Source organism: Botryllus schlosseri, chromosome 3 (genome assembly GCF_051294905.1).
Source record: "Botryllus schlosseri isolate E-star chromosome 3, Bs_hap1, whole genome shotgun sequence".
NCBI classification, from domain to species: Eukaryota; Metazoa; Chordata; class Ascidiacea; order Stolidobranchia; family Styelidae; genus Botryllus; species Botryllus schlosseri.
In genome coordinates, this window is record NC_137238.1 from 18,127,081 (window position 1) to 18,199,169 (window position 72,089).

At 41.3% G+C, this 72,089-nt stretch overlaps 2 protein-coding genes across 5 annotated transcripts; both read right to left on the reverse strand.

The window, feature by feature from the left end:
* Positions 1 to 4,204: 4,204 nt before the first annotated feature.
* LOC145435002 (uncharacterized) lies at positions 4,205 to 11,541 on the reverse strand. Of its 4 annotated transcripts, none has more exons than XM_080312257.1 (7): positions 11,186 to 11,541; positions 9,554 to 9,589; positions 9,355 to 9,468; positions 9,218 to 9,292; positions 8,900 to 9,162; positions 7,401 to 7,489; positions 4,205 to 4,620 (listed from the first exon to the last, which is right to left on the reverse strand). In XM_080312257.1, exons 3-7 carry the CDS (start codon positions 9,455 to 9,457, stop codon positions 4,590 to 4,592), a joined length of 561 nt encoding a protein of 186 aa, XP_080168383.1. In that variant the 5' UTR covers positions 9,458 to 9,468; positions 9,554 to 9,589; positions 11,186 to 11,541; the 3' UTR covers positions 4,205 to 4,589. The 4 variants fall into 4 exon arrangements, with proteins under 4 accessions (XP_080168383.1, XP_080168384.1, XP_080168382.1 ...); XM_080312258.1 differs by lacking the exon at positions 11,186 to 11,541 and adding an exon at positions 9,670 to 10,259; XM_080312256.1 differs by lacking the exon at positions 11,186 to 11,541 and adding an exon at positions 9,670 to 10,261 and having other exon boundaries at positions 8,900 to 9,292.
* A 2,779-nt stretch (positions 11,542 to 14,320) lies between these two features.
* Positions 14,321 to 51,364, reverse strand: LOC145434982 (uncharacterized). Its single transcript, XM_080312222.1, has 2 exons — positions 51,360 to 51,364; positions 14,321 to 17,054 (listed from the first exon to the last, which is right to left on the reverse strand). The coding sequence occupies exon 2, from the start codon at positions 17,030 to 17,032 to the stop codon at positions 14,822 to 14,824; it is 2,211 nt and encodes a 736-aa protein (XP_080168348.1). The 5' UTR covers positions 17,033 to 17,054; positions 51,360 to 51,364; the 3' UTR covers positions 14,321 to 14,821.
* Positions 51,365 to 72,089: the final 20,725 nt, after the last annotated feature.

Below are 72,089 nucleotides of genomic sequence, written 5' to 3' on the forward strand. Positions count from 1 at the left end.
GGGAGTTGCCATGGCGCATGGACGACGAATACTCATATGATATTTGATACTGGGAACTTAAAACTGCGGAGAGCCCTTGTGGTGTTGTGTGCCTTCACTTATTTCTTGAGATATGCAATGCGCAATATTTCTTATTGTAGAAGCAAAACATCCCAGAAGGATTACAATATATAATATATGTACCAAAATCGCGAGTATATAAATGTCAAGAAAAGACACTAGAACTACGTGTGTAGTCGCGCAGAGCGCGAATATTTTGCCCCTTGAATGGATTTCATCAAAATTGTTGGTAGTTTCATGTGTTATTGTCAAAAATTTATTCGTTCTCAGCTCACGTGATCAGATTAGCCCGTATAGAGCTGATGGAGGGTGTCTTCGAAAATATTGGGTACAGTATTAATGATGATGCATCTCCCGGTTCTTATTATTAACATAGTTGCATGTTGTTATTTGTTGGCCTCCCACCAGGATTGTTTGTATTGGTATTAATAATATTTTTATTACACATCAATGACAGTGGCGATAATCGCCTGTTTAGAATTTGTGCGCCACGACAGTGCATTTCTTGAAGTTTAGTGTCTTTGCTTTGGATAATGAGGTCGACTTTCGCTTGTGCGCGCACTTCCATTCTTAATTCTCTCTCGCTACCGTGCGTCCACTTTCAGGACTCTGCTGCTGACTTTGGAGCTCAACTCACTTTTCTTCTAGGCTTTTCAAGACGCTACGTTAACAGGGGTTTGGCGACGAGGAGCCTAGATAAACCTCCGACACATAGAAACCAGCAACAATTGGTTACATAATGACGACCGCCAACAGACGCTAATTTAGATATGTGTAGAAGGTCGCAAAATGGACGTACGTCCGCAGTTTGAGGCCGTACGTCCGCAGGTTGAGCACCCCTGGCCTAGCCGAAATAAGGATGAACATTTGAGCAAGGCTGCAGCGTATAGGAAATGCTAAATACGAATCAGGGCTCGAGGTTACTGGACCACCATCTAACTCAGTGGTTCGCAAACTCGACCACCTGGTTGCGCAAGCATGTATGCGCTATTCATAAGCTGGCTGCAGGAAGCACAAATTCAAAATGTCCGAGCTGTAGCGGTGGTTTCGTCGAGAATCATCAGACAGATATTGCAAGCTGAACAGGAACACAGTGAACTCCAACCTACTCTACTCGAAAAGGAAGTAATAAGTCCATTACCAAAGCTTAAATGATTAGAAACATTTTCTTATGACATCACATTGTACGATTTCACACATCCAGTCAATCTGTTTTGAAACATAAACTTGCGTTGTGATAGCTATAGTCATAGTGTCATCGGTTCATCTGAATGTGGATCTGGTACACCCCTGTAGACTCGGGCTCTTCAAAAATGACTTTATTTCTCAAATCGTACTGGCTACTTGATGAAATTGTTAGGTTATCTAATTTAAGCCTACACGCAAAATTTGGTTCACTTCCAGCCAGTAACCGATTTGCTACAGGAGAAGAAAGTTTCTATTTATTATATAAAAATAAATGATGGAAAATTTGAAAATTTTCTGTTCACCCCATGAAAGTGTTAGGCTGTCTATGGAAACGATGCTCACCAAATTTGGTTCAATTCCAACCAGTGGAAGCGGAGTTATTGCCGTCGAAAAATGGGGATTTTAATAAAATAGTATTTACGGTGACCGATTCTTTCTTTATTTATTATAGTTGTGTCCTTATGTTTTTTATTGTTGACAAATAAAATTTAAAGCAAAGTCAGGTTTCGCCTACGGTAAATTGGGGTTTCACAGGCAATTAAGGACGATTAATAGAAAAGCATATAGGTATCGAGCTTCTTTTCATGATCCAACGTCGTAAGGCAGTGCCAAGACTTTAGTCAGTATGACAATTAGGAGAGGATGTAGTGTAGCCCAACTCTGGAGGAGAAATGGTGTATTCGCCCCTGGGTGAAATATACGTGATAGTGAAGGTCAGTGGCGTAGCAGCGACTTTGTGGTGGCAAAATGAGGCTGTACAGTGCACACAACAGCCGGCTAAAAGCAGCGTATAAATGGTAGTCCTTTAGTTTGCGACCAGAGAGCTCAAATTTATTCAACTGGTGTTAATCAGAAGTTAGCATCGCACTGATTCCGAAAACACAAATTAAAATGTGAGCTTGACAATGGAACCACTCCGAACTAGCTGTCAAGACCGATTGTTCCGAACAACTCAAAATTCAAACTCAAAAAATAATTTCGTGGGGTGACGAAGTCCGACATATTTTTATTAATAGATCGCGACGACGAAACTTCATCAGATAACGTAGAGCAAAATTTTATCTGCTCAAGGTTGAAAAGCATTGCGACCAAATGTACGAACTGTTTCATAATGAGTTCTACCATATTATGAGGATAGAAATGTTTCGTAAATTAACACGATAAGAACTGGTGTGCTCTAATTTGTATTTGGCTGAATTTGTAAATGCACGTCGTAATTATAGAGGTAGCCTATTCGTTTACAGCAGTGATTCCCAACCGCGGCCCTGCGGGCCGCATGCGGCCCTCAACTAGCCTTCTTGCGGCCCCCACAAAAATATTGAGAAATCGATTTATGAAAAAAAATATATTTATAAAATACTCTTGCTTGGCTTGGAGTCTACAGTTTTCAATTAGGATTGCAGGAAAGTTGTGAGTAAACTGCTAAGATTACGTCACTGCTGTTTCAATGCAATGTGCCCTAACTTTCCAGTTGAACGGGCAGTACCTATAGATATATGTATTGACAGGACCGTAACTGCCGCATCCCAAGCCCCCTAATTGGGCAGAGCGAGCTCGAAGGGGGCCCAAAATTATTTAGTGAATTAGCATAAATTATAGAGTATTTTATGAAATTTTATGCCACTTTTCCAAAGGTTTTTCGCGCTGCGCGCGATTTCAAGTTTCAAAGTACCCTAATTATTCGGTACTCTTCGACAAGGATAAAATACGCAAAGATTTATAGAAGTAGGCGTCGGCTATTACCGCACCACGACGCACGAAGACACCCTAAAGTTTTAGGCCAAGAAGCGTGTCAGAATGATCGGCAGCGAGAAAAGCTTGGCCGAAAAGGACTGCTTTTACGCTGACCGAAAACTTCGTTATGTATATTCAAAAAAAATATAGGTATAATTGACCATAGGCGCCTAAATGACTGGCGCTGGCAATCTGAACGTCACGAGACAAATAGGCTACCATCCCGCAGTTAAAAATTATATGCCAGTGAAGAACTACCAATTTGAAATCGTGTGCATCTTTTAGTTTAGTATGTTTGGGCGATTCTATATTTCTTGATATAGCAATATGCAATTGCCATATGGCATATGCAATTGCCGATATTATTCACCTATTTTATTTTGAATTATCGAAAATTTTCGCGCTCCACGCGGGCTCACTAAACGGGGATCCTGATTCCGTGGCAGAAGCAAACAGCGGCACGGGGGGAGGTTTATCACCCTATGGGAGCTCAAGACCTAATTGTTTTTGGGGCCTGACGAAGTGCTGTTTCGTTCCTGCCAACAGGTATACCCCCGAAGATGTTTAATTATTATTGAGTGGTCCTACCTTTTCAAACACAACTTACTCGGCTCAACCAGTCAATCTGATTACGTGAGCGGAGAGAGAATAAAAATTGATACCAATATATATGCAATTCCCGGTTATATTGACCGATTCAAGCATGAATTTTATAAATTTTTCGCGCGTGGCGCGATTAGTCGAGAAAATCTGCCTAAAACGGACACCCGATTAGAATATAGATAGCGGTAAACAGCCATCTAGCCGGAGGAGGTCTGGGGGCTTCGAAGTTCTGTTTATCACCCTATGGGGGGCCCAAGAGTGACGTTTTTTTGGGAGGGAGCTGACGAAGTTCTGTTACGGTGCTTCCCAGCAAACACAAAACTTATTAAAGATATTTTTTAAACATCTTCTATGAGTTCAAAAGATGTCCTTCCATTATGTGCAAAATATATACATTTGTCGACAGAAATGGATATATATAAGATGTCCTGTAGGACATCCTCAAAGACATTCTGATGGACATCCTCATAGATATCCTGATAAACATCCTCAACGATATCCTATAAGATCTTTTTTGAACAACTCGACCCTGTGTGACCTTGAACCCTGGTTGGCTAAACCTGCTATATGCTGCACTTCACATATGAACGGATACGAATCGTCAGTTTTACAAATCATGTATGGCTTTCTGTTCTATATTGTACCAGTTCAAGATACAAAAAATGCACTGGACTAGACCTCGACGGAAAATTGCAATAAAAATGGATGAAGAATGAAGGTAAAATAACAGTCCGTGACAACACACAGCATACGTTAACAAGAAGTAGACAGCAAGATGATTCAGAATGAAAACTAATCGCCAATTTTTAAAATCCTTTATATGGCTTTCTGTTCTGTATGAAATCAGTACAAAATACGCCCAAATAAAAAACTTGGATGAAGAAAATACGTTAGCAAGAATTGTGCCTTGTTTACAGAGCTGTGCAATCACTTCAGCAAATATTTCTGCATTAGCATTAGTCCATGTTATCGGTATCGGAATCTTCAGCCTCCTCGATAACAGTCTAGCTCCCGTCTTCCCAATTTATCGTCGTCCTATAACATAAATTAATTGATTACTTTGATTGATTATAGCAGTAGAGAAAAAGTAATTATGTGTTTGGGTTAAGTACCGTGGGACGGTCATGTCAAGTCACATTCATCCAAGGCGTCCGAATCGTCTTTTGTAAATCTTGACAACCTTGGTGGTGTGTGACAGCCAAGTCAAACTTTACCATCTACTTCGACTAAATTATCGATAAAACTCTGCGCGTCAAATTTGGCTCAATTCCAACATCTAGAAGCTAAGCCAGGGGTTCTCAGCCATCTTTTGGCCGTGGCCCATTGTCGGGTTTGAAAGCGTTATGAGGCCCGCCTCTTAGCACAGAGTAGAGTCGTAGTCCTTTTCAATGTATGGTAATCGCCACCGCCGATTTGTATATTTCTCTAACATAAGCACCTTTTTATCTTACTAATCATATTTAAATGTAGACCTACAGCGACAAGAAATCGCGCAAAGCACGACAAAAATTTTCAATTTGATTACATCTACTTCAACAAACGACCAACAAAGTAATTTTGGGTTCAGCCGAGCTCCCCCTAATTGGGTGTTTGGAGTGTGACAGTTACGGCCCTGGAAGATAGTATAACTCATCGGTACTTCCGCTGTTCCACTCGCGTCGCGGAACCCTATGATCCAATCCCCGCATCCGCACTGTGTGATTGGGGTTTTAGTTCCAACGATTCTGGGCCAGCTTCAAAAATTTCTTTGGTGAACGCAGGGTTGTAATGACTCGAGTCATGACTCGACTCGAGTCACGATTTTCTGATGACTCGACTTGACTCGAGTCATTTTCTCAAAATGCGGAAATGACTCGACTCGAGTCAATTTGTGTATTGACTCGACTTGGACTCGAGTCATTGCGCATGACTCGAACCAAGTCATATGACTCGACACTCAGACGGCCAAGACCAACATTCCATTGTAATTTCGAAGAATAGTAAATTAACCACCCTATTTCGGCTTCGTCAATTGGTACTGGCACTTGAAAATGCGACCAGAAACTATTAAAAGTGAGAAAGATTAGTATATTATAAATGCGAACCGATCGATATCACCACACAGCGTTATAAAAAGTGGGTTTAACAAGATTTTAACTGAGAACTGAGCAGTCAACACAATGACTTGGACTCGGACTCGAGTCATTATCCCATGACTCGGACTCGAACCTCTGCTCGACGACTTGGACTCGGACTTGACTCGGTGGCGAATTGAAAATGACTCGACTTGACTCGAGTCAAAACTATAAAAGTGAGATTGACTTGTGACTCGGAGTCTTGTGACTTGGTTACAACCCTGGGTGAACGGGATAGTATAGCTAGCTGTACAATGTACATATAGTTGGTTGTATACCTATTAACGATGCGATGTCAAAACATTAAAACCAACAATACAATCAATTGATGTTGCTCTTACATTATGTACAATGACTTTAAGGTCGGACATTTTTCGCCAACTCTAAAAGATTATTGTACTGCGCTAAATCCTAAATCCATTACGATTTGTTGCACTTCTTCCTGTGGATGCCGTGTACTTCCACAGGAAGTTGATAATTGATAATAAATTGCAATTGTGGCTATTTTTATGTTACACCCTGTCAAAGTAACGTAAACCTACATCAAATGCACTTTAGTCCGAGTCTAATGCACACCGTTACAAGGACATGTGACTTATGACACTGCCGAAATACTTGGTTACTTCAGCATCAACTTGCAGTTATTAAATAATCGAAATCATTTTCGTTGCTGTTGGCCGTTTGTTGTCATTGTAGGGGAACAAAAGCCACCGTTTCCACTCCCATTTTCGCATTGTACATTGCGACTCCATACGTGCCACTACATCTCATCACAGTCGGATGAAAGCTACCTGTGGCCTGCCCCTGAGCCAAGTTATTAGAGTTACAAAATTTTCAATTTATTAAAAAAATTGAATTATTTTTTTAATTTTGCTGCCATCCCTATGAAATTGTCAAGTTGTCGAAAAAAAACAATGCATAACAAATTTGGCGCAATTCCAACCAGTAGATGCGAAGTTTCAAACCCCTAATTTTGTATCTCAATAATTTCACTTCTACACGTTGGAATTGAGCCAGATTTGCCATGCCTCTTGTTCGCCACCGAAACACCCGGCCCAGAATAGTCAGGCCCAATGTTCCCTCTGATTTTTGACGAGTCTGCACACAATCATCAACTCACTGCGTGGTCCCTTGGACAGCAGTGCGTAACGACTAAAAACAATGACATCACTTAGGATTTTTTGTGTGCAGCTTGAATTTTCTGTGCGCAGAGACCGTGTCAGCACTGCGCAATTGCGCACGTGTGCAGCTTAGAGGGAACATGGGTCAGGCCATTGCAATTTGAGCCCCCCATGCAGTAAAAATGCAACCAGTTGAGGATGAACTTGCTTCCCGTGTTAAAATGTGAATTGAAAGGAGTTTAAAATGAGTGATTAATTATTTGCCCAAAAGTTTTGGTGACATTGGTTACACCGCTAAATCTGAGCAAGTGCAACGAGAGGATCAAAAATTTATGCAAGACCGACAATATTGACAAAATTCAATAATTACAATAAATTTTTTTTAAATTACATTATGTCAAAGTTGCATTACGCGATTACAAAATAACTGATCATATCTTGAAAAGTTTAGGAACCACTGGTATAGTGTTCTGAAGAAGAATGGTAGCAGCCCTGGAGGTAGAAATGATTCACTTACTGTCAAATAATATGATAAAGAGCACAGCTGTCACACAGACATCAACTTCATAAATAAAATTACCTTGCAAGCTCCAATAACAGTTGGAAAGCCGCCCACTTTAGCAGTAGTTGTTTGATTCTCGACCGTAGGATGAGCCACTTTACATGCTCCTTCAAAGAGAATGTAAGTAGATCAGGGGCAGCACAAAACAATGCAGCAAATCGGAATCTCCACCAGCGGTAGCAATATCTCTCGAATGCGATTACCGCAGTGTCAAAATTGGGATTTCAAAACATTCGAGACGCAACACAGAGTTCCCAATCAACGCACTTGTTTCTGATTTTACCATGTTGGATCTCAGTAAAAGATGACTTGTACGAGGGTTTAGCCTATAAATCTGTGTGGTCGGTAACAATTTGCAATTTAGCTGCGATGATCTTCCACGAAAAGGGAAATCAAAATACCCTACCTTGGTAAAAATGCTCTAGCCGTTATTGAGGGTTTTGTAATTGTGATTGTAATATTAGTAACAACTTACGTTTAGTAGTCTTGTAAAGAGTCAAATTTTGAAAATTTATTTTCTGTTCATTTTTGCTACACAGCTTATTGTCTTGATCGCTGACTTCCGAATAGTTGCTGCTTGGTGAAATCGACATATATATATATATATCGGTTTCGGCCAACATGAGGCGGTACTTTTGGTCAAGGTTTCAGGGATGTGCAGATATCCCTGCAAGGTTTCCTTGCCATCGAGCTTTTTGGCAGCACACTTCACAGAGTCACATGTCATCCGAAATGTCGTTGTCAACTTCTCGGTGTGTCGTGACGCAACGCCGAAATGCTGATCTTTGTAAATTAAGCGTTTCTTAGAGGGGGGGGGGGGAAGGTTACTCATATTAATACCAAGACATCTGGCCACAATAAATCGCACGAAGCGCTAAGCAAATTTAAATAAAGTTTCCGAAATTATTCCATTCAGCTCAATTTTCAAAATCACTTTGGGCCACACTTCCAGCCTTCTCCAATGGGGGGTTTAGGATGCGGCCCTGTGTTTAGCTTTCCTTACCGTCTTTGCATTTCAGCTTTCGGCGGTCTTTTTTGACATGCCCGTTTATCGTTCATGGATGATGATGTCTCATAGTAAAAACGAGCACTGATTGACTTGTTTTGCGAAATAGGCATTTCGAAACATACCCTATCACGAAACAATTTGAAGCACAGACCGTGTAATGCGTAATGTGACAATGGCACAAAGAAGGTTTGAACTAAACTATATGGAAAGAGTGACTTATTGTGATTTCAATTGTTACGACATACTTTGCTACATTGGCATTATGTTGAATATGGATTACGCAAGCAAGCTTGCGAGGGACGTAGGCTGCGTAATATGCACGGCATATTTCCGTTCCGGCCCAGTTTATAAGCTTATGGTTTAATTTCACGCAGCAATATTCAGAAGTAGGTTTTGTGTTTTGAATTTCAAGAAATGGACACGCGGGCTGCTCAGAATGGCTTCGCGGGCCAGCCTAGGTCTGAGTTACATAGTCCGGCAAAGTTTGCTCGAATCAACAAAATCATACCAGTTCAGACTTCTTGCAATCGTAGTTAATCAATTTCTTTTCCAGTTGTTCCAGATGAGATACGGTTTGACAGGGGTCTTCAATAAGATCTTCCAGCAAAATTGGTGTTGTGGTACTGTGTTTTTTCGAGTAGGCGATGATGTGACCATTACTGAGATCCACCATCTTCATCTCTAACTTCAATTCTTTAATGTCTTTACGCATCAAAGAAACAGAGTGGTCACTGTATGCAGATGTTTGAGTTGATGGTGTGCACGGAGCAGCTAAAAAATTATTTAAATATAAGAAAGCTGGATTAGTCATATGTGATAATCTTACCATTACTTTGTGACAGGCCCCGTTGTTGACAGTCAGAATTTTGCAGTTCAACATTGCTTGCAAATGAAGGAACGTCTGGAAAACAGAGCGACGCTATAACTCAAATTCAAGAATGAATGAAATTGTTAGGAGCTTACTGCATGGGTTAGTTCCCTGCAACTGGCCGCTACATTCAATGTTGGGATCATGCTGTTCTTGAACACTTTCCGCATGATGGCAAACTTGCATTGCAAGCATCATTCAAAACAGCACTCTTGCTCGTCACACTTTTATTGCCAGAATCAGGAGATGGCCGCAGTCTTAGAATAGGTATAGGCATGCCTTGTGTCTGAATACTTGGATTACGTTGCTGCTTTGAAGGAAACGCATCATCTAGAAAGCATGAAAGTTTTACATATGAATATTCTGTGTACAATATATTGGGCAGAATAACAGATTACGGTATATTATACCTTGATCATCAGTTGAAATAGAATTATCCAAAAATTTTTGGCACTTCTTCGTTATTCCCCACACATCCAGAAGTGATCACCATGAAACCAATAAATGATTCCCATGAACATGTTAAAATTTATAAATGTCAAAATGAATTGTTTTTCGCGTTGGGATTAGGGCCAGGGGAATATTAGGGTCGGGGAAGGGAATATTAGGGTGGGTTTGGGTCAAGGTTGGGACATCCTAAGATTAGGGTCGGGGTGGGAGATATTAGGGTCGTGGGAAGGGTTTTTTGGGGTTGGGTTGGAGATATTAGGGTTGAGGGTATTACGATGGGTTAGGGTCAAGTTGGGATATCCTAGGATTAGGGCTGCGGAAGGGGTTATTAGGGTGGGTTAGGATATCCTAAGATTAGGGTTTCGGGTGAGGGTGCTGGGGTAGGTTAGGGTCAAGGTTGAGTATCCCGAGATTAGGGTTAAATTTGGGATCAGGGTATCCCGAAATTAGGGTTTGAAATATTGTTATCTTCCCTGCCAACCCTGATCTTAGGATATCCTAACCCCATCATTGACCCTAACCCAACCTAATATCCCCCATCCCTAATATTCCCAACCCTAATCTTAGGATATCCTAACCCACCCTAATATCCCCATCCCTAATCTTAGGATATCTTAAGCCACCCCAATATCCCCCTCCCCATCCCTAACATCTCTCGACCATAATATCCCCAAACCTAATCTTAGGATATCCTAACCTAACCCTATCTAACCCACCCTAATATCTCCCTCCCCATTCATAATATCTCCCGACCCTAATCTTAGGATATCTTAAGCCACCCCAATATCCCCCTCCCCATCCCTAACATCTCCCGACCCTAATATCCCCAAATCTAATCTTAGGATATCCTAACCTAACCCACCCTAATATCTCCCTCCCCATTCATAATATCTCCCGACCCTAATATCCCCAACCCTAATCATAGGAGATCCTAACCCATCCTAATATCCCCCTCCCCCATCCCTAATATCCGTCTATCCCACCCCAACGCGAAAAACAATTCATTTTGACGTTTATAAATTTTTCTGTTTATGTTCATGGGGAAACATTTATTGGTGTCATGGGGATCATTTTTTCGATGTGTGGGGAATAACGAAGAAGTGCCAAATTTTTTGGGCGGCTGACGTCTTTGTTCAGACTGTTTAGACTGCTACTATTGTCCGCAACTTCCTTCATATCAATCATTATAAGCCTTCTCCCATACATCTAAAACAGATGGATATTGGATAATATAGATGGCAAGCTACCAGATTTTTAAAAAGCGCAACTAGAATTACTCAAATTTGAAAACTCGCAACTATATAACGACAGGCGTCCTTTAGTTGTTTGGAAACTACGGTAATATTTTTTTCAAATGTGCATCTAGTACTACAGAACTACTAGTTGTCCATCAACTAATTAAGTATAGTCAGTACAAGTCTGCAATACTGCAGTGATACTTGGTGGTTGGTAGGCAAATTACGAGTTTATACTTACTGGAACTGGATGAGCATTTGATCTGGATTTTCTACAGAGACCTATTGCCCTTGTCATGTTTTCGTGGCTTCTTGTTTTTCGCCTCATCAGTGGCATTCTTCGCTTCCGTCTGTGCTTCCACTGTCTTATTTTATATCTCTGGGAATTTGTACCACGTCTTTGGCTGAGCCCACAAGCGCCACACTACACTATTATAGACAGAATTACAAAAACATTCAATCAGAGCGCATGATTTGAGCGACCACCACGTCATGATAATCCAGTACTGTCACTAGCTCATGATATTCGCAGAAGTGCAAACCAAACCAAGGTCTATACTTTATGACATTATACCATACACCGTAACTATGTTCAAAAGATATATGGTGTTTGCTGGGTTGGTATTGATAACTAATTTACGGATAGATGTGCAACAAGTGACTCACGATTGAATACGCCGAGATGCATACTGCTTAGCCGGCAAAAAGCAGCATAATTTGTAGCCCTATAGCTCGCGACCTCAGCGTCCGAATAATTTGATATGCCGGTGTTTATCGAAAGCAAGTGTCGCACTGATTCCAAAAATACAAATTGAAATCTCGCCAGGGCAATAAAACTACTCCGAAATAGCCAGCAAAGGTTGATTGTTCTGAACAACGGCAGCGCGGCAAGACAATGGCCAATGGCCAATGGCGTCATGATCGGAACAATGCCAATTTTCATATTTTGGTGATTATTTTGGGTTCCTTTCATTGCCTTGGTATTCGTGCGGCCCCGGCCGTACTCTGAAATTCTAAATTTGGCCCTGCCACCGAAAAAGGTTGGGAACCACTGGTTTACAGTGATTGATACGACGCAAAATGGCCTGTTATATTATGCATTACCAGTAAATGTAAAGTTGATATGCGTAGTCTTCAGTGCAATCATTTAAATTTATCGAAATCAAAATCGCGTTACAGCGATTGATACGACGTCAAATACTACGAGAGTCACGGGGAGCACGGTTCGACTTCGCCGAGACGCTCAATGGCGTCACAATGAGTACGAGGCGTTAATCGACCATTCAGCTCAGGCGCCCCTATTGTTCAGAACAATGGAAATTTAGAACTTTGAGGTCGATTTTTTTTTTTTGGGGGGGGGGGTTCCAGTGCCCTGACCAGATTTTAATTTATATTTTCGGAATCAGTGTGAAAATATCTTTCGATCAAGACCAGTTTGAATAAATTTTGCGCTCTGGTCGCCAGCTATAAGATTACCTTCAGACGAAACTGATGTACCAGTGTGCCTACGTGATTTTTTGTTTGTGTTGGGGTATTCATGGTGTTTGTCGACTACTATGGTCATTTACACCAGGCCGATATTCTTTGTATTTTCCGTAACTGCCGACTTATAGCACGGTCCATCTCTAGGCTTTTTGTAACACACCGCTGACGCGGATGAGGTGCCTACGTGATGAACATTGTGATCGGAGGTGGTCTAGCAGTAGGAGATGACGGTGCATACTTCATAGTACGAGGTAGAGTTGGGATAAAGTCACTGTCTTCGAGTCATTGCAAATTTTTAATCAAGTCAAGAAGTCATTTCTAAATTTTTCAAGTCAATTCAGGCAATTTTTAAAACTTACCCTGAAGTCAGGCCTTCTGAAGTTGTTAAAGTAGGCAAATCCTGCTTGAGGACTTCGCAAAAAGCATGAGCAGGTTTTTGAAGTAATATAGGACATTATTCATTGTTACGGAGATTCATCTTGTGATTTGAATGCTCCTATATACAATTGAATGAAACAAAATATTTTCGATTGATACTCGTCAGGAGTAATCATCATCAGCAGCAGCTTGCACATACAGTATACAATTGACTAACAAATGTATACAAATTCTGATCTAACGTATTTATTCATACTACTTGAGTACTTTTCAGACCGTTCATTTTCTGCTTCAACAAGTAGATTTCAATATCCAATTAACTAACAAACGTCTGCAAAATCTGGTTTTAACCTAATTTTTCAAACTACTTCATGAGTACAATTTACGATCATGTGATGGTATATCTTATAAGTGTATGTGTGCGCAGGAGCGACCCATAATAGATGGAAAGTTCCTGCCACTGTCCATTCCAGGTTTGATAGACTTGTGCACGCTGCACAGCTAATGATATATCAATGATTGTTCACATCACAGCATATACTTTGCATAGTCATTTAAAAACATTACGTTGGTACAATGCCCTGCTAACTAAAATGGTTGATGCTACCACAAAAAAGTAAAATTTTATTAAAGAAATGCAAATACAATAAATATTATGATTATAAGCTTAATAGGACCTACTTCATTGAACTATGAGCTGCACACGATACCAGACCACGTTTTTCAACGACTAATGAATCGATATTGGGGCTAGCCAGGCATGTTACTAGCCGAATGACTATCTCATCCTAAAGATTGATCTTGTATAGGAAAATCCCAGGCCGTTTTCTAAGCGCCTCGGTCTTGGCAGTGTCTGGGCCATTGTACGTCAAGACAGCTCGTATCCCCTGACTCTCCATCGATGGAATGCTGTTGCCATCGCCGAAGCCGTTTCAGCTGGTGAGGAATAGTGTTTTTGGGCACAAGAGAATAGCTTGTTTTCAAACAACTACAATGCTTTGAAACTGAAATCAATTTCGGCATTTTCAAAATCTTTGCTTCACGTTCTTCCAAAATCAAAACGTATAGCTCGCGTGTTGGTGGCCTCTGGTATAGTGTCAAACGAGCAGAGCTTGGTGTAAAGACGATACCCATTCTCATACTTATCGGATTGCACCGTGATTTGATACGAACTGAACTTGATTTTGGCTGTATTTATTTCTTATTCACAATTTCATTCAATTTATAACTTTTTGCGAATTCCGTAATTTTGTAATTTCAATTTAATTTGGGAAAAAAATCTAATTCTAATCTAATTTGGGAAATACTGTGCAGCTCTAATTCTAGTTCTAATCTAATTTGGAAAAGCTGAAAATTGTCCAGTTGTCCAAGTCTGGATTGCTGACACTAATATCTCGTAGGTGATTCTGAAGTGACCATGGCGGCGCTTGTCCGCCTCTAAAGCTAATGAGACAGTGGGGTCTGCTAGATATGACAGGTATAACCTCTAAAGATGGTCAAACGAATGAAACGGTGACACTAGATACAAATATTTATATACAAATATGTAAATTGTTGTAGCGATAGTGATGCGAGTATATTTGTACAGGTAATCTACAGTCTACATTCTGCAATAGATTTATTTCATAGTTTCATACACGACAGCGTTGCATTGCGTATCAGCGTTCGCGCCAGCCGTCGAAATTCGAAATCAATGCGACAGGATAATAGCGTTCGTTTCAGGCCGGTTTTGATAGCTTTTGCGCTCGGATCGTCCGCTATAACATTACTATCGTCGTTGAATTGTAGATTTTTCATTCGCACCTGTTATTGGCTTCGACCATCGTTACATGATCTCTAACTATAGATGCATCTATTGAAGGTACGCTTGATTGATGGCGAATAGGGGTACATACACATATTGTTCGAACTCGGTAAGTAGATGCCCATTGTGCAAACGGTTCGGAAATGATGATTGATGTGATAGAACTAAGTTTACCGACCACGTGGAAGCCCGTTGGATTGAAAATGGTCGTTAGATAGTTGCTGCTTGATGCTTGCTCAATTCTTGAAAACTCCAGTTCTGCAAAAAGGGAATTAGGGGTTCTTTTTCCATGTCAATAGCACAACTTTCTTCCGGAGTCGTGGTGGATTGACCAGAGCTTATGCTACTTATAGCATTGTCAGTCGTTGCTACGGGCAAATCCAGAGTGTTTTCGTCAGACTTATGTGCATCGTTCGGCGTCGCGTTATTGCAGCTTTTATCAATAAATTGCAGCAATTCCCCCCTGTCCGCGTCTTCCAGATCTCCTCGTCCTTTTATCTCTTTGTGCGCTTTGACTCTTTCGCCTGTCGTTAAGCAGGTCAAAATGTATTTAGCCGCGGTTGAAACGAATGGCTTCGGTAGTGGAGAAGATATGAAGCTGCGCCAGAGCATGTAACTGTCAGTACCCTCGTAATGTAGTGGAACTACTACTTCTTCGGCGTTTTCAGGGATTATGTAACAATTCAATATCGTGAAAAAAGTTGACCACAATATTGGATTGCTGTGGGCTACTTTGGCAAAATTCTTGATATCGTCATCGAACTCGCGGAATTTGATGAGAGACAGTCTTCTATTTAATTCTTCAATTGCGGATGCGTTCGGGGGATCGGAAATGTCACGAAAATCATTGTAGTACCTTTTCATTTTCATTTGACCACTCGGAGGCGAGAGATTGGTTGTTCCTTCGGGTAGGTGTGTTATGCCTGCTATGTCTGCTTTTATTTTTTCCACTAAGGAACTTTTCCCCAGCGAATGCGCGTACAATCTGAAACCCATATCTTCATATTGTTTGGCTATCATCCACGCTATTTTTTCCAAGCGCGGTCCATCGAGGAAGTAATGCATAATCGAGCATCCATCGTCGTCCAAAATATCATACTCTACATCAAGATCGGTTAACAGTAGGTATCCTGCATCCAATCCATGGGGCTCGAAGCTCAATTTGAAGATGTACGTATCGAGGATTTCTGCGAACAATTTCCATCTTCTGTCGGCCGAAGCCTTCTTCAATATTTGCTTGTACTCGTCTGTGGTATTGATCACGACGTGCTTGTCAATTGATGCTACGATTGCGTTTTCAATTTTCCTAAATTCTTCCTTGTTGTTCGGGAATTTACCTTCAAGTTTCGATTTATAGAGCTCTGAAATCTTAGTCATGATGGTCTCTACCGGAGGTGAAAAATCACGATACTCAGTCAGCTTGAGGAAACCACTAATTAGTTCGTGGTCCTCGATCATTATTGCCTCACATAGTTTCTCACCTATTTCCGAAATCGCGGACGCCCCGCATACGTGGTCAATGAAACATGAAAACGTTTCGGACCGCGATGGTCGTCCGTACGTCCAGAAATCTGTCATAAGGGCCACGTTCTCGAAGCTGGGCAGATAATATACAGTATCTCTCGATTTCCGCATACCTAGCAATATTGGGACAATTTGAGAAAACACTAATATCAGAAATACGATGTTGCAAATAATCAAGCGGTAAACCATTGATGTTACGCAGATGAATGACTCAGGAAATGTCTGAATGTCGTTCATGAACCCGGCCTCATCACTTGCAATATTGCATCGGAATCGATCACCATGTGAAATCATCCTGTGGGCTGTAAAACTAAACAAGGACCCAGATATAACGGAGAGAACGATGAGGATGTAGTTTCGTATGCGGTATACATATGCCAGTTCAATAGAAAGTTCACCTTCCCACAACGCAACGCACACTTTTCGCAATTTCGACTGCTTGTCAGTTTTAGCGTGATTTTCCACTGGTTCACAATAAATTTTTTTCATCTCTTCCAGCGTCATATCGGAATCGGATATTATCTTTTCTATGTCGTAGAAAGTTAGGAATGAATCGATCACCGCTGGTATATGTAGCCAATATGATGATGCGACAAGAAGAAATAATGCGGCCGCCAAGAACATGGGGCCGAGGCAATTGAAATACCACGGCATATTGTTGCTGCAGTAAGTATTGACCCAAGCTCCTTGTACTGTGTTGAAATTGACGCTCATATTACCATTCTGCGCAGGTAGGCAGTTCACGGGAACGCCATTTAGTGTTAAGTAGGTCGCCGACAAAGCGAATGCCATGCTCGAGGCAAGCAAGTATCCTCGTACTTTTTCCCACCACGGCTTCATGTTGGTCTCCGTCAAAAGGTCTCCGAAGAATAAATCGCTCAAAGCTACGACAGACATATTTCTAGTTGTATAAGCGAACCTGAGTTACGTAAACGCTAAACGATCAGTTTTCTAGCTATACCTGGGTTCACCAACTCGAAACGGGTCGCGGGCCACAATTCAAAATTCGTAGAAGCCGCGGGCGACGGGCATGGTTACCACAAAGAAATAATATTTTTTAGAACTACAAATACAACAACAAAAATCATAATCGTCACTTTTATTCTATTTTGAACTATGAGCTGCGCACGATACCAGACAACACTCTTCAGCAACTGAAGCAAGTGTGGCCAACCTTTTTGCAATTTACGGTCGCATTTCGATTACTTATGTTGGCTACGACCGCATTCCAGTGCACAGAGGTGGTCAAAGTAGTCAAAAAAGCTACTCAAGTAGAAGTAGCGACGAAAAAATCTACTCAAGTATGAGTAGAAGTACTTTTTCCATAAGCAACCTAAAACCACTTGAAGTAGAATTGACCGACTTCAAATCTACTCAATTAAGTAAGTAGTTGTGAAAACGATCGTAATTCGTTCGCATGGACTGTCAAAAGGTGCAAATTGAGCTATGCGAAAGGTGCCGAGCTTGATTCATATTGATGTATACCAGGAGGTATCCAATTTTCGACAGCATAAGCATTCGTGCGCATCATGGGAGAAAAATGCTAGTATTGATATGGAAATGCGATACTAATCCTCTGTGTACTCGAACAGCACGTTGTAGAAAATATCATGGAATCACGCCCTCTACCATATTATAAAGCCCGCAGTTTAGTCAAAGAGCAATACGAAGAAGTTGTACAGGATACAGTGTAAACACCTTGCGCAATTAGTAAACGTTAATAAAAAAAATATGGCGGATCGTAAAAATGCCATAATATGTAGCTTTATTTCCGGAAATTAAAGCCATTACTACACTTGCTTCTATACTTCAACATGTATGTTATCCAGGCAAAAGAACTGATATCAATTAGAACTTGAAGTATGTGAAACTGGGAATAGAAAGTGAAATACAAATAATACTACTACTGAAAGCGGAAAATGTATGTCATCTATTTAGTCCAGAAAGTTTCAAAGGTGGTATGCTAAAACAGCTCTAGAACTAAAATATGTCAGAGTCCACTTTTCCAAAGTAGGACACGCCATGGACTGCTAGATTACGATATGATAAGTAAATGCTGGATTGTGAAACATCAGTTTTAAACGTTATGATGAGCCATATAAACTGTGATGAAATATTTCATATGGGCGACAATGCGGTGTGAACAGAACCACGCCAACCCGCTACCTAAATTATATTCATCGATGGCCTATTTTCGTGAAATCATACTGCATCGTTACTCCGTATACCCTGAGCGCATAGCGCGACGAAAATTCTGGGCTTTACTCAAGTTTTATGAAAATTAAATGTTGACGCTCCTTGAAAACAGCCCCGAAATTCCTCAGACTATCTTCCTGATTGGAGGATTAAACTACTTCTACTTGACAAATTGAAAATAGCGAAAGGTAAGTAAGTAGATCACAAAATATTACGAAGTAAAATTAGCGAAAATCAGATCTACTTGAATAAGTACCAGAAGTAGAAGAAAACTACTTGAGTACTTCGAAAAAGTAGAAGTACTTCGTTACTGGCCACCTCTGCCAGTGCATAGTCATAATGAACTAACCGGAGGCCGAATACCCACGTTATATTGTGCAGTGTCAATCTCCATTGTCGGTGAACTCGGGACTAATCTATTTACTCATACGGGGGCCCAGTGATGAGCGGACTGTAATATTTTTCGGTCCAAGTCCGATCCTGGAAATTTTCTAATTCAGTCCTGTAATTGAAGATGTATTCATTCAAAAGCAGAAAACAACGATGACAACTGACACAGCACGTGCACACTCCCCCACAGATCTCCCGCTTCTCCACGACCAAAGGCCGCCGCCATACACTACTTTGTGCAATGGTTCACATGATGCACATCACAATACCACATTCCCCCCTGATCTAAAGATCATAATAAGCGTACAGTTACAATGGTGACCCAATGACAGCAAAATAACCAAGCAAGCAAATATACAACCCCCCCAGCTAAGGTAAAACAGACAATCATAAATCAACACAGTAGTCAGCCAACCATCTAGGCGGGGCCCTATCTCGAACAGAACATTCAGCTTCTTGATCGGCATCCGATGTTTGATTACTCTCATCAGGAGGTTCAGGGTTGTAATACTCCCTGCCCCCCTCGTTTAAGACCATTTCTCTTTGACTGATGTCATCAGGCAGTTCAGGTTCATGCAGCAGTTCAAATTCTTCATACCTCCAGTCATCCTCCAAATTTTCCTCATCGAACACCAGTTCCACAGTTCTTGAAGGAACATTACTACTACCAGCAACCTTCTGTCGCTTCCCCACCATGTGCTTGACATCAGCAACATGCTCGTTTCTTCCATCCACTTCTACCGCAGCGTCAGCAACTATTTCTGTCACGGTCACGGTCTTCGGGACCCTTGTCAAGTAGTCAGCAATGTTTTTGGTTGATGGAACCAAACGGATTGTCACTTTGAGACTATTCTCTTCGATGAGCTGCGACATTATTCCCAACTGTCAACGTTTTGTTATCATCTCGCTTAGCCCACCCACTTTTGGTCTGCGGCTGTTTTCCAGTATCGACTTTACCCAATTGTACACACAACACGCTAGCCGAGTCCGTAACCACTTCAATGTTCTTCATGTTCCACTTCAGCACCATGCTTAGACCTTTCACTACAGCTTCCAACTCCACAACATTGATATGCATAAAATCATCCTGCTTCTGCATCCACGCCGCGTCTTCTACAACTGCACCATTTACTCTCACGCAGCATCCTACCGCCAGATTGCTCGCGTCACACCACACTTCCACCTGACCACCCGGAGACATTCGCCAACTCCCACTGACTGGATCTTGTCTCCGCACCTTGGCCATAATCTCTTCGGCCAGAGTCTTCACTTGTCCTGAAACAACTGCATCCCATTCAACTTCGTCGGTCAGTCTCTCCACTAACTGCATGCCACTCTCAACCATCCAGCCACTGGGTTACCACAGGCAGTTCTCCATCTCTCTTCCATTTCCACACCTCGCCATCGTTCACAGTCCACTTCACCCCTTCAAACATAGCTTGGTAGTAGCAGTCAACTATTTCCACTGGCTGACTTTCTGAAACCACCTTCGTCACAGCACATGTCCTGATCGCTTGAAGTCCAAACTTCGCGTTGAGCTCAGCATCACCTGCAACGCCACCAAGCGCTTTCACCATATCGTCCCCCAGAACTATTTTTGCATCATACGCCAAATCGGAAGCCGCTAAAAACTCAGTCTCTACAACAACACCATCAATCGTCACCTTGGCCCGAACCTCCCCTGGGCAATTAGTGAGTGCCCCATTCAAAATTTCTACAACTCTATACGTATACAGTCCTTTAAGTGTAAAACCCAATTGCTTACACAGGTCTTCACGAATGACTGACTGTTCACAACCAGTGTCAACAAAACCATTTGTCACAATGCCACAAATCTTCACAGGCACAAATGGTAGCACCTTTCTTCCCCTAGTGCAGGGGTCGGCAACCTTTTGCTAGTCGCGGGCCAAATTTCAGGTGCACAACATGTTGGCGGGCCGGACCGGAAATTTTCTTAATACTATATTTACCGTTCACGTCGGTACATTACCCTACAATGCTGCAATCTCAATCATACAAATCACAAAAAGAGCAAAACACATGTATTTACCGTACACTTCAAAAACGCAGGATAAATGTGACACAGGGCGCAGCTTGCTTTGTGAAAGGTTTTCAACTTCTGGTAACAAGTCAGATGAAGCTAGAATCAGGCCATATTCTGAATGTGCGTTGGGATACGTGATCTTAGCTTGCTCTTCGTGAATTTCATTGTTGAAAACTATTGTTGACATGCGCACGTGCTACCAAAAGTCGATGCTATTTCTTTTGCATTGTTGGTCAAGCTGGGATGAAGACCCATTTCAAGAACTTATTCTTTGTCAAAGTCAATCAGCGATATGCTCTTAGTATGAAATTTGTCATTCAATTCAACTGCATGGCATTTCAAATGGGCCAATTTGAAATTTTCTGGCAATGGTATTGGCGCCCACATTAACCGGAGTACTGGGTACTCAGAATTTATTTTGTACAGAACGAATGTCGGAAAAGCGGATGGAAATTCATTAATTATATTTGGTATATCACAGTTACAAATATATAGTGCTGGTACTAGGTTTACGCTCCTCCAGTATAGGAAAGTGAGGTTATTTAGTTGTTTCCCCCTGAAGTTGCAAATTCAATTTGTTTAGATGTGACGTTAAATATTCTACGAAAGCAAGATTAGATACCCATTTTCGATGACAAGATTATGAGTCGGCGATGTTTGTATTTTCAAGGAAAGTTGCTATTTCATTTCTCAGTTCATACACTCGTGCAAGCATCTCGACGTAACAAAGCATGTAGCCGTTTTGCCAGTGACACTTGCAACCGACGGGTTTGCCCAAGACACAGAAAACTTCAGAAGAACGCATATTGCTTGGAATGCCGAACAGCGTCTTGTAGTTGAAGTGCTCTATGTTTCGTTGTTCTTGTGTTTGAAATATACGTGACAAAGCAATGCTTATTTGGGGTAGTCCTATCTTTACTATTGCTTTTGGGTCTGCATTCATTACAGTGGAACATATTGACTCAAAGGCTTTTCGTGTGCGCCTTGTCAGGAGTTAGCGACGCAAGAAGAGCTTACTGAAATATGGTCATACGAAAACCAAATTGGCAAAATATGACGTAACAATTCAATAATAAAAAGGATCGCTAACAGCTGTACCGGTACTCCGGTAGTCATAACAAAGTGACAAGAGAAAATCAAATCTACAAAACACAGACAATTAGCGGTATTTTATTTAATATTTTAGGATTGCATAAATAGGCCTACTCTTTGTGCTTGTTATTGTGCCGTTAACTCTTTGATGGGGGCACACGGGGGATCTTTGAGGTGATGGATTCTGCTGTGGTGAATGTGGTTCTGAGAGCAATATTCAAGTTCAGTACCGCCAGTAACATTTGAGGTATCTCTGCGTTTCTCTGAGAGCCATTAAGGTGATTAACATTTAAAAAGTGGTATTCTGCGACTCACGCAGCAGCCTGATTTTAAAATCGGAATATGACGAACCCGGACCAGTACGGGGCTCGTTCACTTTCGGACCAAAAACCCTTTATCTCCGTAACGCTGTACTGAGTTTGGTCCGAAAGTGAACGAGCCCCGTAGGTGCGTGAATTACATGTTCCGGAATCATCATCCGCAAGTGGAAGAAAACATTAAAAATTTTGACATTTTTCGAAGCAGTGCTGCACTGCAGATTGGAACTCATTACGAAACGGCGGGCCGTATTCTTATGGTAACTAATTATTTCGTCGCGGGCCGGACGATTTCGCTTGGCGGGCCGGATCCGGCCCGCGGGCCGTAGGTTGCCGACCCTTGCCCTAGTGCAATGCGGAGGGGACGTCCGATGCCAACGTCCCTCCTAGGTCTTTTCCCGCAGCTGGCAATCCTCTACATTGCCACTGCCAGGCCACATGTCCCCATTGTCCACATGCAAAGCACTGCCGCTGGACACTGTCATAAAATCCTTGAGCTCGCACAGCACCAGTATTATTTCCATTCGGGCAGTCTCTGGCGATGTGACCTACATTATGAAACCTGTAACAGGGGCCGTCCAATCTACGTCGAGCCCCAGCCGCACTGAACACACTTTCACCATCTCTTGTGGATAATAATATACGTGCCCTTTTTGCAATAGCACTCAACTCCAATTTCTCCACCTCGGCGACAGACTTAAGCTGTATCTTGACATCCGCATGCAGACCAGCAAAATGCAGAATGCACACTTGATTATTGGCTCTGCCGCATCCCCGCTCAACCCTATCAACGTTCCCAGCCTCTTCAAATCAGACAAGAATACATCAACTGATTCCCCCGCTTGAAGTACCCTGTTACGGAACTGTTCATATGCCACATAGCAATCCACTCCAAAAGCTGCCAACGTTTCTCATTTAAGCAGTTCGTAGTCTTTTCTGGTATCCTCGGACAATTGTTTATACACCGCAAATGCCATCCCTTCGAGCAGTAACGGTAATGAAGTCACAAGAGACTCCTTCATCTTTTTCAGTTCGGCAACCAATTCCAATTTCTCTGTCCATTCAGCAAAGTCGCCTGACGTCTCCCAATTCACATAATTCTTAACGATGTCCGTCAACTTTACGTTTGTCATCTTGGCCGCGATAGCTTGTAATCGAAGATGTATTTATTCAAAAGCAGAAAACAACGATGACAACTGACACAGCACGTGCACACTCCCCCATAGCTCTCCCGCTTCTCCACGACCAAAGGCCGCCGCCATACACTACTTTGTGCAATGGTTCACATGATGCACATCACAATACCACAAGTCCTAGTCCATCCTGATCCAAAAACATTTTCAAAATTTGCTGTCCAAGTCCGGTCCTGAAAATTTTCAATTCGGTCCTACTCCATCCTGATCCAAAAATATTTGCCAGATTTTCAGTCCAACTCCATCCTGATCCAAAAAAATTTCAAAATCTAAAGTCCTATTCTACAACTGAAAAAACAGAAGGACATGTTAAGGCGGTTATAAGCACTGCAGGCTATATATCCAACTCGATTCAATTCCAACTGGTAGAAGCAAAGTTATTACAACACGAGAATTTTCAATATACCAAAAAGTATACACATTTTTGATAGTGGCTGCCCGTCCCTATGAAGTTTTGTAAGAAATTGGTGCATTACAGGTTTGATTCAATTCCAACCAATGGAAGCGTGGGAATCGTTGTATTTACTGTAGAAAATTCTTTCGTTAATAATTATAGCTAGCTACAACCCTATTTTGAACAGCTTCTTGGAGGTACAGAACTTGCATATACAATTGACTAATATATTCATATTGAGATTTACCCAAACATTTTCGGCAGGCACTCATCAGGGATAATCGTCAGCAACTAGTAGAGAATTGGAAAGAACCTTGTATATCAACAACTGTATCACAAAATATGACAGGCGAAAATATGTCATCCGAAAATATCCAGGTTCATTCCAATATGAATATACTATTCAACACTACACCTACACCGATTGGAATCCAACCAATAGCATCTTCAGCCAGTAAATTTGAAAAAAGAAGTTATTTCTATCCAACACTAATGTACTTATACAAAACAAATGACTAACATATTCACTTTCAGGGGTCACTATACAACAAACTTGCCATAGTAGTTTGTTCCATGAGCACACGAAATATTAGAGACGAAAAAACCAGCCGAATCACAATATATAGGTTAGCAACTACTACTGCGCCGGACATTAACGATCAACATGAATGAAACGTGTAAGAATGATGACATGAAAAAGCAGAAGGTAGCACTTCATCAAACATATTTATTTCCCAACATGCTCCCCAATACAATGACCGAATTTAGTGTCTTGGGAGAGAGTCGCGTTCTTTTCTTTGTGACTGTTTCCACAGGCACTGAAGACTCGCTCACTTGAAGCATTCGACGCCGGAATGCTCATAATGCCCATAGCCAGTTTGCTAAGAGTAGGAAACTCGTATACCACAGGGGGGTGGCTCCAGAACCCCAACACGTTAATATTTGCGCCCTCACACATGTTCTTGACGTCCAGTCGACTGAAGTTTGTCTGAATGAATTTTGCCACCTTATCAGTATCTAGGTTATATTGTCCTGTAACTGCCTCTTGCCAGTGAACAAAACGCTCATCTACTCAGACTACCATCAATCTTCATCCTTTTGGAAGCAGTGTATGAATGATCTTCCTCTGGTTTACTGTGGCTTGTCGAATTTCCAGAAAAAAAAGAGGACAGCAAGTTTCTAGCATGTTCATGAACCTCGGTTTTTTCATTTGGATTTAGTGGCACTAGGCCTTTGTATTTTGGATTTTAAGAAAAAACGAAGCCGGTGCATGTCCGCTATTTCAAATTTTTCACTTAAACATCTCAACCCCCTTTCTTTTAGAAATTGCAGTAACAAAGTATCCGTTGGCGATGGCGCAAAAGGAAATCTGCTCCGAGAATGGGACGAGAAACGTCTGCGAGGACAAACCAGCACTCGTACGTCTTGGTGCCGATATGCAGAATTTCCGTTCTGTATCCGCAAATCTGAGCCATTTGCTGCTACCAGAAGGGGACCGATATTGCGAGAGAGGCGATCAAAGCGTGGAGCCGGAAGGATGCTAACCTGGGCTCCTGTGTCTACAGGAACCCGTGGGCAGATTTAGCGTCGTTAATGATCAAGAGGCAGCTACGAATTCCACCAACCGCGTCGGCCTCTAACCGCGATCGGCGTCGTTGTTTCCCTGACGGGTCTTTCTGCGACGGGCGTAGCACACCGGGTTCGGTGTCGAAGTTTCAGTTTTCTGCTTAGACACCAACTGGGCAAATGCGCACCCTTGATTGCAGTTTGTAGCCTGCATACTGAAAGTTTTGTGGTAGTAACAGATGAAAAGTCCGGTTGCGCTGTCCACCTCTGCCTGTGAGGCAATATTGTGTGTGTCAGGGTGTAGGGCATTGACGTTGGCTGTCTGAGCTGCGAAACATACACGATCCGCTACCTCGGCCAGCTTTTCAACATTGTTTCTGCGGATGTGGCCAGCGCCGTTCGGACTGTAGCAGGTAGCTGGGCCAACCAGAACGCTCGCAGTAATGTCTCTTGACTGCCACCTAGCGCACACATATGTCTCAACAAAGCAGACGACTTCCTGTCCCCTAAGCCGGCTATGTTAAGAAGTTCAAAGTCTTTAACTTCTTGTGGCTTGCCATATACTTTGATCAGCGCCCTTTTGATAGCAGGGTATTTATCAGTTGCTGGCGGTTCAGTAAGAAGAGAGGAAATTTCGGTCACAGTGGCGTAATCTAAGGTTGCCGGTGAACTCAGCACTTGGTGAATTCGGCCGCACAAACTCGGCACTTGGTGAATTCGGCCCTTGGGAAATTATGGGCCCCGTGGATATAAAGCTGTATCAGCTGTACCAGCTGTATCACCCTGTGGATATAAAGCTGTAGCCTATCAGCTGTATCATCCTGTGGATATAAAGCTGTATCACCCTGTGGATATAAAGCTGTATCAGCTGAGCTGTATCACCCTGTGGATATAAAGCTGTATCAGCTGTATCACCCTGTGGATATAAAGCTGTATCAGCTATCAGCTGTAACACGGTTCTATGAGCTCTATCACTCTACCTGTATGGAATCGGTGTCTTGTGTTCAAACAATTCTTGATTTTTTTATTATTATTTTTTCAATTACTTTAACTTTGAGAATCATCGCTGCTCCCATATTATAGACAAACCGTATCGAGATTCACCCCTGGAGGTATCACTCTGCAATTAGTATCAGGTCTATACTATGTCCGGGATGCGTGAAATAGTCTAGTAGGCTGTCACACATTTAGTGAGTCAGCTCTTCTCGCCTGCACACGCGCGAAGAAAGAGAAATTTCTAGATTTCATGATTGAGTCGGTCAATATATGCTTGGGAATTACATATAGATTGCTATCAATTTTTTTAACGTCTCTCTGCTCACGTAATCTAATGTGAGTGAGATGTGTTCGAAAAGGTAGGACCCCACGAGTAATAATTAATTGAACATCTCCGGGTGTGTATACCCTAGGGTTGTCCAAAATTTGGAAAATCTTAAAAATACTCCGTGATTGTGTCTCATTCCATAGATTATTGATAAAAAATAACAATGAGCCCAAAAGAAGCTCACAGGAAAGCCGTTAAGATTTCAGCCAAAGTGTTTTAAAGTAGCTGCCCAAGAATGGGCGTGCCACTGACCATAGAACGGCGAGAAGACTAGTAATCAAATAACCACGGCTCCTGATTGGCTAATTGGCTATGCTTCAATGATCACCACAGCAAGAACTTGCTGATTATGTGCTCAAGGAGTCTGCTACCGGTGGGGATTCTGAAATCGCGTTGTTGGTAGGTTGGCAGATGTTGATTTAAGATTAATTCAGGACATGTTAACGTACGAAATACATGATGAACAATCAACAGCTGCTTCACAAAAACTTCTACAGCATGACTGCTTTATTGTGAAGGAAACGGCTGTAGCCTACATGCCGTGTTTTCATCGAGGGAAAGCAAAGACGCTTATGCAAGTAGTGAACGAATTCCCCGTTTCAGAAGGGATCCATCATCAGTGAATACAAATATAAAGCTTGACCATGACACTATACTTTGTGTGAGCTTATTGGACTCAAGTTGTAGTATATAGTTGATATTTTGAATGCTCTAGGGATTGACTGAATCAGCTGGTTGTGCTTGGCAGTTATACTTACAGCAAATTGAATTCACATGTAAGTGTTGTCAAAGTCCTTAATGATGCTGCAGAAAAGAGGTGTAAAGTAAGCACAATGCTGGATATCATGTCCAAACTATGCTGGATACTATGCAGTATAGTCTGTGATTATCTTTACACCTATTTTCTGCGGGATCAATAGGGACTTTGACATACCACATTGGGCATAGCCTGTGCGAGTGTGCGTTATCATTAGGGACTTTAGCAACACTTACAAGTGAATTCAATTTACTGTAAGCATCTGATGAGTCCCAAGCATAACCCGCTGATTCAGCCGATTCCAATATCATTCAAAACGTCACCTATATATTTCAGCTTGAGCCTAATAAGATTACACAAATTACGGTATCGTGTCATTGTTAAGCTTTATATTTGTGTTCACTGATTATGGATCCTTTCCAAACGGGGAATTCGTTTACCGCTTGCATAAGCGCCTTTGCTTTCCCTCGATGAAAACACGGCATGTAGGCTACAGCCGTTTCCTTCCAATAAAGCAGTCATGCTGTAGAAGTTTTTGTGAAGCAGCTGTTGATTGTTCATCATGTATTTCGTACCTTAACATGTCCTGAATTAATCTTAAATCATCATCTGCCAACCTACCAACAACGCGATTTCAGAATCCCCACCGGTAGCAGACCCTTGAGCACATAATCAGCAAGTTGTTGCTGTGGTGATCATTGAAGCATAGCCAATTAGCCAATCAGGAGCCGTGGTTATTTGATTACTAGTCTTCTCGCCGTTCTATGGTCAGTGGCACGCCCATTCTTGGACAGCTATTTTAAAACGCTTTGGCTGAAATCTTAACGGCTTTCCTGTGAGCTTCTTTTGGGCTCATTGTTATTTTTTATCAATAATCTATGGAATGAGACACAATCACGGAGCATTTTTAAGATTTTCCAAATTTTGGACAACCCTACACTATACCCGTTGGCAGGAACAAAATAGCACTTCGTCAGGCTCCCCAAAAAACCTTGAATCTTGGGCTCCTACATGGTGATAAACCGTCCCCCATCACCTTGTTCGCCTTTGCCACGAAATTATTGTTGTACTGTTTAGTGAGCCAGCGTTAAGCGCAAAAATTTTCAATAATTCATGATAAAATCGGCCTATAAGATCGGGATACAGCTGATAAAGCTGTGATACAGCTTTATATCCACAGGGTGATACAGCTTTATATGATATAAATTATATCCACAGGGTGATACAGCTGATGCAGCTTTATATCCACAGGGTGATACAGCTTTATATCCACAGAGTGATACAGCTTTATATCCACAGGGCCGAAATGTTGCAATGAAGTGTATTAACAGCTATTAATAATAGTATTATCAAGTGATTCGTCAATCTTGTAAGGAGGTAAGGGCATCCGTAGATCACGCAGTCACGGCGTGATAAGATCACGGTTTGCGTAGCCGCGGGAAATAACGCAGCGCTCATATACCGACCACGCGCGGTCTGCTTGGAATCGATGGCGTGTGTCGTGTAAGTTTTGAGAAGATGGATCTTGGAGTTGTATGTGAGATCGGAGCTGTGGAAGATCAAGCGGCGCTTCTTCGTTTATCGATTACGACAAGCCAGTGTTCCTCATCAACAGATGTTTAGCATGATCACGTCAAAATAAATTATTTTTTGCCTTTGGAGAGACGATTTCACTCTGGGGTTAGGGTGTCTCGATAACAGGGTGTAAGGATCCCAAGATTATGAGATCTACCGGTACCGCGAGCCACGACACGTTTAAATTTCCTTTTTGATACTGTTCATTCATATTAAATGCATTTCTAATGTGAAGGTGTTCTATTGCCAAATGCCAATTCCTCCCAAGGGCCGAGTTCACCAAGTTATTTCCCGCGGTTAGGCCTACGCAATCTGTGATCTAATCACGCCGTGACTGTGTGATGTGATCTACACATGCCCTGACCCCCGTACAACATTGACAACCACTCAAAGTGCCAAATTCACCGGCAAACATTCCAGTAACCAATCATGATGACCGGTACCACTACGAGATCTACCACGGCCGAATTCACGAAGTGCCGAGTTCACTGGTAATCTTATCTAATACTGAAACCACATGGTTAAATTTCGTTTCATCTTGCGCGATTCTTGCAGCATCGAACTGGGCTTCAGCTCTAGCGAACCACAAAGCAGCTGTCGAAGGGTTGACGAGATTCTACAGTGCGTCGATCAATCCCTGTATAGCGGCGTTATCCATGTTGGAAAGCGTCAGTATAATCCTGGGCTATTCACAATACTTGCGGTCTTCTGGAGTCTTCCAGATAGTTCGGGGTCACCAATGAAGGAACTCGTATCCTACTGCGTAGTCTACTAAAGTACAGCTATACTCAATCTTTAATCACAACAACAACAAGAATCAACATGCTCTCTGACTGGCACCTTTTGAGCGTGCAAGTCAGAGCGGTACGTATGCATCGCTATGCTGATATTCGAGTGGCACCGCGCCAGAAATAAACATAACCCACTTGCGGGTCGCAATCGCTTGGATATAGTTTGTGGGTGTATTATGTGCAGCTACAATACCATCAATTTTTGCTGTTGAGGAGATGTCTACAAGTTCCCTAAGAATGTTTCTACTGAACAGTGAAGACACAGTTAAGGAATACCAACATTGACGTATTATTCGATTCGACCGAATGATGCCTTTCAAGGGCAACGAGACATAGCTAAGCCCAGGGATATCTAAAACTCTAAAACTAGTACTAGATGTCCGCGGTTAAACCGTGACGCTTAACACACGAATCCAAATTCACTCGCGTCTCACGCCAACTTAGCGTAAAACTTCTGTAAAATTCCATTGCCAATATCTAATGTGGGGATATCCGAAATCAACAATAGGGTCAGCTCGGCTCATGCAGCTTTCCAAACCTATAAATACCTGCTTCGAAACTTCAGAATTTGCATTGGTACAAGAATAAAATTTTTGAATGCCTTTGTGCGAAGTCGACTTCGACTCACATATATGGCTGCTATGGCTGCAGTGTATGGTCTCTTTAGGAAAATCAAAGAAGCGTCCTGGATGTCTGCTACAGACAATTTTTGCGAAAAATGGTACCCGGAGGCTACACTCGAAGGGGAACCGATCACGCATTCAAAATTAGCAATCAGAATCTTCATAGAATCTGTCGCACTGAAGACCTTTCAGCATTCATTGATCACCAACAAGCTAAATTTTTTGCACACATAATTCGAAAACCTAATGACAGTATCGTGAAGTCAATAACGTTCGAAGATGAGAGCAGAACGAAAAAAGGAAGACCCTCCGCAACGCTGATGAACAAAGTCCTAAATCGGAGCGACACCGATGTCAGGACATTCCCAAAAGCAGCACTTTCAAGGGAAATTTAATTTATAACTTAAATCTTTGATGCTCTCTTTTTTGATGGATACTTCCATCACCTCGGTGATGGCGATCTAAGTCTGAACGCAGACAGAGCTATATAGACCTATATATATTTATATATATATATATATATATAAATTTCCAGCTTCATTAATAGCTTATGTTGGGACAATTATCGGTATAAGTTGATTGTCCAGTTAACATCTTGGTGGCATTACCTGCTTTTAATCCGGATCAACCACAGACTCGTTTGAACTTCGTTGGAATCGCATGTCATTGGGCTCGAAAGTCACGTGACTTTTTTCATAACAACCGCCGTTTGGGGCCAAGCGCTTGTTTTGGTATTCTGTGAATGCATTTTCAATTCGCTATCTGTGCCACTGTTCGGAGTTTCTCATCAATTCTGGTGTCCGTGTAATGAAAGTGAGCTGCAAGAGAAATTAATTTACTTACAAAGGGAGGGTAACGTATAGAGAGACGGTAGTTCGTTAGGATTAGACATTATAGTAACAGCAACACTGACTACCGTATATAGCAGTGGTCGGGAACCTATGGCTCGCGAGCCATATATGGATCTTTTGGGTGTAAGATATGGCTCTTTGCCAAATATTTATTTTTGTACTGAATTGATCAATATTGCAGCGACTTGTTGGTAAATTTTCATCACGGCTAAAATAACTATGCTCGTGGCAGTATAAACATGTCTTTGAGAGGTAAAGACAATGCCGTCTTCACGTTTAGCGGCTCGGACCCCCTCTTTTCAAAATCATAAAATTTAAGTTACTGTCATCGCCGGCGACCAATATCACTCGCGAATTCAATGTATTCGACTCGAAAAATTGAATTGTGCGAGACGTTGATTAATAAAAGAGCATAGTAGACATGGCGACGACCATTTCGAAACGAAGTTTTCAAATACCCATTCTGTTCCTGATCTACGGTGCGAAATGAACTGTTGTGGATGTGACATTCACAATTATAAACTGAACGACAAACAACGCCATAGTTATCCACGAACGTGATTGGTAAGTATAGCTCTGTGTAGTACCGGCGATAAAATGCATGCGTGTCGCGCAGCGTTATGTTACCGCCGAATACTTTGAGAATTGAGAAGTCGATAAGTATTTAGATTTTCGGAATCAGTGTGACAGTCACATTCGATTAATAACAGTTATAACGAATTCTAAAGCTACTTACGATGAATTGCGCTATCAATGCTGAGGCTTGGCCCGTCTGTGCCTTACCTCTCGCTTCGAGCTTTATTTTCGAACAATAAATTCCAGTTTTTACAGAGAAAATATGGCGCACACGAGGAATCCCATGTAGTGAGTTTGAATTAGTGCTACTATGACGTCACAAATTTTCAATTGTGACGTAACAGTTGATTGGCATGTATGGCTCTTTGGAAGTTGAGATGGAAAAAATAGGGCCAATATGGCTCTTCGGATATAAAAGGTTCCCGACCACTGGTATATATCAGTATAAGTGATACAATGTATTTCCTTTCAGATGCATTTGGTTACTACTTTAACGATTTGTGATTTTTTTTAAATTGACCCTAATCTGGTTAGAAGAGGCCAAAATTCTTTAGAAAGCGATCATTTAGTATCAGCGAAGTATGGTGGTGACGGTAGCCTATATGCGGTGGGCCGTATTCAGTGGGTAACCCTAAAAGGAGGGAACACGGAAACTGCGGAACTCGCGGAAATGGCCCCTAAAACGCGGAAAAAGCGGGAAACCTCGATTCCTAAAGCGCTGAAACAAAGGAAAACGCGGAACATTCGGTCATTGACCTTTATAGATCACAAAGTCGGCACTAAAACGAGGAAACAGCGGAAAAGGCGGAACGCGGGACAGTCGGTCATTGACATTTGCCGGTATGGAATCGGTGTCCGTGGCACGCGAAATCACGCGGACTTCGTCGACAATTGCACGCGGTCACGCGAAAATATCGACCCAACCAATTGCACGCGGTCACGCGAAAATATCGGCCCAACACCAACAGAATGGTTGCGGCACGCCTACCTTCATGCTGAGCTTAATTTCCAAAACATTTGGTTGTAGGTGCACAAGCTCGTATATTTTCAGAACTGATAATTAATCGGTCATTGATTACGTTCTTTTTGTTACCACTTTCTCGAACTCCCTATAGTATACTGCTCTGTCTATTGTGTTCGCTCGGTGATGCCAGCTAGTATGTGTACCTGTCAGAGATGAGCGGATTTGAAATTTCTATGTCCTAATCCAATCCAAATCCGAACCTTCAAATCCAAATCCCAATCCATAACTTTTTCATATTCAAGTCCATGTCCAATCCTAATCCGATTCCAACTGGAATTTTAGAAAAATTACTAATTTAAGCAATGGAAGGATTCGAAAATTTTCTTTCACAACCAACGATACACTTGATTAAAGATAACTTAGTAACCATAAGTACATTAATAACTGATCTGAAAAAAGTTTGTCGCCATTCGCCACACGACATTTCAATCTCCCAGAAAATAGATAAATCCAATCCAAATCCTAATCCGTTCTGAAAAAATGTCTAGTCCGAATCCAATCCAAATCCGACATAATTTCACAAATCCTGTTTTTTCAAAACCTAATCCTAATCCATGCTCATCTCTGGTACCTGTCCTGTACCCTCGAAAGCGTTCATTTCAGATATTTTACTTTTCGCAAGGAGACACTAGAGAGCTTACGGGCGAGTACTTCGAGTCGCTTACGTCCAAGTTGATTACTGTATGAAAGTGTCCATTTGTTCGGTAAACCTGTCGGCCACACCTATATATATTTATATATACATGTACCTGACTCCGATATCAAAAGAGTTACCAATATGCAGTACGACTTCGGACGCGATGGATTTCATGCACAACGGGCGCTGCTTCTATCTCGCAGTCGGCAGGCAAATGTGTTCGTAACGCGGGTAACAACTAACAACATTCATGCCAATTACTAGGGATGGTGTGAACCTCTGAAAGGTTCAGGTTCGCGTTCACGCGAACCATTTTGAAAGGTTCTGTGTGAACGCGAACGTGAACCTCATGACGTCACGTGACGTCATATTGCTAATTTCAACCCTATATATTAATGAAGTGATAGGTACTGTACACGATACCTAGCAATGCCACAATGCTGAAGTACATATTGGCGTTTTAAGCGTCGCCAAATGCAGTCGAATGATATAATAATCCCATAAAGTCAATATATTCCATCGCTTTGCCAACAATTTCGACGAGGACTTGCCAGGGAAAATAAGCTCTACGCCAGGCCAGACCGGACAATGTATTATGCGTCTGAGTATTGCTACACGGATATTGAGGAGAGTGTAAAACGGGTTTCTATTATTTGCACCGATACTAGCCCATTAACAAGTTATTCAGCAGTAGCCAACTCCCCAATCGCACGGATTTGGTTTTTATAATACAGTATAAATATGAAGTCAAGATTGACCCCGTATACGCCAGCTAGATAGAAAACGATATCAACCTAATTCATTGGTGTAATAAGCATCATTCGCTGACTCCATGTAGTGTATTTTAGGGTTGGGACTTCGGGATCAAATCTGAAATCCCGGGATCGGGATTTCCCGGGATTTTCGCTTCTCAATCCCGGGATTTCCCGGGATTAGCAATGTAGTAAAATACACATATAAGCTACACAAACAACATATATTTCTTGTATTATTGACGCAAAAACTTGCTCGGACCGTGAGTACGAAAGAAACCCAGTGATCGAAAGTCAATCGGACGATGAGCGTGTAAATTAATGTACCGCCTGTTTAATGTAGAAGTTGATTCGTCCAGCGTGATCGAAAAACGTACATTATTCCGTTACATTGTCATGAGCTCTTCTTCCACACACTTGCGGATTTTTTAGCTGTGCTCGATCACGATCACCAAGATCCGAACCCGCTTGTGACATCTTGGCAAGTCAGAGCCGTCAGTCTTGAAGGTCCGACGAATTCGCGCACTATGGGTGATTTGATTCAACGTTAGCCAGTTAAGGGGCTATGAAGTTCATCGAGGAAAGGCTTATCCTTATACGATTTTAAAAGGAATGGATCTTCATTTTTGACTGATCTTTGTTTTACGTGTCCGATTGAGCCATGCATGATTTAATTACTATCATGTGCACGGACCCTAAATGCGTTATCAGTCCCTTTGTGTTAGACCAGGGGTCACCAACACGCGGCCCGCGACCTGATTTGAGATTTCGGGAGAACGCTTCGTAAAGTATTTTGAAATGCTAAAGTTTATTCCAGTTTAAAAGAATTATGGTTGTTCAAAATAAACTATTCTCCTGTGCCCGACATCACTATTCCTCAATAGCTGATACGTCTTCGCGATGGCAATAGCATTCTATAGAGCAGGGCTGGCCAACCTTTTCAGCCAAAGGGCCACATTCGATTGACGAACTGATGCGCGGGCCACTAGCCGCGCGAAGCGCGAAAAACGTTTGAACTTCACTGGTCCATAATATTGTCACCTGCCTATATTGCGGGCCTGCCGTATATCGCTGGACTCAGTTTGCAAGGACTGGGCTATCGGCGTCTGGACATATCGATATCGAAAGTTTCGACCAACATGCGTCAATCATTTTATGCCTTGGTTTCATAGTCGACGGTCTTTCTGCGAGTGCAAACGCAAAGTCGCATATGCTGAACGATCCTCTGTCTCGTGTACGCGAATATATAGTTAGATTCAATCTGATACATTAGGCGTTCTTTTATTTTCACAAAGGGGCAACAATATTAATAGCAAGACATCGTGTGACAGCATGTTGCGCGAATCGTGTAGAAAATTTTTACTTTTGATAAATCATGGCTCATGGATCTGCCAATGCGTCGGAACTGATATTTTAGTCATCACATCTCAAGTGTTGCGGCCAGACTAATCAAATTTTTGGTTGGCTTCACAAGTTCACAATCTGTGCAATACATTTTTGATAACATTAGAAATTTCGGAAATTACCTCCCGGGCCACTCAAAACCTTCTCGCGGGCCACGGGTTGGCCGGCCCTGCTATAGAGGGAGAATTAAACAATATCAATGAGCATATTGCCTCGGCGTGTACTGGCCATACACTGCCAAGACCGAGATGCTTAGAAAACGACTACTTGAAGCTTCCACACGAGATCAAGTATTCCTACAAGTCGACCTGTGTCGCCAGGTATCGCGGGCTGCTCATTGTTGAAAATAGAATAATTTTTGGTCCAATAATATTTCTTCAATAAGATATTTCTTTTTTGACAACTATGCCCGTCGCCCACGATAAAGAGCATGGCGGTTCACAGACTTGATGTTATAAAAACATGGTTGTCAAACTATGTGACCTATTGTATCTCGATATTGAGCTCTTTCGGCCCATGATTTTTAAAAAGTGGCCCGCGACCCGTTTTGAGTTAGACCCAGAAGCTTTCAAAACATCTTGACACAAGTTGCATTTGACTTTTACTGTAGATTTACAAAACAGAAAGTTGTGCCACACATCTGATTTTCTTTTCGCACTGACCTCTTCGAAATTCTCTACTACCCGAACCTACCGAAGTGTGTGACAATGCTTTTTTACCAAAATCAGAGATATGGCGCTACATAAAGCCTTGGTAGATGCTGTGTACAAATCCCGGGATTTCATTTGGCTTAATCCCGGGATCGGGATTGCTTCAAATCCCGGGATCCCGGGATCGGGATTTCCCGGGGTCCCAACGCTAGTGTATTTCGCTCTTGATGTTGTGTGATGGCGGGTCAAGCTCATATCAGAGAGTCACTAAATATTCAAAAACGGAAAGCTGGATTTCGAGCCAACATTTGTAACAAAGCCAGTAACATTTTTGAGATTGTCAAGGTGCATGCTCGTTTAGTGTTGATTGTTTATGCTGCCAGCGCCACGCATAGAGTCGCCGGCAGTTAAAATGCAATAAACTTGAACCAAAGATGTAATAATGAAGTGAAAATTGCAATATATGAAAAAGGTTCACAGTGCAGAACCTATCAAGGTTTGTTTGTGAACACGAACCTCAAAATTTCCGAGGTTCACACATAGAACGCGAACGTGAACCTCGCGTTCACACCACCCCTACCAATTACAGCATTCGTGTAACTAGAGAGTCGTAACTCGTAATTTCGCAACCAACTTCAAGTGCATTTGTTAATCGACCTGAACCGGAACTCTAGCCGCAGTTGCCTGCGTTCACAAACATAATGGAGTCATCAACACCATAATAAACGACTGGTCGTGGTTATGGAAAAGCACATCAAAACGAAATCTTATTGAAATGCCCATTAAAACGAAATCTCAACGACCACGGATCATGAAAAGTGAAACAAGCTCGACGAACTTCATCGATCTTGTTGACACAAAATGAACGGCGATTCTGGCGTTTCCAACAGCTTGTTCAAGACCTTGCTACCCGCCGAATAGGTCTTTTGCCTCCCTTTGCTGTCGAAAAACATAGGAAGCTTATGCCGACTCAAACCATACTCCTTATTGCCATCCACATATATTTTCGCCACTTCCCTTATGGTTTCTGGGCAGTTGAGGGGTGGCGGAAATAGCCAGTCCACAATAGTTCTTTGATACAACGTTCTGTTGTCTTGATTACCCTGCTTTTGCGTTTTCATAACAGAGTATAAACCTTCAACAATTGCCTCAGACCCACCCATGTTGAGGGCAACATCTAATGCGATGCAAAATTCTTTGCCAATCCTTTTATAAAACATTTCATCGTCATAAAATGATTGGTAAAATTCATGGACATTGAAGCGGCAGGTGAATGTTGCGGATTTGAACGTCAGAATATACCTTTGCGCCAATTCCGCTGGTCGACGTGCGATACGAATCTCCTCCAGCTTCTCTCCCTCCGGAAGTTCTGCATTTTTGACGTCTTCGAACCACTTTTGACGACAATTTGCAAAATCTTCGAAGAGCACGGAGTGTATGCATTTGCGGAATTCGTAGAGGATATCATCGCTGAAGTCCCGGCAGAACCTGAGGCTAGGACATTGATCGGCATATTCCTTAACATGCTTCATTGAGCACACGTATGCAAAAAACTTTCTGAATTCTTCTGCTCCAAACTGCTTCATTGCCAGCATGTGTAGTCGTCCATGCTCGGATCTAGAACCAATCGCGGGGTTATATGCATCAAAACACATTGCCAGATCGTGTGCTCCTGGGGGAACGCAGCTGTTATAGCGATCATCGATTCATGATATCAACCGCTCACAGACGCCGCGATGATCTGAAATATAATCTTCAGGAAATCTCTCCTTCCAATTTACTTTGCCTGCTGTGCGATTGCGAGGGTTCGAGACAAGCCACCCTTCCAGTACCGGCATATTTTTACACTCGCACTTCTTTACGTCTCGCTTGAACAAATTTTCCCAATGTAATGCTAACTTCGGGAACAGTTCCGAATCAGGGCACCAAGTGTCGTACACATCAGCCAATTGTTACATTTTCGACTTGCGCATGACTCGAACCAAGTCATATGACTCGAAAATCAGAAGGTCAAGACCGACATTTCATTATAATTTCCAAGAATAGTAAAGTAACCACAGTCTTGGGATTTCGTCTATTGGTACAGACACTTGAAAATGCGACAAGAAACTGCTAAACGTGAGGAGAATTCGTATATTTAATTGCGAACCATTCGATATCACCAAACAGAGTCATGAAAAGTGGGTTAACAAGACTTTAACTGGAAACAGGGCAGTCAACGCAATGACTTGGACTCGGACTCGAGTCATAATACCGTGACTCGGACTCGACCCTCTTCTCGCTGACTTGGACTCGGACTTGACTCAGTGGTGAATTGAAAATGAATCGACTTGACTCGAGTCAAAACTATAAAAGTGAGATTGACTTGTGACTCGGAGCATTGTGACTTGGTTACAACCCTGAGTATATATGGCTCATCATAACGTTTGAAACTGATGTTTCGCAATCTAGCATTTTCTTGTCATATCGTAATCTAGCATATATATGTCCATGGGGTGTCCTAATCTGGAAGAGTGTTTTAACATACCACCTTTGAAACTTTCTGGACTAAAAACATGAAATACATATTCTGCTTTTAGAAGTAGTATTTATATTTCACTTTCAATTCTCAGTATCATATACTTTGAGTTATAGTTAATATCAGTTATTTTGTCCAAATAACATACATGTTGAAGTATAAAAGCAAGTGCAGTAATGCATTTAATTTATGGAAATAAAGCTACACAATATGGCATTTTTACGGTCCACCATATTTTTTATTAACGTTTACTAATCGCGCAAAGTGTTTACACCAGTGATTCCCAAGTGCGGCCCCCAGATAGCCTTCCTGCGGCCCCCAAAATATATTAAGAAATCGATTTATGACAAAAATAAAATTTATATTTATAAAATACTCTTGCTTGGCTTGGCCTCTGTAGTTTTCAATTATAGAATTACAGGATAGTTGTGAGTATAGACTGCTAACGTTATGTCATTGCTGTTTCCATGCAATGTGCCCTAACTTTCCAGTTGAACGGGCAGTAGCTATAGATATAAATAGGTATTGATAACTTTCAAAACCGGAGGAAAGTCCTGAAAAAAGGGTAAATTTTTCCCACTTCGTGGTCGCTGGACTAAAAAAAAAGAAGCTCAACTCCCGGAAAATACAGTTTTTCTTTCACATTAACAGGTGGTTGACTGAAAAAAAGGTCAACTTTCCGGTCCAGCTCCCGAAATAGTCGCCGTAGCGTTCCCACGGTGCTGACATAATGTATATATCAGTCGAATTTGCCCCTATATGTAACCAAAATCCTCAAAAAAGAAGAAAAAATCTAAAAAAAAGACATTTGGGCGTCCTCCGAGGACACTTTGAAAAAAATCGAAAAAGAGGACTAATCATCTTAAAAGGGGACGTATGGTAACCCTATGATAACTAGATGTGCAACACGTGACTCGAGGTTGAATACGCCGAAATGCAAACTGCTTAGCCGGCAAAAAGCAGCATAACTAGTCGTCCTATAGTCAGGGCCGTAGCTGTCGCACCCCAAACCCACCAATTGAGGGGCGCCGAGCTCGAAAGGGGGCACAAAATTATTTCGTGAGTTAGCATAAATTATGGAGTATTTTTTGAAAATTTATGCAACTTTTTCAAAACTTTTTCGCGCTGTGCGCGATTTCAATTCGCCACATATCTTGATTATTGGGTACTCTCCCCCCCCCCCAAAAAAAACACGCAAGATTTATAGAAATGGGCATATCAGCGTTGGCCATGACCGCACCACAACGCACCAAGACATATAAAGTTTTAGCCCATGTAACATGTGACTCCGAAAAGTGTGTCAGAACGATCGGCAGCGAGAAAGTCTTGGCCGTAAAGGACTGCTTTTTTGCTGACCAAAAACTTCGAAATACCAAAAAATTCGTTATATACAAAATACATATAAGTTTAATTGTCCATATAGGCGCCTAAATGACTGTCGCCGAATGTTCTTGTCTCGGCAATCTGAACCTCACAAGACAAATACCATCCCGCAGGATAGAAAATTATCTGCCAGTGAAGAAATACCTATCTGAAATCGTGCGATCTTTCAGTTTAGTAGGTTAGGGCAATTCTTCTACATTTTTTGATATAGCAGACAGGAGGTCACGAAATAACATCATGTAAGGAAGTCATACCTAGGGGTCCGCCCGCCCGAAGATGTTTAATTTTACGGAGTCTGCAGTTTCAAACACACCTCACTCAGCTCTACCGGTAAATCAGTTTACGTGAACAGAGACAGGATGAAAATTGATAGCAATACATGCAATTCCCGATCATATTGACCGATTCAGTCATGAAACTAAAGAAATTTCTCGCGCTTCGCGCGTTTAGGTCATGAAAGCTGATTCACTCGACTGTCACTTAATGCGGCAGATAAGTAGCGGTAAACAGTGTACAGTTTTGAAATCTCGTCAGGGCAATAAAACTACTACGAAATAGCCACGATGACTGTTTCGGTTCGTTTCGTAGCCGTAGTATTCGTGCGGCCCCGACCGTACTCATATATCGATCAATATATGGCCCATTTTTTCAACTTCATGATAGAAAATGGGGAACTAGTGAAGTATATGCCCGCTTTACTCGTGTGTATGCTTGACGTCATCTATTATGATTCCCCATGATCATTTAATTCAATCTCCTTTTTCACTCTTTCACTTTATCTTTTTTCTTCTTATTCTCTCGTTTTTCCACACGAGTTCAAAAATGCTGACTCAGCATTTTTTCTAGTTACGAGGTTTCACTTTTTTCCGTTTGCTCTCATTATAGGAGTTTTGTCCGTTCACCCTTATTATATTACATATTTACACTCTGCCAAAAACAGCTTTACATCTTTTGTATGATCGTGGGTGGTAAAGGGCCTTCGCACAACACCACTTCTTGTACGTTTGATTGCAGCAGCACGAGCCCTTTATTCCTTATATCTGCTGCTTTCATACAAATTACCACATTCCGTGTTTTGCTTCTCTTCGTTATCGTTTTACTCAAATGAACGAATCTCCTGTTCATTCGTTCAATGCCTGCTGACATTATCTGTCTTGCATTGTTTTCAGTCGTCATGTGGTACAATATCTCGTTACCTTCATATTTACAGTATTGAGGAGGCGTCCCCTTTGTATGTCCATGGGCGGCCGCCAATCCATTTTTCGAGACTATTGCTCTGTCGCACCTTTTCATGACGTACGTGATTTCTTCAATTCTCATTTGCATCCCCATTTTCTTTTTAATGACGCCGCAAATTCCTTCCCAGGGATGATATCCATCCACTGAGTCATTACAAAAATCATGGTGATGATGAGACTCTTGAGTTCCGTCTTAACGCTTGGACTGGTCCCTTGTTGTGGTAACTTGGCCAGCCATTGGCTAATGTGAATCTCGTGATGAACGCGGTTTTGTTGTTGGTGGAGAGAGGGCGAGGTCCTTCGATGTAGGCCTCTGATCTCGGTGCGTGCCCGCACCTACCGTCACGCCGACGGACTCCTTTTCCGCCGGGGACCCTTTTTCTGGGGAGACGTGCATCCTAAAATCCCCAGACTCCTTGTCGGACATGACCAGGTGTGTATCCGGTTGACCGGCAATCGCTGCTTCGTTTGAACCTTTTGGGAAAGTACTCATTACTGTGGCTGTCGTCATGCATCTATGGGCCGATTCCTTAAGGTTATTCGGACAAGTGCATCCACGAAAGCATTTAGGACCAGTTTTCTCGTGCAGGTCTTTATTTTCGCCAGCGGACATTCTTCGTTCGATGTCAGCTGTGGCAGTCGCCATGCATCTATGGGCCGGATTTTTACAGTTATCCGGACAAGTGCATCCGCAAGAGCCTTCGGGACCAGTTTTCTCATGCAGGTCCATCTTTACGCCAGCGGGGATTCCACACTCGACGTCTTCATGAACGGTGTCAGCAGGCATTCCTGTCTCAACACCAATAGTTTCCCATGGGTTAGGTATGACGTTAGTTGCAATTTTCAACTCGTCGTTCGCGCCAGTGGTGATTACCATCTCGGTACTTGCGCCAGCGGCAACGGCCAGCGGCGACGGCCAGCGTGCCGGCTCGATGCTTATTTGATTTGCAGCTTCCATCAACCCCATCATCGGTTACAGTGTCGCGAGTACTGCTTCCGACTTTGGTTCCGTCCCGTTAATCTCATGAGATCCCATCATGTAGAGTTACTAAAGACAACTCTTCAATCGCATTAGACGGCGTTTTCAACCCAATTACTATGCTTGGTAATTGCTGTACTTGTTCAATCAATTTCAACCCTATGATATTAAGTGGAACTCCTAATCCGGTCACAAATGGAACGGACAGACCATCAAAATTAATCTCTACCAAGGAATCAACTTGGGACGAGTCACCTATTCTTGTCAATTCCATGTCTATTGGTTGACGTTCCTCCCAGCTTTGTGGGTATTTAGTAATAACGACCTTTTTCATTATCAAATTGGGGATGCTTCCCGTGTCAGCTAGGAATTTCGAACCCGTTATTGTATCAATCAAATACAACAATTGGTCTCCGAACAATTTCGTAAATCGGGCTGTAATGGGTCATCCGGCGTATCAAGAAATGTAAATAAGGGTAAAGAAGAGTTATGTACAGTTTTTGTATGTTGCGGTAATAAATTATCTGGGAGCTGATTTACCGGATCAATCAGCTCCCGCAAGCGATCGAGAGTCGAATACCTTGATTCAGTTCATCATCCATCCAATATGAAGCATCATATCGACGTGGATGATCAGGGTATTGAGGTTCCGCCCAAGCCACTTGGCTATTACCTCGGGACGAGTGTGCAGTCGGTAAAGATGACTTTGTGTCAAGCACTTCCTTTGTTTCCTGGTTCCTAGGGCGCGTCTCTTGTTCATCCAGAAACTCGGAGTTCCAAACAAATTGTAGCTCCTCCGCAACGTCCCGCCAGGTTTTCTCTTCTTCCCAGCCTCGTAACATCAGTCTGAGCGCTTCTGGAAGTCGTTGTCGTAAATTTCGGAAAAGACGCAATCCATCCGGATTATCCTCAATAAGACTATCCATGTCTATTTCTAGTTGTTTCAAAGCGCTATTCAGCAGAGGTAGCGGCTCATCCTCCCAGCGATAATTTCTGCGGAAATCCCCAATGATCTTTTCATCATTTACCAAACCCTGGGGGTTGGATAAGGAAAGGGATCGCATCACCGATTCCCATTCTGCTTCCCCCGAATTGGTATTAAAAAAATTTCCCAGTTGGGTAGCATGCTTGTGTCTGCCAGCCGCCCTCAATTTCTTCTGCAATGCATTTGCCAAAATAACATCAACATCCGTGTTCCCGGGGCCATGGCGTATTCGTCGCATCGAATTCTCCATCCATTTTAGCAGTGGCATGTCTCCAGGGTCCATCATAAGCTGAAGCATTTCTTTTTCTGACTGGATTTTAGCCGACACATTGAGTAGCGGGGCCGAAACACCAGAATACTCGTGTGGCTGTTGCTGCCGTTGTCGCCTAGTCCTTCCCCAATACTCTTTTGGAGTGGAGGTAGCGCGAGGTGTATCAGGAGAACGAGAGCTATCGGAAAGTTCCTCATCGGGAGATTCTTCCGTGGAATCCTCAGAGCTTGCACCGCCCCGTAGGGTCCTTATATTATCTACTAGTTCTTTGGAAAGACGTTTCATTCGAGTATTAAAATCGACTTCACCGTCTTCTGCATCTTCACTAGCATCACCCTGTTCTTGAAAGGTCACCCGTCGAGATTCGCCATCCGCCCTTCCCGCTCGTCTTCGAGAATTCTTCTCCTCATTACGACGTTCCTGCCATCCTCGATACCCCATATATTTATCTAAGGGATTCTTTTTTGGTTTCGACGCAACGGGGGGCTCTAGCTCGTTCCCCCCAAGTCTAATGAAACATGGCATTTCTACGGGATTTTGCTTATTCTGTTTGGCGCGTGCACCACTTCCCACATGGAAGCATGGCGTCGTCCCTATACGAGAATCTGACAACGGGGTCGAATCCGAACGTGGTAGCTTAGGATAGACGGCCGTTACAGTATGACAATCCAGACCCTTGCGAACCGTCATCGTTGGTCCTTGTTGTACGTTACTAGACTGCTGCTCAACGAGAGGAACGTACGCCGGAGGATCATATTCCGGTGCATTTGGAAGTACCGTCGAAACGGGAGATTGGGTCTTGTCTCGCGTAACTTGTGCATGCGATTTTCCGAGCTCAAACTCTGACGTAAGAATGTCATTCAACACCTCGGTGGAGACCTTCCCGCTAACTTTTGTTGTGGCATCACAAACAGCTTTGAGGTCTGCTTGAGCTTTTCGAACCTCTTTCTTTGCCTTTTCTAGCCCTTTCATGGTTTCCGGTAGAGCTGTCTTTACTTCTTTCAATAGCTCTGTTTGCTCCGCCACATCCTTAGCAAGTTGTCTCTCTAGTCGCCGTACATCTTCATGGCGTTTTTGTGTCGCTTTAAGCAAGGTAATACCTTGTTTGAGTTCATCCGTCGCTTCTGACGACTTTTTCCTTTTGAATGCTTTCAACATCCTTCGCATAGCCCTTCCTATTGACCGGAGAAAGTACTGTTGACAGAAGGTAGTAGATCAGATGAAGACACGTTAAAATATACTGTAGATCCCTGCGGCGTATTCGTGGGTTGGACGTCAGCAGTGGATTCGCTGCTATTAGATCCCAAAAATACGTTCAACAGATTAGAAAGCGCTCCAGGCGATACGTGCAGATAAATTGCTGCCAATATGATCAGGAGAGATACAGACGATGAAAGCAAAGATACCACAAGTACAAGTTTTACGATAGTCGTCTTAGAAAGCATCGATTGGTCAACGTCTGAGCACTTGAAATATCCCCGTACTGGCCGCCAATTTTGTTTTTATAGTGCAGCTCCACAACGATTGTTATGCGAGTAGTCCACACTTGTTCGGGATACTTCGTAGGACAAAGTTGACACTATTTGCTCTCTTGTGTAGTACTGACGACGTTCGTAGATCTGTAAATGTTGATTTGAGATTTTTCAAAGTCGTAAATGTTGATTGAAGTATTCCGTAGTTGTAATATTGTCTTGTTTCCAAACAGCCAATGACCATTAGGTCCAAAGTTCTAAGCTAGCCCTCGATACATGTAATCTGAAACCCTTAATACAACCAAATACTCCAATCAGAAAATTGCAATAATTAACTAATTAGATAGTAATTTCAATTCTCCAAGGTGGGTTCATGCGTATAATAGCATCGGCCTTTCCTGCCGTAAATTACACAATGTACTTTCACAATACATGAGCATCTTACACGTATTAATGAGCATCCATAAAACATGCCTAACATGAATAAGGGAATAGCACAATTTATAAAAAAAAAACGGATAATTCTTGTTAACTCATAAACAGTACAGGTACATATTATAGTACTAGCATGTATATCATTATACAAATCATTTTTCATATCGTCATCATTTTGACATTCATCATTTTCACTATTAAGGACGTCACATCTTAGGTGTAATTATCATCACCCTAAGCCTATAAATAAGCTCGTGTGGAATACCATTAACGGGATGTCTCTTACTCAGGACATTAGTGAAATGTTATGTAATTAATTGGATTATCGGAGTATTTTTATTAGTTAAAATGTTCGGAGTTGGCTGATTAAATTTTGTATTTTATTAATGTTTTGCAATGTTTTATAAATAACGATTCGCACCTAAAGTATCTAGGATTTTGTTTTCGTTAAACTAGGGGGTGATATCTTGTCCTAGGGTCCTGCTTATAGCGTAGCAGTGTATAACGCATAATTAATGCCTAATTATTATCTGCAGGCACAGTACTTGCTATTAAATTACTGCAGTAACAACCAATTATTCGCATATTAATGATCATTAACTCATACACATATCTAAGACATAAAATGTTAGCGCCATTTTGAAGCAACCTGATGGTAATGATCAAAGATACAGTAATACAATGCTTGATCACAATAAGGAACATTGGCGTCACTATGCAATAATATAACATGAGAACACCATTGTTGTGTTATGACTATTGTGTCCCGTCATCATGCAGCAGATTGATTTATGCTATCGATCGTCCAACGCATCCTTTCCGATCTCCATCATCAAATGTTCAGAACACATTTCGTAATTGTACGTTAGAGTACTCAGTCTTGTGCATCTATTTTCGGACCCGATTTCTTTGACTCCCATGATCATGAAACAATTCTTCTGCGCATCTCTTCTTGATTCCGCAGCCGTCATGATCGTCTCTTTCTCCGTTACTTTTAACGTGATTTCTTGCGGGCTTGGTCTGGCACGTCCCATTCTTAGGTTCAATGTTGATTGCGCCAGATCACTTTATTAAGCCCTTGAGAGGAGCAATCTTTTCGGGATGTCGTTTTGCACTTTTAGAGTTGTACTCCCAAGTCGTATATTATCGCCAGCAGAGTGTCCCAGTATTGCGTGGGTAAAAGTATGGCATTTCTTTCTCGGCATTTTCCAGACGGTATCACGTGGTCTTGTCATATAAGTTTTGGGTACACTCAATGCTCATAGGGATGACATTTAAACAGACACATATCAGACCATGGCGTCATTTGTTATCATAACGACGTTATAATACAATACAGTAATTTGCATACATATACAGATCACGGTGCAATAACTGCACCTGCCAGGCAGATCCATTTCGTGAAACGAATGTGCAGACAAGGTGGGTCTAATTCTAATGTCCCACTCAACCATCGACACATCAGTTTCGAAAAACGAATGTGTGGACAGGATCCATGGATTATTTTCCAAAGGTCTTTATGATAGCAGTACTGGCCTGAGGTATTCCTCTTTGATTCTAGTCCTAGTTCTAGTCCTAGTCATTTTGGAATATCTGTTGGTCTTCTCCAGGGTCTACCACCAAGGTACCGGGAAACGGGGTATACGCGTGCTTTTAACCGTAAATCGGAGGTGGCCCCTAATGTTCGTTGAAGCAGTTACCAAACATTGCCATTCACCAGTATCGCAACTAGCCAAAATCTACTTGATCACCTCAAAAATGTAGTCAATATCAAATTAATATAAGATAGCAAAAACGTGATGTGATAGAGAAAACCCCACGTCCAATTCCTTCTCAGCGCCCCTACATCAATTAAAAATTACTCAAAGGAGCCCTGACGAAAAATATCAATCGATATCAATGAATACGTATAACTAGAACTGCCCCCAGGAATTGTTCCATCATTTCGAGCGTCGTAGAGGGATCAATTGGTTGAGGCAGCTCCCGTCACACAGATTATTTAAGTACCATGTCCATAAAACATTTTTCGGTAAATCTGTGACACATCTGTCATGACACTCTTGTAAAATTGGGTTTCGTTTATTGAGTTGACGTAAATATAGTCATTTTGGAAGGAGTCGTTGACGCCTAGTTTTTTTCATTTATTGCGTACGGGAATAGGCGCTCCCGCTATTGACTTGTGAACAGTATGTCCACCGTATTTTCTGTACAATAGCATATCGACACATAAGGGAGATTTGAGGCGGTACGACTTTTATAGTCGAGAGTCATCGTAGCTTACACACATCACAGCGGATCAATACATTCGCAGCTCATCAAATCTCAACATACAAAAACTAAAGTAGCATCGCCTCGATATAGAAATTGTTACACACATGTGACTAGCGCATTCCTAACGTTCGAGTTCTTTATTCCAGGTCGGGCGTCTTGCGTGAAATCGTTAGTGTTCAACAATCATCCGGGCTGCGACGTAATTTGAGTTTGACACCCCTGGGAGTTGTCTATGCGGCTCGGACCTCGTTGTCGCAAATACTTGGCGTTGAATTATTGTGCCAAAATGCCTAAATTAGGACACGACGAAGCAAGCTGTACGCAAAAGCACAGCTAATGTTTTAGAACTTTAGACTAAGTGAAAAGAAAACCAATTGACCTTTAATATCAGTGTGCCAAAGTTTGACGGTCCGGTGTGTTATAATCATGAACTTATTTGCGGGAACATGCACAGATTATACCAGAAGCCTGATATATACTCCATTCCGAATCGAATCACTCACATACTTGATATGGACCAGCCCTAATCACAAGTCATTGCGATGACCGGTAATGCCGAAGAATATAAGTATCACGGATTAACGTATTCATTTTATTTCCGCAATGTACGCATTAATCTTAGTAACAGTCGTGATGCTTGAGATCACTTGCGACTGCATGGTGACATGGCATCTGTCCTATAAAACTATAAACCCAGCATAGAACCCAGTAGTTTGCCACAGGCTAAATCGAATCCCCCAGTGTGGCGATTCCAACCGATACGCTGCAATGCGTCATATTATGCCATTGCAAGCAATGCCCAAAAGGATATTGGAATCAGATGCCAAAATCATACGGCGAAGATGCCATTTTCAGTTTATATGTAAGGAACAGCTATAATAGCAAAACGTGTCGGCAGCAGGCTGATACCATAAATCATAAAATTCCAGACCTACTGTCATTATGTGCCGCAAATGATTGTATTTGCAAACGTCTTTAGCAGGGATTGGCAGTACTTTAATAGACACAGGCAAAATTATGAGTGAGCGAGTGTTTGGCGGGCCGAAATTTTATTGCATGGTATATTTTATGCTTATATCAGTATATTATACTATCTGATGCAATCTCAATCATCCCAACCGCAAGACACAAGCATTTATACTTCAGCAACGCAGAATGAATGCAATAATTGGTGCAGCTTGCTTTACGAAAGATCGTCAACTTCTGACAATAAGTCAGGTGAAGCAAGAGTCAGACCATATTCCATATGGGTTTCCAAACTTCGTGATATTAGCTTGTTCTTCTAGAATTTTATTGTTCAAAACTATTGCTCACATGCGTATACATGCTACTAAAAATCAATGCAATGTCTCTTGCATTGTTGGTCACGTGATAAAGATAGATTTCAAGGACGTACTCTCTATAGCAATGTGCTCCTTGTGTTGTTTTTGTCATTAATTTCTACTGCATAGCCTTTCCGAAGGCTTATTTTAATTTTACGGACCAGTTATTAACGTTCATATTGAATTAGTAACGAGTGTTTAGAATTTATTTTGTATAGTAAAGGTGTCAGTGAAGCGAGTGATTATAATATAAGTCTCATATCATAGCTATAAGTACCGCGTTGATTTTCTTTCTCCCCTTTATAGAAAAGTGAGCATCAGTTTCATTTTATATTATCGAAATTTTCCTAGGTGCCATGACAAGTATTAGTCTACACATTGTAATATGACTATCTACTTTTAGCAACATTTGGTATAACTGATTCAGTTTTTACGCGTTAATATTAGATTGGCAGTCTGTACCATGATGACACAAGTACTATTCAGGTCTGTTATCTTGACACACCATAATTTGTGGAGTGTCAACCAATATATAGATAAACTAACTATCACTCGGAGATTAGTTATAACTGGACAGTCTAAGACTCTGTCATTGCGTTCAATATTTACTTATCTTGCAATCAATATGGAATGTCCTATGGCTATTATTCAAAATATTTTTCAAAATTCGTCATTCCTCCCAGTAACTTTTCTTCCCAACTGCTACCAGCAATCAACTCCCTTAACACCTTACAGTTTGGTGTAGAGTCAACTGAATTTTCTGGCCTCATCCTTCGAGTTATATTCAGTTTTGAGCGGAAGGTCGTTAACGTGCATGCATCCACCCCCCATTACCACGAGCAATTTGCTATTTTCGTAAAGTAGGGGCTGACGTACATCCGAACATTCATCAAGCAAATTTTTGTCGCTATCCTTCATACTACGGCATGATTAAGCCCCCAATCACATTCAAATTTCACCATTTTTCTGCAGTTAATTATCCCCTGTGCATCAATTTTCCACTGCAGCGCTTCCTTTCCCACCATCCTTTATGGCCTTATTGTGCAAGAGTTTTGCAATGGCGTGATCAACCCACCAATTGAAGTCGTATTTTGCCGTTTCTGCTAAATTTTATATTTTCCTGTGCGTCAATATGCCATTGCAACATTTACATTCCCACAGTCATTTATGGTTGCATTTTACAAAAATCACGCCATCTGCTCCCATATTTTACAAACTAATGTATTACTCAATCCTGATTTGGCTTAGCAATACCATCCGAAAATTTCGCAATTATGTATTTCGCAATGATATTCGTTGTATAAGCATCGTTAATACCGCAAATTTGCCTCGTACATTCTTAAATCCCGCACACTTTTAGACTTTCATAGGCAAATACAGCATAATTTTTAAACTATGTTATCTCAACAAAATTAAATTGAAGTTTTTAGTTAATTTCACATGGACTCTAAAATGCGCAAACGGACCGAACACTACACCTAACAACACTCACTTCTATCATTACAATAATTCAGTAATTATTTCGCAATACCTATCTCAGTTTTTCGTGCAATGTTACTGCTGTAATATACGTTTTTCGGTTATTCCGCCGAATAACCTCCCTAAGATAATTTTTTGAAGCGACTCTCCCACATTTCGCATAACATAAATACATACATCCTACCATTGCTGTTACGCTAACCGCAATCTTCGGCCAGTTCGCGCGAATTAAATTTACTTTCCACAGACTTAACCAGGGCCGAAATCAGAATAAAACTTCTCCATTTTTAAAAACCCGATGTTATACTTGTAACAGTCACTGTTAACTCCCTAGCGCCCGAAACTACTAAAACCTACTTCGTTCAAAACGTGGTTTTTCGTGTATATAGTGTAGTTATCATCATATGTGTATGATTTTGACTCACAATATCGCCCTTTCACACATTATTAGTCAATCAAAGTTCTACAATTTAGAGGAAAACACTCCTGTTTGGGGCAAGTTGTCCGCAGAATCTGTCACGAGGTTCAGTAACTTCTCAAAGGGTCGTAACGAGGTTAGGACTTGGGTATCTCTATCCACGCCACCATCGCCAATCGAAAGACAGCGAGCAACAAACCGGTGGGCTCGACAGCGGTAATCACCCACGGAATGCTAGGCGACTGAACCCTTCCTTGCCACGTAACATTTAGGTACAAAGCCCCTTCTGTCGAGCACCATAATACAACATCAATTACCAAGGTAGACTAATTCAGTAGGCTAATGGTGTTGTTATTTATCCGTTCCAATATTCGAATATAAATCTATATTTAGACTTCAATAGATTTTGGTGAACATTAAATCTTTCCACGGCCGCAAAACTTCAACGCGACAGAACCCACTATGCGCGACGCAACCGCACGCCCGCACTAATCCGCCGTCACACAACCCCGACAAGCCATGCCAAGCGCAACTACCCCTCTATTCAGCTATTCCAAAATGTACCTTTTTCTCGTGACAGGCGCAAATGTTGCTATAGTACATAATACATTTACAATGTGTATGGAATCTGCACATTTCAAATTGAAAATATGGTCGACACTAGACATATTAATTCTAGTTATTGTTATTGTAAAACCATGTACTTTTTTGCCTAAACTGCAAAGGGTAAGTTGTTGATAGTTCGCATTCCACCATTTTGAGCTATACTACTTTATGGCCTTTCAACAGAATACCTATTCATAACTGCCTGCACCGCACAAGAGATTTCCGGTAATTTTTGTGGAAATCGGTACTTTAATTCAATTATTGATCTTACGCGCAGTCGTGACTGGTGCTATGTACATACTGTTTTGTTACTGACATATGTCAGAATTGCCACTCTTATTTGTGTACTCGAATGCACTATGTAGCGCATTGTGTAATGCAATTTACTTATACTAAACCAAAGCCGCGAAATAAGCGGTATTCACTTCGTGTCGTTAGACAGCAGTAGTTGTAAAAACCAAATTGACAGAAGTGTTGGAAAATCAACTCACCCGACACAAAAACCTACCCACTGGTTCCGAAATATCTAATGCAAATGGTGATGCGGTATGCACGCATAACCACCTGCATTCATGCAGCTTACAACACCGACCATGGTAACAATTTTAGAATTGCTGTTAATACTTTTTGGCCACAACTATTCACTCGCTAGCCAATAGTTAGAATTCACGAGTTACTGATAAAGCAGTAAGTTACCGAATGTTTGGGGGACCAGTATGGTAGACATTGGTGGGGTTACTTCTTTAGTCACTTGGGCAATTAAATTAACGACTATTAGTTCAGCGGGCCTTTCAAGATTTTTCTATTTATTAGCATATTCGTCAAGCAAAGTCCGCTGCAACAGATATATTTTCCGTGAGCATTCAAAGCTAGTGTTTTCCGTAACTTTGCGGTTTGTTAGATCACGCAATTCTACATTATAATGTCAGCTAATTTCAATTTGGATTCAAAAGTGCACATTCCCACTGTGTGCGTTCACCTTTGACCAAAAGTGATCGTCAGACTGTGGTGTGAACACACACGTCTTCATTGATATGCCATTCCAATAACGTGCATATTGCGTAGCTTTGTACTGAATGCTTAATATGTTGCGATGTGGCAAATGGAGGTTTCAAAGCTTCCATAGTTGAAAATAATATCGCTCAGACGGTAGACGGACATAAAATTAACACCAACAATCTCCCCCACCTTCAAGAAATACAATTATTAATTCATTAGTTCAATTATTTCGTCTTTATTATTGACGATTTTAATTTGTCCTGCAAAGCAATAGCTGTTATTTACGTTTACTGGTTATTACGACGAGTAACACCCCTAATATATTTTCTAGTACTGTTTTTGCAGTACTTGGACCAACTCGATATTCTCAGCACTATGTTATGTGCTGTGGTCGTTGCGAATAGTATTATTATTATTATTATTTGGTCCCTGGTCTAATCGTCGCAAATATTATGTTCGCAGGTGGCGTCCAGCTCTCCGTCACGTCACGTTCGGCCCAATGTTGTTGGAACATTCTGGCCCTCCCCTGACGAAATGAATCTGGTTAATTTGGTACTTACCTTCCGACCTTGATCTCGGGTATGGTAGTCCGCCCTGGTGCTGAAGTGTTTCTTGCTTGTGACGTAGTTGTTCGTTTCGATTTTTCTGGCCCCTTGTATTGTGTCAGGCACTTCGTCATGGAGTTGAGTTGTTGTTACGAGACGATTTATTACACGGATTGGTTGCGTATAGGGCTCAGTTTCGAACGTATTGCGCACCCGCGCTTTTAATACTGGACTTGACATTCTACGTAGCTCGGTCAGAACCGAGGTATTAATATGGGATGATTTCATTCTACCAGAACTGAGCGGTCCAGATGATGGAACCGCGGCCGGAACCATGATTGCTACAATAGCACCGCTTGTCCCTCGAATATTGACGTTTGGTCAATTTTGTTCAGGTGTCTCATCGGAAATGATTGTGGTGTTTATTCATGTGACATTTGTGTACTGCCCCTGACGGGACCAAGCGCAGTACATTGTATGTCCTTCTTTAACGGCCTGCGTAGATCTGCGTAGGCAAACAGCACAACATGTCTGGACTATCATATCCCTACCGCCATGTGCGGAACTAACGTCGTTTTTCTCGACAACTCATAACTATACGATTCTCTCCTATTTGATCCCGTGCTATTTATATGGCAGGGTGGTTTGTTCACCTGTTCCGCACTAGATCTAGTGATTTTTCCACCCTTATTTCAATGTATATGGGAAACACTTCCAATCCTACCACACACCCATTTTCTGATGCAACAAACTATTGCCGCATCAACCTCCGGGTACTTATTTCACTAGTACCGAAAATGGAGTCTACCCAAGCTATCTAAAAAAAGCCAGAGTAGTCCCTGTACACAAAGCTGGGGATAGAACTAATGTCACCAACTACCGTCCGATATCCGTTCTCCCATGCATCGGGGTTGTATTCGAAAAGTTGCTCCTCTCCCGCCTGTCCTCATTCCTCGCCAAAATGTCTGTCATTTCCCCTCAACAATTTGGCTTCCGAAACAAACACCAAACCGCACATGCCCTCCTAACAGTGGCCGAACAGTATTATGATATCTCAGAGAAGCGAAATGTGGGATGTAGCATTTTTCTCGATCTAAAAAAAGCGTTTGACTGCGTAGATCATAAAATTCTCATCTCGAAATTGGCGCGCTACGGACTTCGGGGCCCACAACTTGAGCTCATGAAAAATTACCTCACTGGACGCCAACAAATGGTTGCGATCTCAGACACCTTGTCCTCTCCTCACCTGGTGACCTGTGGTGTGCCCCAAGGCTCAGTACTTGGACCGGTCCTTTTCACCTTATATGTCAACGACATTTTTGAAACCTCCTCATTGAACACCACACTGTTCGCTGATGATACTCACCTCCTCTCTTCAGCATCTTCGACGGCAGAGCTGGATGCCCTGACTGGTGACCAAATGCCCAAAGTCCATGAGTGGACGGCCCAGAACAACCTCTGCATAAACGCCTCGAAATCGCAATTGCTGACAGTGAATTCAAAAAATAACCTAACCGTTAATATCGCTGGTCAGCCTGTTTCCAACACAGATAATGCCAAATATCTCGGAGTTTTACTGGACTCGAACATGTCCTGGAAGAGTCATATTCAGTCCCTAGAAACTAAATTATCACCGAAGTGCGGCCTGTTCTACAGCCTTAGGCGCTTCATGCCAGCATGGGTTCTTCTGATACTCTTTAAATCCTTAATCCAATCGAAGTTACACTATGGCATCCTCTGTTGGGGGGCTGCCAGAAAAACTGCACTCAAGCCACTGCAAAAACTACAGCATAAAGTACTCCGAATCATAGCTAGGACCCCAACGGGGCCTGGCTGCCCATCCAACAAGTCGCTGCTGAAGAGATTCGGCGTCCTAAACATAGAAGATATGCGGAAACTAGAAATCGCCAAGTTTATGTATCAGTTCCACTGCGGTCGTTGCCCCGAATATTTCAATGACTTCTTTACCTCGGAATCAAAAGCACACAGGTACAACACACGCGCGTCCACGTCGTCCAAATATCATATGATCGACCGAAAAGATCATCGCTCTATCAAATATGCCGGACCTGATGTGTGGAACAGTATCCCGCCGGCCATCCGACAGTCGACGAGCATGTCCACATTCAAGTCGAAATACAAGCAATTACTACTAAATAAATACAGTCCATCCTCAAGATTACCGGACCACGACTGACCTATCGATCTCGCTTCCCATGACATGCCGCCCTATTTATTGTCGCTTTCTTTTTTCTATACTATCTTCTTTACTTTCATTCAGTGTGCATGCCTCCTCTTTAGATCGCCTAGGCCAAGGTGGGTGTCAGATTCCATAGACTGCTCCTTGTCGCTTCGACATCTTCCTGTCTTTTCATTGTATCGCATTTTTTGTGGTGTATTGAACTGATAAAATTGCTAATAAACCAATGATTATGATGATGATGAAATTCTAAATTTGGCCCTCACACCGAAAAAGTTTGGGAACCACTGGTTTACACCGTATCCTATACAACTTCTCGATATTGCTCTTCGACTAAACTACGGGCCTTATAGGGGGATGGCGCCCTACCATGCTATTTTCCAAAACGCGTTGTTCGAGGAAACAGAGGATTAGTATCGCATTTCCTTATCAATACTATCATTTTCACCCCATGATGTGGACGAATGCTTATGCTATCGAAAATTGGATACCTGCTGGTATGCATCAATATGAATCAAGCTCGTCACCTATCACATAGCTCAATTTGCACCTTTTTATAATCCATCCTATCAGGATCGTTTTCACAACTACTTACTTACTTGAGTACTTTTAAAGTCAGTCAATTCTACTTCAAGTAGTTTTAGGTTGCTCATGAATGAAATACTTCTACTTGTACTTGAGTAGATTTTTTTCGTCGCTACTTCTACTTCTATTTGAGTAGCTTTCTTGACTAATTTGACCATCTCTGGTTTTATGACACGTTGTTTAAAACATGTTTTAAACAGTGTTTCAAAAAAGGCAAAAAACAACAACAATAAATACATGTTTTATATCAGTGTTGGGATCAAGTCACTACCTTCGAGTCACGAGTCATTTCGAGTCATTGCACATTTTGACTCGAGTCAAGTCAAGTCAATCGATTTTCGAAGGTGACTCGAGTCAAGTCAAGTCAGTCGATTTTTGGAGGTGACTCGAGTCAAGTCAAGTCAAGTCACGAGTCAAGTCACAATTCAAGTCAAATTGCCTTTTCGAGGTATGAGGCGTGATTGCGTCATTGTATTTTGCTAGCTGTCTGAAATACAGATTGAGTGTTCATTGATTTTGAACCGATGAACGAATATAGAGTTAAATATACACCAAAGTAAGGCGCTGTATCGCTCAGATACAAGTAGAACTAATAAACTACGAAGTAATTGCACAGCCTCAGTTTATAGTTACCAGCCAAAATAGAGAAACGAATTGATAAGATGCAATACATTACCCTTTTGCATATTGATATGATACAATGCGACCCTGCGCCAATGGTTGAGGACTATGTATTTCGAATTCAATTTCAACAAAACAAGAGGTTTGGTCAAGTTGAGAACGCAGAACAGAAATAGACATTTTGCTATTAAATTACCTTACTATATTATAGTTTACGACAGCGTAAGCTGTAAGCTTCGATCACTTCGTTTGCGATCAATATATTTGTGAGAGGACAATGGAGGCTCAGTAAAACGCACGATCATTGAATGATTGGTAGCTCTCACGGGTTACACCAGCGATCCGAAAATATGCAAGATACAGCGATTTTTATCGATACTGATTACTTGATGACTTGAAATTGACTCGTGAATTTTGCTCCGAGTCACGAGTCAATCCACATTTCTGATACGCCGAGTCAAGTCAAGTCAAGTCATTTTAGCAAAGTGACTCGAGTCAAGTCAAGTCATACGAAAAAGTGACTCGAGTCTGACTCGAGTCAAGTCATGACTCGAGTCATCCCAACACTGTTTTATATTAGGGCCTTGTTTTAAACAGAGATGATGAAAATGTGCCGACCTTTGTGTTACAGAAATTGGTTTCATGTCATGATAAGATTCGTCAGACAACGGTTTGTTTGGAAATGTCTGACTTAAGCGGATATTGCTCGGGCAGGGTAGATGGAAAGAAATATCGCGGCCCTAACCGCTGCACCCGATATTTTTTTATTACCCATAATTTACGGATATGAATCAACTTCATTCGCAATGGTGAAAGAGCAGAATATCCCTAACGCTTAACGCCTCGATGGGCTGCTCTAGTCAGAGGGGGTGTAATTCGATTCTGCCCTTTCCGCCCGCGCCGGGACACTTGAAGACGTAAAGTTTTGGCCTGCATGTGGCTGCGGCCAGAATAAGGTGCTAAAAAGAGCAGGATAAATGCGATAAAAACATGACCTAAAATAACCGCTACTGGTTGGCCAAAAGCTTCAATATTGATATGTCCGATCTTCGAAATGGTCGGCGCAGAATACTCTCGTCCTTGCAATCTGAGTCATGTAGGCCTACCCATGTAGAATATGGCACTGTAAACAGTGATCGATCATTAAATTTCTGCACCCGTTAGAAAGCTGACTCAGATTTTATTGAGGCCCCCTCCTACATTTACGCTATTCATAGTTATCATATTGCAAATAACCATGGAAATCCATGCACCCATGTGGAATATGGTGTCGTAAAGAGGGGTCGATAATAAAATGTTTGCACCAATTAGAAGTGCATATACTTTGTCTTTAGGTACCGTACTCTATTCATTTTGCAATTAGATGAATCGCTTCTAAATGCTCTTGAAGGCGTCCCAGTTTATTAACATGCTTTTTGAGCCCCCCGTCCAGAATCCTTGCAGATTTTGATATCGTACTATTCACTCACCAAGTGCTCACATAATTTTGAAGACCCGGCTGCTACTCTTTTTCATACAATTTATTATTTAGGAGATATTTGTGCGACAGACGCGATCGCATCCGCAAACGTTTCTGTCGTGAATGATTACTACTCTCATAATAATTTTAAATAATATCATACACCTTTTTTCATTGCTGCAAAATTACAATGACATTGACAATAAACTACTACAGTATATACAGGAAGTATGTACATATTTAGTTCTGGTGCATCATATTCATTTTCAGTAATAGGCTAGCTCCATGTCCTCATCCCCCCCCAAAAAAAAATGGTTTATTTCAGATTTTAGATTTGACAGAAATTTAGATCAAGTGATTTTGAAATATATCCGAGCAGCCTACATCACAATTTCAAGTTTTTAAATTAAATTTCCAGCTTTTCAAGTTGACGCATGATAACAAAAAAACAAGCTTTTCCGGCTCATTTAATTGTAGAATTGATATAGTTTTTGGTATGTGTGTACATGAGCTATCATTCAAGTTACAATTTAGCTTTTTTATGTACGGCACTCAAGTTTACGGTCATTGCTAATGAAAATCGTAAGAGTATTCATCTCATTTGTCAACTTTTCATCACTAGTCATTATATGGAAGCTTAAACGACATAGAATGCTGAGAAAATGAGTTTTTATCGAATATATAATTTCAACGTTGTGACAGCAATGTAGGCTATATTGTAGGCAGAAGAAGCCGATTTGGACGTTCAGTTCCTCTTGAAACTAGCGTTCGCAATCTTTGTATGGACAAAGTTGCGCCGACAATATTTGAATTTGACGCTGTGTATGACTTGATTTTGAAAATCAATATGAGCCTGACTCTGAACCCTTGCCTTATTTTATGGTCAGGTTAAGAGCTTCTATTCTATCGTTGGACGTTTAGAAGAGGTGGTCTGGCTATGCTGTTTTATGACCGGTACCATTGCAAGCAATCAATGTAAAATTTACCATAAACATGAAGTTATGTCTTGGTTAGATAACTTCTGGGACAAGTGATGATTTGTAATATACCGGTATTTGCTCTTTTATGTAGGTAGGCTACTTTTGTTGTGTTAGCTGTTAGGAATAAATCATTTTCTTTCGCCGTAGAAATGTAGTCCATGAGTTCGTCCTTGTTGGGTGATCTGGACAATAAACTCCTCTTGGTTGAGTCAAAGAAGTCAAGTCATTATTGTTTGTTATTGTTGTTGTTGTTGTTGTTTGAGTCACGATGTCTCGACTGCTTTGGTAAGTTTAGACCAGACCAATATCATTTTGTACCCGTATGATCATTTTAATTTAGTTGTTCTTTTTTACTTTTGGTATCATATTTGCTATCATCATTTTGATTTCTACGTTTTTGAACTACTAAATGCATCAATTCAATTGTGCGGTCATAGCAGTTTCTTCATTCATTGAAAGTTTCAATTCTAGGCCTACCTGTTCTATTATATTCATTGTTTGGTCACTTTAGTGATCGATTAGCTCTTGGTCCTCATTCAGGGTTGTAACCCGAGTCACAAGGTTCCAAGTCAAAAGTCAATCCTACTTTTATATTTTGACCCGAGCCAAGTCGAGTCACCAAATTATGACGACTCGAGTTCCTTTTTTATTCGGTAACTGCCGACTTATAGCACGGCCCAATTCTGTGCTTTTTGTAAGACACAGCTTACGCGGGTGAAGTAGAAAGGAGGAGCCCAGATAAACCTCCAACAATTTGGTATAGGAGTTCAGAAGTCGACCTCGGTCAGACTCGAACCACCAACATACCCGGTGTTGCAGCCGCGGATTATACCACTGCGCTATCTCGCCACAGTCTAGCCGACCTTGTTACGAGCCGACACTGGTAAACGTGGCTGTGAAAATCAACATTTCGTCGAATATTATGATATAATTGTTTATATCTAGCGATCGACATTCTGTATATTCGCCGCCGCTAGAGGTTGCTAGCTAGTCGTGAATCATCCACTGTTTAGTGTTTATTGATGAGCAGAGGTGGTAAAAGTAGTCAAGGAGAAATAGCGACTCACAATTATACTCAAGTACGAGTAAAAGTGGTGCTTTTCGATACAGTTCAAAACTACTTCAAGTAAAAGTAGAATTTGTTTTCTGTAGAAAGTATTCAGGTAATTGAGTAGAACTTGACTTGACTCGAGTCGATTTGCAAAAATGACTTGACTTGACTCGGCTTTACCAGCCCTCTTGTATGATTTAAATCTAGCGAATATAGTTGATGCGTTTATTTTCTCACGGATGTGTAGATGGTAGTGTATTGTACCACATCAATTTGTTAAACTTCTCGGGGCTTCGTATTCGATCCAATTGGCTGATAATAACAAACTGAGTTAGTTGCGTATTTTATTTGCGTTTCTATGTGTGCGTGATAGACACAACGCCTTCTTGCATGCATTTTAAACTTTATATTCGTTATTTGATGCAAGATAAATGGCAAATTATTATGTCTTTATCACAGCTAGAAAAATGTAATGACTTTGAATCGTCACTGATACTTCAAAAATTCATTGACCTCCTGAATTGTGCTTCACTTGACTTGACTCGAGTCACCTTCGAAAATCGATTGACTTGACCTGGCTTGAGTCAAAATGTGCAATGACTCGAGATGACTCGCGACTCGAAGGTAGTGACTTGATCCCATCAGTGATATCTATATGGAAAAGCACTTAGTTTGTGGTTTCCTCAGACAGACGTATACATGGGATGAGTATTAAAAACTCATGTATAGTCAACACGTTAATGGGCAAATAGATGCCGTGCTATACAACCTGTGTACGTGTAATTCGTGGGCGTAAATCAAGTCCTTGTCCATGAATGCTTCATGGAGCAAAATGCTACTTTGGCTCAGTCCGCAAACATCTAGGCCAGAAGTTACCTACGATATGGTTATGAGCCTTTTTCACGAGGGACATGTAAAATTCGACAACATGTTTCATCTATAAGTCTACTTGACTATAACAGCAGAATAAATATTTTAATAATATGCTAGTACAACAATCAGCTACTTCTCGATATTGAGTTCACTTTTTCCCTCCACATGCAATCCAGCAATTAAGACACTGCCAGAGAAAAAACAAGCTCAACAAACTGAATATGCAATAACTATTAATGTGCTATCATGTTTATTGTTGCTGTATTTATATCAATTTATCATCATACCTACTGGCTACCGGAAATAACAGCAGTTTTTCAATAAAAATGATTTTCCCAATTTCTTTCAAAGGGATGAAAAATTGATTTTTCGAACTTTTCAAAGGGGCCACGTTTAAAAAAAAAGGTTCTGAACGGGACATATTATTTGCGAGAAATATAGTGAGGCACTCTGTATGTGACTCCAATATGAACATTCTCGACGAATGCGCGGTCAAGAAGCTGGATGATATCTCGTCGGTTCCAATGCGGGAGAGATTGAATTGCAGAGAACGATTCCGATGATTATCAAAACGCGCAGATAAACTCAAACCTCAACACCGACCTTTATCAAACACACACACTTGAAGTTACCACGCGCTTCGATGGCCAAAAGTTGTTTGCGGAGTCCATTTTAGGACAACTCTGACAATCTCGTTTGTAAACACATTTGACGAACCCTTGTTCGCGACAAAGTCCGGATATTACTTAGCGCAACAGTCAGTGAATCAGCAGGTACGGTATTGCGGGACCATTTGTGTTGTGCACGGCGTCGAGTGCTGAGTAAACTTCCTCGCTGCGGATAACAGTTGCTTGTGTTCTTATGCGGAAATCAGTGGCACGAAAGCATATATGTACACCGGACAACATTTGGTTTGGAATGATTACAATCAGAAGGCAAACTCTGGTATTAACAGCTACTGCTGTTGTAGATTAGTAACGTGATTGTCGCTTTATGACTTGAGGTTTGATCACGGTGACGTGAGGTATTTACAATTTATTTTTAAATGCAACTTTGTAGTACTTTGGATCGATCTAAATATCTCGACAAATCCCCTGCATCAGCAGTACCAGACTTACGGCATGCATAATGATCAGAGTTGGTCAATGTAGACAGCGTTTCTACTAAAGTAGAAGTAGCTTAGCATCGTAAACCCCTACTCAGTAACAAGTAGAATTATTAATTTGTAATACATGTCAAAACAGTGGAAATATAAAATGAAAATTCAAAAAGTACTCAAATTAGTATTTTTAGCAAGTAGAATTTTTCTATCGTTCGCACGATTCTAACAGTTATCAGAGGTCGTCATTTTTAAAATGGCACAAACGAACGCATATGACGCACTAACGATACTATAAATAGGTGCAATTTTCGAGAATGTATCGAGTTGTCGAGCTACAACGAGTCTTGACATAACCTCTAACAAAACCACCTGGGTAAGTGGTGCAAGTGCGCGAACATATCAGTCATACACAAACCAAGATGAACGCGAATTCTGAATTAATAACTATCTCGTTGAATCATGAATATATAATTATGTTCGCGTATATTTAAATTCTCTCTTATGTGTACATTTATCGGTATCGACATTTTTTCTTCGAGTCACGAGTCAATCGACACTTTTGAGATGTCGAGTCAAGTCAAGTCAGTTGACTCGAATCAAAAGTAATGACTGGAGTCGTCCCAACACTGATGCAAACTAAAAATATTTCATAATTTTAAATTTACACAAAATCGGAAAACATTACTTGGCCAAAGTCAGTTAGAAAATTTGCGTGAATTGACTTGCTAAATTTTGGAATGATTGAACTTGACTGAATATTTTGCAGTGACTCGAACTGATCACACCCTCAAACATCGCTTCATAATTATCTAAGAATAAGCTCGATTGGAAATTGCTTCAGATGTCATGTCCCAGTCTCGGTGGAACGGCTTTGGTGATGCCGGTAAATCGAACCGTCCATCGATACCATGTTTCTTTCTATATCGCATTTCACCTAATTGCATTTTGTTATGTATGGGAACGATTTGGACGGTTACAAAAGATATATTTCCTCTCCCCTATATCGCTCCTCTCTCTCTCTCTCTCTCTCTCGCTCTCTCTATTTCTCTCTCCCCCTCTCTCTCTCTCTCTCTCTCTCTCTCTCTCTCTCTCTCTCTCTCTCTCTCTCTCTCTCTCTCTCTCTCTCTCTCTCTCTCTCTCTCTCCGTCTGTCCAAATCCAAGCCAGAACAGATTAGTGAAGTGAGAAAATACAACCGGTTGATTCGAACACGACCAAAATCTTCCTTTGCGTTTATTTCAAGCCACAACCAATGCTCAGCAGCAGACATGCGACTTCCTTTCCATCCGAGCAGTTGATCACAATCAGTCATGCACTAATGTCAAGTAAATACCAGGTGGACCATAAAATATAGTGGCACTATTGACCTAAAGGGGAAATTGATTCTTCGCTACAAGCACCGGTGAGTGACTCGTTCGTCAGGTGCTGGGTCTAAATTGTTGTCCCAATATTTAATGGTAATGCAGTAAATCTTGAGCAGCTTTAAAATGCCGGAAAACGACTGAACGTGCCGATTATGACATTTTCAGTGCGACAAGTGCGTTGATTTCTTATTGATGTGAGATTTACAACGCCATTCGCCAATTCGATGAACAACATATCGCCGGAATGTTCGACTATTTATGGCGAAGTTGTTCAACACATGTTGTAAATCTTTTAATGTAATAAGGGCAAAGGATTTCAAATGACAATTCTGGACTTGGGATAACACTAATTTCATCATATGTATTTCATCGTAGATACTATATCTCTTCTCAAGCACTATGGATCCAAATTTTGTGGAAAGTAATTTTGAAAGTACGCTTGACAGCGTCTTGCTGATCATTATTGTGTCTATACACTGCTTCTATATGGAAGAAACTCGACATTTCATGTACGTCGATAGCTATATGCTCTTGAAACAATGTGCATGAGGAGATCCATGCATTACTGGCCCTTGGCTCAATTATCTTTATTTACTGTTGCAATGCTAGAATGAGAACCATTTCAAATATAATTTTGGCGAAATACTTGCACACTAATCCAAACTGGAAATAGGCAGCACCATTGCCCAAAATACGATACTCATCGGTCGTTTTTGATTGATTCGCGTCTTAGCTTGAACATATAATTCCCAATATATAACCTTCTGTGAGGCCGGAGCTTCTATTACTACTCGTTGAGCTTTTTCCGGCCACAATTGCTATAATGTAACCTTTTATAGTCAACTTGATAGTGATTCGAAATTCTGGTTGCGTCCCATACCAGACCGATAAGGTGATAAGCATCACATTTTTCAATGCATATGTGGTGATGATCATTTGTTCATTTGCACCATCCGGGAGGATTTGAACGCAGAATCACGGTTGATAAATGCATTTACTTCGCACACATTTATTGACAGTGTTCGCTTGGCGAATCAATGGCATTCACCAAAAACCCGTTGCCTAAGTCAGACATATTGTAAAGAAATTTCCAGACGTGTTATACCTTGGTATACGTACGCTTTTGTGTATAACGTAACCTACACTATACCAGTTCGAACTTGACCATCCGCTAAATTCAATTAGTCAAGAGGCTGATACGAATTCAGTAACAGGATGAATAGTGTGAGGACTGAAAGATAAGTCCCGTACTATCATATCGACATGGTTCCGCCTGGCTATATTTTCCAAATATATTTCTTTGGCACACTAATGGGAAGGGTGCCTTTTACCACTCATGGGTTGCTGGTGGCTCATATCATCTCCGTGGCACATTTGCAGTCTCCCGTTGCCTATTTGTCGTATACTTAACTTACGTGTCACTTTCGATAACTATCCTGTGGACAGGTTCGAAGCACGTGGCCGCACAATTGGGCAACCAGATACGACTACCAAACTTGGTAAACAGACGTGGTAATGATATAGCTTGCGACCCGAGCTTGAAATTTATTAAAAGTGATGTTGGACCAAAGATACTGTCGCACTGAATCTGAAGATATGAATTGTATTCTAGTCAGACACTGCAACTAACCCGGATACTCAACTCGAATCGAAGTACGATACTCGACCCAGAACCGAATGAGGTACTCCATTTAACGCTGTTCTAACAATATACTATAAATGCGATAGCGTCGTCTGACAAGAGAGTTAGCCAAACCTCCGCCAGAATGACGGGAAACCCGTTCCACTTGTTAGTATTTTTGAGAATTGTGTCAAGATATTTAATGTATATATTCAAACTATGGAGCACCAACGTTATATAATGGTTTTGAGCCTAAGATACTGTTATCCGAAGTGTGGAAATTGATTTGCAGGCTAATATGAAGCACATCTTGTATTTTATATAACTGGTCCCTCGTGTCGTGACGAGGGAGGGGCTGATTTCACATCTAATTGCAAACAGATTCCGAAACTCTAACGCGGATTCAATCGAATTGTCTGAGCTTCGTGATGCATTTACCAAAAAGCGCAAAGCAGGACATTGATGAAGCTTCATATAGGATATATGCTTATTGTACAGCGCAATGTGTATGAGACTTGGTGATATTTCGACGACAAGCCACGTACCAACGTACTAAGAAATCGTTAAGCAATTTGCACGGCAGCTCCATCGCTGCCAAATTGCTTCAAACATATCTCGTTTGGAAATGGCACTGATATATAGTGATATGCCGCGCAATGATTTATAAATCCATCGGTAAACTGCATGAAAAGCATATAAAGCATAAATCAATCCGGTGTTAGGTAACCATGGAAGCTGGATTGACATAATTATATGAAAACAACAACAGAGTATTCGCGTGAACGCTATAGTAATTCCGAACTACTGTTTGCAAGTATGTCTGATATCATAAAAATGGAGACTGACTGGCAACGATTCGTCGTTAACACGAATCCACATCCAACGGTTCTGCCTTAACTGAAACAGGAGCTGTGTTTGTCTTTTCATCAATCTGCAATCCGTAAACGCCTTCATCCTGATATATCAAACCGTGATGGTAACTGTTTTAAAGTAGCATAGGCGCCGAAAGATCAATAACGTTAGGGCTTCGAACTTGCACTGTACTGCATTCTATTTCAAGCCATTGTATATTGACATTTATGGCACTAACCGGGAATGATCTGTGTATTTTTCCATGTCATATTGACAAGTAGCTTGTTTGCCACGATCACGGACTTTTATCTTCTGTATCTGATCCAATGCAAATCATGGGGACTCAGGTGTATTTCAGTTGCATATCTTTACGTCGTTACGAATAAATTTTACTACAATATAGCTTAAACAAATATAGCTTTTTGTTGCGTGATTCCACAGCATTTCCAAACCTCGCCTACTCAGTAAAGTACAGAGTACGTATATGATGAGAAACAAGTGGCTAACTGAATCAGCTACCATTTTGGGTATATATACATGTAAATCAGACACTGAAGGGTCAGTACCTCACGAGCCACGAACCTCGATCAGCGCAGGTCACTGCTCAGTAGCCTATGTATACCTTATAACAGTCCCTTGATTCCTTCATAAAAATTTTTCTTTGGGATCCGGTCACATATTGGCGCAAGAAGAAGATGAATAACTTACACACACGGTATTGCCTATATATGCGACATAGCTATACAGCAGGTAGCCTAACACTTGCCTTATGCGAATGAAGTCAGCATTGCTGGAATAATCAGCACAGCTGCGCAAGTACAAGCAGAAGGAAAAGTAATTCAACTCAGTTCTAAGTTCAAGTAGTGGATTTCCAAACCTTGCCAAAAGTAGAAGTGTAAAAAGATGTAAAAACTAGAGTAAGCAGTTTTGCCAAGTACATCTGGTCAGGGTATCGTATATATTTAGTTGTAAATAGGAGGGGACTATACTTTCTAAATTTCAATATGCATCTTCGCGACAACACAAAGTGACTGATGAGTGATGACAATATATAAATGTACTGTATACCGTGTACCGAGCGAGATAGTGTAATGGTTATGCGTCCGGCTTCTCGAGCGGTAGGTCGTGGGTTCGATCCCCGGCCGGGTCATACCAAAGACTCGAAAAATGGGATCCGCAGCTATCCTGCTAGGCGCTCAGCAATCACGGATAGCATGGAGGAGAAAAAAAAACGGGGGCGCAGACTAGATGACCTCATGGGGCCGTATCGCAACTCCGTCGCCAAAGCATCTCGATGGTGCAGGCGAGAAAGAATATCATCTCTCTCTCTCTCTCTCTCTCTCTCTGTACCCCAGGCTATTCCCGCAGTCTGATATGATAGTTTCACTTGCAAAGTGAGACAAACTCATCCTAAAACTGCTTTCTCACATTACTAAATTCCAGCTGTAAAGGGTAAGTAGTTTTGCATCAAAAACTATTCAGTCGGAATGAAAGTAGTCTAACAACATAACCACTTGAGTATGGGAGTTATATTTCAATAATGACGCATTTCTAAAAATGTAAAAGAAGCGTAAGGCCTAACCAATTCATATTTGCCCACAGGTGAAAACTTTTGACTGCCTACACTTACACCGATTTTGAAGTCAAAATAATACCTCTAGTCAAATTTTGTCGAATAGCACGTAGGCCTACTTGAATAATGCATAGATACCCATCATACTTTGTCAGCAAAATCTTTACCGTGGTTAGACATATCTGAAGTGTCGCACTGGATATATCATCGAAAACAGTTTCAAAGTTGCACCTTTCCGATTCGATTTGACGTTAATGCTGTAATGACAATGAGAGATATTGTAATTTGTGATAGGTATTTGACGCGTCTATTCTTTATGGATCCAACAGATTTCAGCGTTTAACAAAATTACGATAGCGCTGAAGTCAAGCGCTATAATACCCATGGAATTGTTGAATTCCATTCATATTCGGTCGTTCACCCTTGTAACATATTAACAACGCTTTTTATTGATTTGCTATGCATCAGTAGCGAGAATCGATTCATCTTTATGGCCTCGTACTCGGATGTTTCTATGTTTTCATCCCGTCCTGAGCTCTATACTGATGGAGATAAAGCTACCTATTAGTCCGATCCTGGCGTGTAAACAAGGTCGACATAATCGGCGATTCAATTTGAATATGCTGTCAGTAATTTATGACGCCGGCTCCTGTTTTGACGTACAGTCGGACATCTTTTGGAGTTTAATTGTTTGAAGTTGTAATTTATGAACAATTTACTCGGCCCGTGTACCATATAATTTTTACGGCCGCCCTCCTCCGTGTCAATATTGATTCTTTACTTATTCCGTAATTATAGTTTGTTCGGAATGTGTGGTAGGAAGTCGACGCGATCCATTATACGCTGTCGTCGAATCATCATTTGATTCACGTTCGTTCAGTTTGAGTTGGTGCGTCAATCACGCGAATTCGTAGCCGCGAATATCATTGTTTGCAGTGGCGAACGTCACGCATTTGGGTTTGAACGTGATAGTAAATTTTGGGGCGTTGGCCTTGGACGGAGAACCATCGCGAATTCTATAGGTTAGTATAGTCACGTCAAATGGTTATTCCTTATTATATTCATGTCAATTCTTCTGCGCTCAGTACCTATATCATCCAGCACAGTGCATCTATAACTGGCGATATATGCAACTCTGCAATGGATATACGGGTCTTCATCCCTGTACTTCTTGATTTCAGATTTGATGTTGTGACACGTAACATCAGATTGAAACCAATTTATCATTTTGAATCCAGTCAGAATGGATCTATCTGAAGCTTGACGTTGAAAGCACTCATCGAATCGGGCTGTACCTCATACTAGGGATACATTATTATGTCCTCCTTTATGTGAATTTGTCCTCTTTTTTCAGAAGTCATCTGAGGGTGCTAAAAAGTCCTCCATTTTTACAATTCGTCCTCTTTTAGTAGTCCTGAGAGTTTCGCGACTGTACAAAGATAACTAAAAGTGTCATGACAGACGTGAAAACTGTATTTCGACGGAATTGAAGGTAATTTAGCGGGAGATTTACACAGTAAACACCGTAAGCCTCCGTCATACACAGCATTTCGGCAAGACGAAGTTGGTATTGCGCGCGTCTGGTTTTCATATTGCACCAAGAAATGACTCTTTCGAATTTTTGAACCATTTCCACATGACCTCGAGACTCTACATACAATGAATATCAAGTTCTTTTTGAAAGAAGTGATAGTAATAATAGGTGACAGTTAACCGACTGTTTTCGAACTGCAGCTTAAGCTTGGGTAGTATTCAACTGAAGAAAATACATTCAATAGCATATTTGGATGCTTCCAGAAGGGTTCACATTCTTCTGTACTGCATATCGCGACGATATGGGCATATGGGGATGAAAGATTAGGTAGGAAAGCATTCCCATGAGAGTTGAGGGTGAATTGCAGTTCCGCCATATATAACGGAAGACGTGAACCACCTTATGTGGAGGAGAAGTACACCATTTAGATTTACAGTGATGAAATAAGTATTATCAGCATCACCGCATCTTACGGCGTTACACTACATTGTCGTTGCCGGGTATAAATATAATCTAACTATACCCTTATCTTAGAATCTCATCATATGTACGTTTTAATACCATTATAGGCTGTTAACGATAGCGAGCACATCCGTATGATAATTTGCAGTCTTATGTGCTTAGCATCGTGATCCCGATTACGGAAAAACCAATTATACAATTGACCTTCTCTAAATAGCTAAATTTATTATTACATATCGATATCTACTCATATATATTGAGGAGTTGATGACTATTTTAATGAATAATAATAATAATAATAAGATCAACTACAATAAACTTCCCTCCCCAATTTTGAGATGCATAATAACGTTTTTGTTTACGTCAAAATATACCTGTAGAATAGTATTTCATGCTTCAAAAATGTTTATACTTCGACCGTCGTCCAATTGCACTGGGCAAAATACAGTTCTTGTCCATAAAATCTGAAATTTCCCGAGACATCTCTGCAACCTCAACGACCAACCCGTTCAGAGCGAGCTTAGCTTTTGTCTGACTACAAATGTAGGCTTGTGAACTAGCAGCGAAAAGGATTTTATGCACATGACCAAAAGGGGATCTTCCAGTTCATATTTAATAGTCAGACACCCGTTTGACAAAAATTTGCAAATATTTTCCACTTCTCGAGCCTGTTCAATTATCACCGTTACTCGCGTGATAAATGCGATTCCTGCTTCTTGCACAATTCATCAGATGACATGGATTCCATTGAGCAATACCACCTGATTTCTATAGGGCTTGCCTGTCACAATAATACGGGTATAAGCCTACTCGAATCCGGATCGAGATTTAATTATCATGATTCGAGACGAATAGGGAGAAAAGATTTTTAGATTACTGAAAATATACGATCCTTTCCAATAAGAGGTAATTAATCAACGAGAATTATAGTTTCGATAACTTGAAAGCTCGTTTGGCTGCATTGCAGCATTCAAAACATCGAAAAAAAATCGCACCATTGTGGAAATGACATTTTCGTTAAGTACATAATTATGTAATTAGAGGTACGATTCAAGTTTATGTTTTATTGCATAGAAGTTGACTTAAAACATAAGGGGCACCGGTTTTGATGCTTCCATATTAATATTACATGGCTTACTACAGCGTGTACTATCGAACACTGTCTCTATAACAACTCAGAAATAAAAATGTATAGGCCTAATAGTATACTTTGTACGAACTTCAAATCATATGAGTTTTCGCTATCGACGTATACCTTCCGCTGGTTTATCTGTTCCGTTGGTCAATATCTGTATTACAAACTTGTTCGTAAATTAGGGCGCGCACACCAAATAAGTGATCTGATAAACTCATCCGAAGACAATTGATGCCAAGCTTTTGAATCGTGATTTCAAGTATCATCACCGCATGTGTATCAATGGCTCCTTGGCGATTCTAATTGAAATTCAAACATCCTCGGCGAATGAAAAGCTTGTGATAAATAGCGGGCGATGAAACGGGCTTATCAGCAACTGCGGGTGAACCTAGGAAATGAAGACTTGCGGAATTGTTTGGGGGACTATCATCAGCTTAGGTGTATCAATACCACGATAAAGATCAATTAGTCAATTCTCGTGCTGTTTTGATTATGTTATAAACGTGTATGACTCGCAATTATGGGTACTTGACTCCTTTAATTATACAAAACCAAGTAAAGGAACTTACCCAATATTCGATCATGCTTTGTAAATGTGTGTTCACTCACTCATTTTGCGAACTTAGTATTCATCGGCTTCCAAGACACACAATGTACATTGCAATACACAAGAAACAGCGGGATGAAATGAACCGATAGGAAGATCACGAATTGACGAAGTACGGTCTTTCTATCTAAAACCCACCTCGTCCTAATGCCGGTGTAACTTGCCTTGGCACTTCTCAATGTATCAGCTTGCATACGATCTTTTAGGTGCATTCGCTAGCGAACTCGCATTATCCCACACAATCGGGGCGATATAAATTCCTATGGATTGAATATTTTGCTATTAACCCATCATCGCAAGACCAACCAATCGTAGACATCATTATCGCTAGAATGGATGACATACTATGTACGCAATTGCTATTGGATACTGGGGCCTACGATATCGTAGGCCCCGTGGATACTATATCTAGATTGTTTTATCTAGCACAGGGGTGGGCAATTATTTTCCTCCGCGGGCCAAATGAGAAGTAAAAAATACGTTGGCGGGCCGAGTGAAAATTTTTAGCTATATTCTCCAGCCTATTTTAATTTTATTTCTAAATTACATTGTTAAGAAATGCTGCTCAATGAATGTGTTGATGTTGCGTAGTGGCGAATTATTAAAAAATATCTATTTGCTGTCATGATTCGAAAAATGTTAACATGATATATTTGTAACTCTTTTCAAACCCGTGTACACGTTCTTCTATTAAGACACTAAAACAGTGGTTCTTTTTGGGCACGCCCCCTTTTCTATGACCGTCAAAAATTTCGCGCGCAACCCCCTCCCATCATGATATCACAAGATATTAAAAACAGCAACCAGAATTCTATTAATCCCAGCAGATAGTTTCGTGGCATGGAATGTTATAGTTGTT

Coding starts and splice junctions, on each gene's coding strand:
- LOC145434982 (XM_080312222.1), bottom strand. CDS start 17,032: ATGTCTGTCGTAGCTTTGAGCGATTTATTCTTCGGAGACCTTTTGACG.
- LOC145435002 (XM_080312256.1), bottom strand. CDS start 9,429: ATGCGGAAAGTGTTCAAGAACAGCATGATCCCAACATTGAATGTAGCG. Junction 9,293..9,354: donor GCAGGGAACTAACCCATGCA/GTAAGCTCCTAA, acceptor TCTGTTTTCCAG/ACGTTCCTTCATTTGCAAGC. Junction 4,621..7,400: donor CTGTTATTGGAGCTTGCAAG/GTAATTTTATTT, acceptor TTTATGTTATAG/GACGACGATAAATTGGGAAG.